We start from the raw sequence: 72,089 nt of genomic DNA, 5'->3' as shown, positions 1-72,089 counted from the left end.
GTACTTTTTAATGATTTAGATCTCTAGAACTACTATGTTCTGGTAAAATGAACGTTAAAATATTTAAAAAAGGGTGAGTTAGTGTGATTTTTAGAAAACTATATCTTTTTAAACCTATATCATGTATGTGCATGAAAACCTTTGGTTCGTCATCTTGTGATATCCGCCATATTGTATTTAGAATGACGTCACTAAGTTAATCATACATTGTCATCGAAACTAAACGAAAGGAAAATTTTAGGTCAATCGGTTGAGATTAAATGGTCTCAGTTTCAGTTGAAAGATTGGTCACATAACAGATGAAGAAGACAAATTAAAAAAACTTTGAATGTTTTATCAAATTTTCCATCCATACAAAGTATGTTTTAAAATGTTGAAGGTGTATTAGAATAATGTATTAAATTAAAATTTTCATAACATTCTTTTGTTGTAATTACCTTATTGTAATAAATTGATAGCTTTCAAGATAAAATGACTTAACCCGAGAAAAATTAGACCGTATTAAAAAGTAGTCCATTTTGGTTAAACATACTTCATGTTACGTTATGTTTCAGATATCATATACATTTTCTTAATGAAATCAGCTAAGTAAAGCTAACTTAACCTTTCCAATGCTATATAGGTTATCCAATACTATATTGTATCGTTCAGTACGAATCGCGTATCTACAAGCTGAGAAGCTTAACGAAGTTGAACTGCACTCTAAGTAACTACTTCAATTACTGATTTGGTTCGGTTTTAGTGTTGTTTTATCTTACGAACTTAAATTTGTTGAGATAGTTTCGTTTGATTAAGGTTCGTTGCAACTTCTACAAGGTTTAAATCAAGTAATGTTTTATTTTGCGTATAAAATAAATATAGATTTCAAAATAATTATATTTATGAACTATTGAACAAAGAAATATAGCAGCGATAGCCTAATAGAACTCGGCCTCTTGGTCGAGGGGTCCGAGGTTCAAATCACAGGTACACACCTCTGATATTTCAAATTTAAGTGCATATTAGAAGTTAATTATCACTTCCTTAAATAGTAAAGGAAAACATCGTGAGGAAACCTGCGTCCTGCACACCTGAGTAATCTTAAAAAAAACAGTTTTCAAAGGTATGTGAAGTCTACCAATTCGCACTTGGCCAGCGCGGTAGACTATGGCCTAATCCTTCTCATTCTAAGAGGAGACCCGTGCCCAGCAGTGGGACAGTAATGAGTTGATGATGATAATGAACTGAGAAATAGAAAGTAATATTTATACTATGAAGTTAAATAGTAAAACTTTAGTCACTCAGACAAGGTTATTACCTAAGTTCGGCCCCACATGACTTGTTACCTCTGAGAGCTAAGTTGCAACTATTTTGTCACTTTTACATACATACGCTCGAAAAACATTATCCTCTGCAGTCAGGTATTAATATCTATATAAAGGTAGAACTTTTTATAATATTATTAGCTAACGGCAAACGTTGTGTTGCGTATAAATAAAAAAATGTTAAGGGTGAACAACCCTTATCAATTAGGGGTATGAACAATAGACAGTTGCCTTCTGAATATGCATATAAAATTTGGTGAAAATCGTTAAAGCCGTTTCGTAGGAGTACGGTAACTAACATTGTGACACAAATTGTATGTATAGATTAGAGTAGCAGACAAGCATGTAGTCTACCTGATAGTAAGTGGCTACTGCCGCCCATTGACATCTGTAATAAATCCCAGATAAGATCAGAGTCCTACCCGAGGTCGACCACAGATGCGCCGCTACCCATGAGGACTAAACTGGAAATCCTAAAAAAATATGTCTCCATTATCAAAATCTTTAAACCACAACACAGCAGCGTTTAACACTGCTGTTTTAGGCAGAAATAGTTGCCGGTAGTGCCGCCGGAGTCGAACCACTAAGAGTTCTACCACCCTTAAAACAAACCTTTAAAACTAACAAGTTGAAATGTTTTCTGGAACGCTAGAGGCTTTCACATGGAATGCCGTTTTTCGCCTCTGTTACACTTATGTTGGATATTAAAATTTTTCACTTTGTAACATACGAGTATAGAATGATTTTTTTATGTGAAATATTATATTTCACATTCTCAAGCGTTCTTGTTTAGTTGAGGAGTTGATATACTCCAAAGTTTCACATTTTTGAGGCTAATTACCTAATATTACTTTTAGATTTTTTAGGATATTTAAGAATTTTACATTTACGTCACGTTACGAAGTTTGCTTGCTGGATCTAAACTATTAAAGTAAGCTTTTAAAGAAATATCAAAATTAAAATCAAAGAATTTTTATACAAAAAAATACAGAACATCTTTGTAAACTAAAAACCCAAAGGATTTTAATTGAACTGCCGCAGCATATTAACAGTCGCTATATTGATATTGACAGACAGCGCCATCTCGATGAGTTGTATTTCTATAATTTCTTTAATATTTTTATTCTCTTATTTGTCCATTTTATTTGTTTATTTCCATAATATTTTTTACTATTGGCTTTTAGTTTATTCCACATTCTTAAGGTTAGGTTCGGTTAGGTTAGAGAAAATATTGATTTTACGCATTAAATCCACCTTTGGTACCACATATTTTGGTAAATAAAAGTTTTATGATAAGTTAATAAAATATGCGTAATATATTTGAAACTATGTAGTATAAGTTTAACTTACATTTATACATACCGTACATTTATACAAACACATTTTTTTGTACTCATAACTATTGTGTATCTATTTTCCCAAGTTAAATAGAACCTAGATATCTTTGTTTAGGTCAGTGATTTGTTTTCCTTGTACATTGGGTCCGGTTCATCTATACCTAAGTAAACGTTTTATTTACAAAAGATAATATATAGACCTACTGCCCGTGTAACAAATATTTTTTCTCAATCTGAAATTTTTACAATGATTTTTATTTGAAGAAATATTTAGTTAAAAATAATAAACAGAAATGGGTAGTCATGTAGTCTATGTCACTCCCACAATTTAGACGAATCCAACGATAGCTCTTATTTAAAAATCTGTCAACTCTTTTGGGTTGTAGGGCATCCCAAAAAATGAGAAGTACAATAATACAATACAATAATAATAAATACGCTCGAAAAACATCACCCTCCCCAATCGGGTAAAAAGTAACTAACAGTATACCTTCATTGAAGGTGGTAGAACCCTTTGTGGTTCAAATCCGGCGGCACCACCGCGACACATATTTCTGCCTATGACAGCAGTTCTCATTTTTTCATTTTATCATTTTTAGGGTTCCGTACCCAAAGGGTAAAAACGGAACCCTATTACTAAGATTTCGCTGTCTGTCCGTCTGTCACAGGGCTATATCTCCGGAACCGTAATAGATAGACACATAAACTTTCTACAGAAGGAAGCATAACGGTGGCAGCTATAACAACAAATACTAAAAATAAAATAATGTTGAATATTAAAGGGGTCTCCATTCAACAAACCCGATTTTTTCGATCTAACTGTTAAACCGTTCTAAGAAGACGGTTGAAATTTTTACTATCCGTTTACTATAAATGGTATTATAATAAATACAAATAAGAACCATAAAACATATTTTACTATACTTATTTTAATTTTATTATACGTTGTTGACGTATCATTCATCATCACCCCAACGCCATCTATTGTTGTTTCATATAACTAAGTATTGTTGAAAATAATAAAATGAATAAAAACAAGCAAAAAATAATGAACATTTGGTGGTATGGAAGCCTCCATGTGCGAGTTCGACTCGTACTTGGCGAATTATTTCACATAATATAAAAACTACCGTTTTGGATTTTATTCTAAATGAAAACCATATTCAACGGTTACTAAGCCTGTTGGAAATACATTTTCATTATGATTACTATCACCAACCCATTAGTATCCCAACGCTGGGCATATATCTAGATTTAACAATAATTATAGCCTAGACTATAATTATTTTTCTTTAAATTTAGTCTCGATAGAAGTCCCAATAAATATTATCTTTTGTTTTACCAATGTCATCTCAATTTGTGCCAAAATAATATTAAATGTCAGATGGCATTGTTAACGTGGTTGTCGTTTTAAATCTGCCTCAAACAGAGCAAAGCTCCAAGGCCCGGGTGTTATAAATGGGTACAAGCCACGAAATTCCACTCAAAACACAAAACACTAATAATAACCTGAATAATTACACGCTTCTACAATAGGTACTTCACTTGAGTTTTTTTTTCCAAGAAATCTACGTTAGTTTCTTTATATAATGTGAAAGATATGAACTGTCTGACTATCTTTTAATCTATATTGTATGCAGATGTATTAAAGTCTGTAAAAAGATAGTGCCGAACAAAGAAATTTTGAAGTGAAAACTTCTTTAGCGGCGCTGTGCAATTTTTGTTAAGGGTAATAAATATTACACTCGTGTCAGGTACACACGTGGCCTGATCGAAAATTCGTAAGACCGCAAAGCAAACTGCAAAAGTCGAGATGTCATCCGGTGTCAGCATAGAAAAAAATATGTCAATGGGTGCCAGTTTCATTTTTTATTTATAATATTTTATTATTAAGTTATTAAGGTTTGGTTTCGAAAGTTTTCACTTCTGCCGGCACTCCTCGAATGCAACCCGATTTCTTACTCATTACTGTCATGAAAGTTTTTATGAAATAAACCAAAATTAAAATAAGTAAAGCAATCAAAACCTATTCTGTTTTACTTCAACTTTATTTTGAAATGTACGTGTAAACCCACGTACTAAAACTAGTTCCAAATATTTGAATTCTTAAGTTCCTGAATTTCTTAGGTCATTGCTCGAAAGGCACTTTAACAAATGTGCCGCTATTTCGTAAACGAGGGTAAAAATAATTGCTATGAAAAAAGAACTCTTTACAAACAGTAGTTTTGGAAAGAAAAGGCGTTTAAGCATGAACCTTAAATATAAGGTTTATGCTTAAACGCCTTAAATATAAGGTTAGGCTTTATAGCATGAACCTTAAATATAAGGTATATTCTACTTTAAAATAGAAAACCGCCACACCACCACACCGCCACATAGATTTCTTATAAGTAGGTGTGGTAAGGGAGACATACTTTTCTGAAGCGCTGGAACGCTTCAGAAAAGTATGTCTCCCTCAAGTGTAGGGGCTCATCTGTGGCCGACCTCAGGTAGGAATATTTAATCCTATCTGGGGTTGATTACATATGTTAATGGATGGCAGTAGCCACTTACCATCATATTGACTGCATGCTCGTCTGCTATTCCTATTTTATAAAAAAAAGTTACGACAAAAAGAGTATTCTATTTAATTTCAATTACAAAGATACTTTCTGTATCTGAAGCGTTTAATCGCATCTGTGTTAGACAGACTCAGGGGAATTAGTTGCTATTAAGCAATTAGGTGAACCGAGTGATCTAGATAAACGATTTCTGAAATGTTGTAATTAGTTTCTTTTTAGCTACAACGCGGATGAAAAAAATCGGTTTGCTTGTTAAAAATCAGTGAAAGCGTAGGTGAGATTCCGCTCTTGGTGGAAGAGTCCAAGGTTTAAATCCTTTTTTTTTCTCGAGGAGGACACCTGTAAAAGGTACCCGACGACGTGGGAGCGACGCCGGGTTATGTGGGATTTTTACCGCACTAAAACCCCCCCGGTGGCCGTCCTCAACGGTTGTTGGAGAACTCCGGTATCTCCAACGGAACACAACCGGAGCCCTCCAAGCGCTATGCCCAACGGGCTCTACCCTGGGGGAGCAGTTTTCGCTCCTCCCACACCATGTAGTGTTTACGACGGTATGCGACCACACATACCGCCGTCCTTCCCGGGGTCGCTTGCTGGACGGTTCGAGCTCCCACTCTTGCTGCCCGCAACCACGGAAGCCCCCTTTTAGTCGCCTCCTACGACAGGCAGGGGATACCGTAGCCCTATTCTAGTCCCGGAACTACAGGGATAAAAGTTTTAATCCTATGCCTGATTTGTCTACGTTTTGTGCGTATTAGAAATAATTTTCACTTGCTTTAAAGGCGACGGGAAACATTTTGGGGAAACCTGAGAGATCTTAAAAAAATCTTAAAAAGGTATGTGAAGTCTACGCAGTTTGCTAGCGCGGCAGACTATAACCTAATCCATTCTAAGAGAAGACCCGTGTCCAGCAGGGACAGTAATGGGCTGACGACGTCCAAGTGTAGCATAGTTCAACAATCTCCCAAAACACTATGGAGAGTTTTTTTTATAATATAGAAGTAGGTATTGAGATACAGCCAAACTGATTTTGTACCATGGAAATCTACTGTCTACAGCTATTGTCGTATATAGACAATATACATTTTTTTATATAATACAGGAGTAGCTGACGAGCATGCTGTCCACATGATAGTAAGTGGCTACTGCCGCCCATGGACATCTGTAATCAACCCCAGATAGGATTAGATATTCATACCTGAGGTCGGCCACAGATGCGCCGCTACCCTTGAGGACTAAGCTGGAACGTCTCGCAACAGTATGTTGCCCTTACCACACCCTTTAAACCAGAACACAGCAGTGCTTAACACTGCTCTAATGAAGCAGATATAGGTGTGGCGATGGTGCCGCCGGAGTCGAACCACACAGGGTTTTACCACCTTCAAATCTGTAGTGAACCCCAAATAAAATTAAGTTCTACCTGAAGTCGGGCACAGGTGAGTTGCTATACCTGAGGACTAAATTGGAACGCTTCGAAGAATATTCTTCCTATTATTATAATAACACTCCGGCTATGGGAAGACAGATCATGCATATTAATTTCCCGACGATGTCTTTCCTTCACCGTTACAGAAATTGATTCTAAATGGTGAAATGCACCAAAGTTATTTTAGCTAGGTTATTTTAGTGAAACATCAATAACGAAACTAATTTAGTTTAAATATTGGGGGAAACTAAGCGAGAAGTCCGAATAAAACCAGCTTCCCACTTTAATCAATTCTGTGAACTTGAAGCAAAGTGCAGAATTGTTTAAGCTTACTCCTTGTTAACAAGGAAAGTTTTAAAATCAACGGGATATTGTTTTAGGATAATATTTTGAAGAGATCTATTTTATTATCATCATTATTGATTATTATCATCATCTACCTAAATGCTAGATAATGAAGTACTTATTAACTAAAAGTAAACAAAATGTAAATAAGATACATTTTTATGTTTATTAAATTGCCGGGTCAAATGATAGATACATAATAAATTTTGTTTTTCCATGTACTTATTTCTAATTTTCTCTATGTTGTCATGATATCTGCATTTCTTGAAGATGGTAGAACTCTTTTGGTTCGACTACGGTAGCAACACCGCCACACCTATTCTGCCTAATAAAAGCATTGTTAAGCGGTGATATTTTCTGGTTTGCAAGGTGTGGTAAGGCAGATATACTTTTCCGAGGCGTTCTAGCTTAGTCCTCAGGGGCGCATCTGTGGCCGACCTCAGGAATCTAATCTTATCTGGGGTTGATTATAACAGACAGATGTCCATGGGTGACAGTAGCCACTTACCATCAGGTGAACTGCATGCTCGTCTGCTTCTTCTATATTATAAAAAAATCCTATGATATATTAGCCTGCCATTATATGACTATTTAGTCTAAAAAGGCAATTAAGAAAAGTTGAATATCCAAAGATTTTTCCAAACTTTCCTTATTTTTCTATCACAAATATGTCTGAACCCATTTCTTAGAAACGATGCAATAAATTGTTTCCACGGTGGAACACGTTTCTCGTTTCATAGTCATAAGTTTAAAACTGGAGTGTTTTGCTGTGTTCCAGTTTGAAGGGTGTGAGGCAGACACTTAGACGACGCGTTCCAACTTTGTCCTCGGGGGCCAAGTTATCTATGACGGATATCATCGGATTGCAATCCTATCGGGGATTATTATCGATGTACATGGGGATAGTACACATTTATTATATTATGGGCTCTTCAGGGTTACGCACCCAAAGGGTAAAAACGGAACTCTATTACTCAGCCTCCACTGTCTATCCTTGTGTCCGTCTGTCATACAAACTTAACCTTTCTACACATGTTACTCGTCTCCACAAAATAAGTAATTCTTTTGTGGGTCAATGTATACGTTTTTATAATAAACTGCCTATCAAAATCAGAAATTTGTCAATTAATAAATTTAAAGTTATTATCAAAAGCAAACTTAGTCGTAAAGCTTATTATAAAATTTCTGTTTATATTAATGATAAAACAGCTTGGGACTGATCAATAACAAAATTATTAGTTAATTAAGAAAATGTCAAAGTGTAGCGTATCTTGCTGAACAAACTTCTTTTTTTTAGATAAATGTAAAGCAAGATACTGGAGCTCATGCTTTATTAATTATATGTAAAAATAATGGCATTTAAAAAAAAAGAAAAAGAGAATAATTATTTTTAAAATTAAAAAAGACAAACCCACTGAGTTTCTTACCGGATCTTCTCAGTAGAGGTCGCGTTCCGATCCGGTAGTAGTTTAAGAAAATATTGTAACTGACAATTTGTAAGTGCCGCCGTTGGCCTATACAAAATAAATATATTTCATTTCATTTCATAGAGCTCATCTCTTGAACCGTAATAGATAGGCAGCTCAAATTTTCACAATGTATTTATGGCTGCTAATAAAAAATAAAATTTGGTGTGACGGAACCCTCCGTGTTCCGTGGGAGTTCCCATTCTTAATAGCATAGAATAAATCAAAATTAAAACGAACTAAAGGAATGCACTGAAATATTCATAATAAAATAAGATTAATGAACCTAACAAAATACTTTGAACTATAAAACAAAATGTTCCTTTTACTTTATCTTACAATGAGTTCTATTCTCCTACAAACTGTAACACCCGTTATAATTAATAACGTTATTTTATAACTAAGCGAATTAAGCTTTTATTACTTGAAAATCGCTTTTCGTACAAAAGATCACGCGTACGATAATATCAGGCTTTCATTATTAAATCGTCGACAAAGGGGCAATGAAGCTTTGTAATGCAAAATATTCCATAATTTTATGGGATCAATTACTAGTAACTATTAAGTAGCTTTTTATATGAAGAAAAAACATATAAGAGGTGTAGGGGTATTCTTAATGAAAAAAAAAACAATGTGAGCCGTCACGGGACGCCTGGCAGATGTGAAACATCGGCATTATTTTGTAAAAGTAATATGCAGAAAAGAACATATTGTGATAGGAACTAAATATGTCATAATGATAAAATAAAATATTACGATTTTTGCGCATGGCGACGCGTCGACACACCGTACACACTACTGCATATAGACTGTATATATATACCATCGTATAGCGTGGCGACGGTATGCGTCGCCACGCCAGAAATCGGTTTTACGTGCGGCTATAGATGTTTCACATCAAAAGTAGCAATAGAGTATATAATGTACCTAATAATAGGTACTCACTGCCGCATACTCATATTAAAAGTCGACCTCAGATAGGTTGGGAGGTCTACGACGCTGATAAGTAAGTAGACACTTGTGGGCTCGAGCTAACAACTAGAATAGCTACTGTGCCCTTATAGTTGCTACGGAGTATATGCTTGTAGTTGTTCAAATTCAGAGCGGACTAGAAGTTTGTCGCGGACAATAATATAATAAGCGTGGCGATGATTTTAGCTAAGAAGGTCTCTACCAACAACCATGCACCTTTAATTTTATTAGAAAAAACTATTTTATGTTTGTGATATATTGAGTGACGTCACTTATACGTCGTCTATAAAAACAAGATGGCGTGGTTTTAGAGAGCGTTTATTGACACTGACATAAAATGGCGCCGCCATTTGCATAACGGCCATCTTGGAAAGTTGAATAGTTTTGGGATGTCTATAGCGCAGAAGTTTTTGTATATCTTATATTATTTTGGATAAACAATGATTCAATAAGTTTCAACGGTAGGGAAGAGTTATCTTCCCTCTATCGATTACTATTTCGTTAGAAATATTAATCTTCTATCTAAAAATAGTATCATATACATAGTACATATTCTATACTTTCGTTAGAAATATTAATCGATTTATATAAAAATAATATTTATGGAAAAATACAAAGCAGCTACGATAGTTTTCAAGTTCCACTCCAAGAGCACTTTTTATCGTATAACTGTTACATTTCAACTTCAAATTAAACATTCAAAATAAGCTTAAATTTCATCTTCATGCCGAAAAAAAATAATATCTTAATCCGTATGGCAGGTAGAAGATATTACTCAAAAATGTGCTAACTCTTTTGTATCTTAGAAATATAAAGCAGTTATGACATCGGAAGCGGCAAATCTGTGGCCGACCTCAGGTAGGAATATCTTATGCTATCTGGAGTGGATTACAACAACTGTACATGAACATCCATGGGCGACAGAAGCCACTTGCCATCAGGTGGACCGCATGCTCGTCGGCTACTCCTATTTTATAAAAAAAAAGGGTGTGTGTGTGTCAGCTACGACGCACGATTGGAGTTTACTCCTTACGAACGATAATTATGATATATATCGAATAGAAAAAAAGGGTAAATGAACGCATCTGCTAAAATGATAAGAGAAACAAACATATATCTGTAATTATTCGGATTATTTATATTACTTCAAAAATAGAAATGGGTCGTAATAATTTAATATAAGTATTACAAAATATTATATAAATGTAAAATATATTTAATCAATTGATTAAAAATAATAATAATAAAAACACTAAATAAAAGATCTAGCTGTTCGTATTTAAAAAGTATATTATTCATAAATGTAAACGATAAGCTTACCAATTAACCGCATCCATGTGTTTTTTGGATTCTTCTTCATTATCATCTAAATCAATTTCTTGCATATTTTCAAATATTTTTTCAACTTTAATCACTTGATGATTTGTTTAATAGTACATAAAAATACACGTATCAATGCATAGAAGTACAAGAAAACTTTAAAATCAAAACATTAAAACTTGATGGTTAGGTTGCTGTTTATGTACGTTGTATATAGATGTATATATGGTCGCATGGGTATAATAGCGCCATCTAGTGGCAAGTTTTATAAATTGTAAGTTTGCAAATTTATCAATCTATGTATTTTGGTTCCAAATATTATAATGGTAACTTAATATAATTGATAATATTAAAGTAAATTTTAATATAATATAATTATTTATATTTAAAACAATGTTAAACGTTTTATAACTTAAAACTTAATAATTATAATTTCTTTGCCATCTATAAAATATCCTTGTTGCAATTTACGGATGCAATTTATATGAGACTCAATAAACATGTTATTATATGTAATTTGGATTGTTTCTGAATGTTTTATAATTCTAGAATTCATTTAAAACGTATTGCTAATTTTATATAACTTATTTTGAATATAATTCATTAGCAATAATTCTGTAATAAATATTAAATAATACTGTTTTGATTTTGCCCGTTTATCGTTGATAGATGGTGCTGATCAATAATGCATCCATTTTTATAAGTTAAATTAATATATCAGTAACTTACAAAAGCCTTTTTATGTTAAAAACTTATTTTGCTAATATTATATCTTATTCAATTGCTTACCGATTTTATATGTTACTCTTCTTTAAAAACGTTCATAAAAGATTGTTAATCATATTATGGCGCCAATGTTCATATTTTTCACAGTGTTTATAAATGATCAAACCTATAACTTAATTTATGCAAAAATGTAAACAAATTAGTTAATGACGTTTTAATGTTTTATATATTGCTAATTATTTTTATTGTAATAATTACTTTCATATGGTATTTAACTTACTGTATTTTAAATTAATAAAAGCACTCTTGATTCATATTTTGGTTAAAAACGCTACTTCCTTTTTGAGAGGATATGATGATTGTAATAATATTCCATCTCATTCTTTTACACGTTCAATCCTACAGATATATATGTTTGTCTCTTTCTACGTTACGCCTCAACTTTTCGTGTTACACTTGATTTTACTCCTCATAAAATTTCCGTACCGGGCCTTATAACTCAAATCGTTTCTTAAGGAGTAAACTCCAAAAAACTACTTTGTCCCCTGCAAATTCTAAGTAATTCGAGGTAAGAAAAACGTTAAAAAACTTAAGTTTGAATGACAAGGTCGTTAGATAGTATACAGATTAAAACTTTTTATGATTCGAGGAACGACGTGCAAGGAACATAATTTTTTTATGTCTTTAGGCATAAAAAAGTTTAATAAATGAAATACGAAATTAAATTTGTAGAACCCAAGAGAATTTTGACCCATGTGGTATGTTAGTCTGGTGGAAACAATAAAATAATAATGAAAAATTATTTTTCGCGTCAATAGAGAAAACGTGGCCCCGACGTGATTTAACAAAAATTGATCTAGATGACGTCACATTAGGTATATTCTCATCCTCAAAATTTAATTGGAATTATAAGCTCATAATTATTGTTTAGTTACATTTATATTATTTAAAATAAAATTAATAGGTGGTTAACATAAATCATAGTACTGATGATGATTTAGCTGTCACTTTTAACTGTCCGTGTGCCATGATAATTGACTGACGAACTACGCTTCGGGATCCCTCATACCCTGGGGAGGGACTTATGCCCAGATTTGAGATAGAAAAGTATTGCAGTCGCTATATAGACACATGAGAACTATTTTCATTTATTTATTAAGAAGTTATGAAACTTACATAAAATTAAAATACCTAATTAAATGAAAATATCTAAGCCAAAATAGAAATACTATTTCTAATTGGCTAAAGGTATTTTGACACGTTTATAGTCCGCAGTTATTTACATTAGATTTGATTTTATATGTATCAGTTTTAAAAATTAAATATCGAATTTAAGACATTTTCCGTGTCTGAAACTTTATACAACTTCCAAGACGCATAATTTAAGATTGAACCAAAGATTAATTTGGATGAAATTGGGTAAAAATTCCCAAAACGCTTTTAATAACTGGTCCATTTGCCTAATTAACCTGACGAAACTTTTCTTGGTCCGTGAAAATTTCGCTGATAGCGTAAAAGTTTAATCCGTTGGAGTTTCTGACTTACGGCATATCAATCACTGATTTCGATAAAGTGGACTCAGACTGGGAATTTTCCTTAATTAACTAGTTTCGTGTATAACTTAAGTAAAACTTTGGATTAAACTTCCAAGTAAAAGATACAAAGATGCTTTTTAAAGATGCTAGAACCCTCTATCGTTCAATTCCGACGACACCACCGCCACACCTATTTCTGCCAAGTAACATCAGTGTTGAGCGCTGCTGTCCTGCTTTGAAGGGCATGGTAAGGAAGACATACTTTTTCGCGGCGTTCCAGCTTAGTCTTCAGGGATATCGGCGGATCTGAAGTCGACCTCGGGTATAACGATTTCAAATGTCTATCTATTACACTTCAAGAGAGCTCCGGCTTAGTAATATGGTATCGTTTTTACCCTTTGGGTACGGAACCCCAAAAATAAATATCACCTTTATATAAATTCTATTTGGGCAATTACTAAACATGAATTTAAAGCCGGCGATGCATTGGCGACTCCTCTGGTGTTGCAAATGTCCATAGGCGACGGTGACTGCTTTCCATCAGGTAGCCCGTCTGTCTTATCGTTGGGTATAAATATATAAAAAATGAAGCTACCAATATTGCATAAATACACCTTAAATCAAATTATACAATAGCAATCACTCCCAGTCAGTATCCAGCATGAAATTTAAAATTGTTTACTCAGTTGTTTCTCTCGAGTTATATTAAATATTCACATTACGAAAATTTGTGTGTACTCTCTAAAGATAAATATCGTTTTAGGAATAAACAAGGCGTGCAATTTTGAAATTAAATTGTAACAGTAAATTACTAAATGAAATTTTGAAGCCATTACATTTTAAAATTGTGATAAGTAATGACTATTTCATTTCTGTTAGCGCACATGAAAGAGGTAATACCTCTAATTAACCTCTAAAATATATTTTAAACTAGCCGGACCCGGCAAACGTTGTGTTGCCATATAAATAAACAAAATATTAAGGGCGAACAACCCTTATCTTTTATCACAACTTTTTTAATTAGGGATGACTGAGTTATAAACGTAGGAGTAGACAAATATAATTAGAAAGCTTGGAACTGCTAAGCTATCGGGAATTACACGTGTTATTGTGAGTCAACCATAAAAGATAGACATATGCTGTCGTGGGATATTTTTTATATAATTTTAAGGAGAACATTTCCGTCATACATCATTTCTGTGTAGCTTTAACCATTAAGGTTTCTCTCTCCCGTTTTCCCAACATTTCCCATCACTGCTCTGCTCCTATTGATTGTAGCGTGATGAAAAGTATACTATAACCAGCTTAGGAGTATGAAAAATAATTGTACCAAGTTTCGTTAAAATCCGTCGAGTAGTTTTTGTTTCTATAACGGTTATACGGATGGACAGACAGACCGACAGACAGACAGACAAAAAAATTACTGATTGCATTTTTGGCATCAGTATCGATCCCCAATCACCCCCTGGTACTTATTTTGGAAATATATTTCATGTACAGAATTGACCTCTCTACAGATTTATTATAAGTATAGATAAGTTACATTTTTGGAAAAGTAAAGAAAACTGTTTTCTAATTTACTTCAATATCACAGCCAAGTATGGTTATTTTTCAAGAGACAATTATGAATTACATTATTTAACTTTAATTTCTTCCTTCTTAAATGTTTCTTTAAAATCTCATTTTTGGTTTTGGATGTCATTGTAATTATGACAGATATATTTTGACTCAATTAATTTTTTCCATTGTAACCATATGGTCGCTGCAGTTCTGCAGTTCTGTGTTACGTTGGAAAGGTGCGAATGCCAGCACATGCATATGAAGCGACTGTTTTAGTTCTCAGGAGTAGCAATGTATCAATTATCAGGTTCAGGTAGAACCACCGTTCGGTACGAAGTCAGTAACAGATTTCAATGGGCAACAGTAACCACTTACCATCAGGTGGCGTGCTTCCTGCAAATCTTATAAAGAAATACAAATAATCTGCTGAAAGCAAAATCACCTCTAAAACTACTGAACAAAAATATTTTCGCCAAAACCTCAAATGGACACAGAATAAAAATCAGCTTTGCCACGGATGTCACGGCGAGCTAACAAAAGCGTTGCTCCATTAACACTATTCGGGATTTAGATTCGGTTCATTCGTATGAAATTCGAAATGAACGAGTAAAATTGTTCACAAATGGAAGTTAAATTGTGTTTCATATGTTCTCTTAGTTTTAAATGTCTTTGTAAATACCCAATTATGGCAGATTTTTTTAGATGCAACTTTTTATTTGAATATGCTGAAAACGGGGCGGCCTACAACTATGGGAGAGAATAATTCTTATGAACAACGTATAGAGTGCCTAAAAGTTAAACTCTTTGTTTTAGGTATTTGAATTTATATTATTCAAACTACGCCCTACTTTGTTGTAGGTGCGTGCCAAGTTCCATTATGTATAAGCAACACCTTTTGTTAAGTAGAACTCCAGATTAAGCTCTCAGGCTTATAGGCTAAGGAAATGACAGTAATTTTTGCGGTTTACACCTGAGCCAAAGTAATATTATGAGAAAATATGTAGGGCCTTACTCGAGTCATATGTAGGTACTCTGAGTAAATTAGAACTTCAAAATAATCCACTTATAGAGGCAAGAAAATTATATACGAGTATGTACTTCTACTTACAGAGGCAAATTACTTAGCGTGAAATAGCATGAATATTCTGTATTAAATTTTATTTGTAATCATTTAAAAGTCCACAGTTAGGTAAGGATTTGAATAAACTCTTCGAAGTTTTAGTGGTTCTACTTTAGAAGCACCACCACTGTACAATCCAGCTCGAAGATCAGACCGAATTTGTGGGTTTGCGGGCACGGCCACGCGTTTCTAAGGCGATATAGTGGACTGTGTGGTGTATGATTGTAAGAGGTATGATCCAATCCTCGTCCCAGCAGATGAGTAGATAAGACCACCAACCTTGCGATCAAGTCGATCTGCGAACTCTAATCGTGCCAGGGTTGATGCGCACGACGCTGTCACGGGGCTCAAGGAAGCAAGCACGACTTAATCTTCCTGAGGAGTAGTCTCTTTGCACTTTACAATACATACGCGGTAGTACGGCTAGTCCACGTGGAAAACAGGGGCGAGAGGGCACGTACAGAACGTCTGTAGTTGCTGCCGAGCCTACGACGACGACTGGTCGCACGAAGCGATATTGACAATACAACTCTGGTGGAGTATTTACATGTACCTGAAGTTGACAAGGATTGAACAATCACTACACCTGTTTCTATATTTATTACGTAATTTAATGTAGTCATTAGGGGGTATCAATGTATGCCTAGCTGAACTCCAGACATTGGCCACAGGATAACAGGATTAAATTAACTTCATTCACGTTCGCTACCTTTTAGGAAAGCTAAAAGATATAGATTTAATATTATCATCCTTCCAAATATATGAAGATAGTCTGCATGTAGAATTATAGGTGAACTTTCATAAGTTGACTTCCGATAAAGCTCCGCTAAAGTTTCCCCGCTGTTTAGATATGATATGAGCAAGCTAGGACAAGTTTGTCACTGGGAGCTTTGCTTTACAACGAGCTTTTAGTTTTAGCCAAGATTTAAGCACTTCCAATAATTGGTGGGTTCTGAACTTTATATTGAATTTGTGTGTCAATGAGTTTCTATGTCCCTCTTTTTAACACGCTTTTATTAGGTTGTATCTATGTATGTATGTAACGGAATCTTTGAGCTGAATTTTCACCTGTTTTTAGAAGCTTGATACATATTAAACATTGCACACGTATCAAGGACCGATGACAATGCAATAATTTGATCCTTAAGTAACACTATCAGATAGAGGAATAATATAGAGAATGTATTTTTTTTTTCAAAATGAACTCGTTCGATTCCCGGCTAGGGAAAAAGTAAAACTGCATCATTAGTTTTTTAAAATATTAAAAAACTAATGATGCAGTTTTAGTTTTTATGAAAATCAGCCTCCTAACTCCTTTCAGCATTTTTCGCTAATCCTCATAGTTTCGGATTTAGCCCTGAAGGCCTATTTGAAAAATTCACCCTGTATATGCACGTATGCGTGAAGACGTGCATGTGTATATGATTTTTGTGTGTCTGCGTGTGTGCCCTAAATGAACATGCATGTACGTCTGTAAGTGCACACGTCTGCATACGTCTGTAATACACACGTGCGTATTTGTGTGTGTGTGTGTGTGTGCAATGTTAAAAAAGTAAAAAGTACAAAAAGTAAGGTGCTATTATTTTCATTCTTAATCATTGCATAGGTCGCTTTAACGATTCAATTGCGCTAACATAACACTATAATTATTCCTTAGTGCCAATCAATGAATATATGATCAAAAATACAAATTTCAATTCATATTCAAGTATATAGTATGTATACGTAAAAGATAGGTATGATGTGAAGAATAGATATCATCAAAGCAAAAAGAAAACATTACAAATGTATTGAAATATTTTCATTGAAGTTGACGGCATTCTTACAACTTGGAGCTTTATACATCAAATTCCCAAGCGATTTGTTGCCGTCTCGCCTATCTTTTAAAAGCACTTAGTGTAATATCAATATTAGGTATATGTCCTCTTTTTGTGCTTACAACCCCTTAGGGGACGCTTTGTTATGTATCGTGTAGTATTAAAGGTTTGAAAGTAAATGATGAAAATGTCTACTGAGGGCAGATATTCTGTGACAAATTATCTAATAGTAGTTCGAAGACCCTACGTTTTCAAGTAATGCCTATTACCATCATACTTATTTCTGTCATATACTAGCAATATTAAATACATAGTGAGGAACCCCGCATACCAGATAGATCTTTAAAAAAATCTCAAAACTGTGTGAAATCTACTACTGAATACACATTTGGCCAACGCGGTGGACTATGGCCGAACCCTTCTCATTGTAAGAGGGAAACTGTGCCCACCTTTGGGTAAAAATTGCTATATTATTACTGTGCTAGTGTTACATAGTAGCTAACTATCCGTATTACATTATCGGCTATCGCAATACAATTATTGTATTATGATAGCCACCAAGTAATTTTCTATAGTGCCTCTACAAGGCTAAAATAGGCGTGTGAAGCTATAGGCAAGTTTTAGAACGTTCTTTAATAGTAACAGATGTATTTAACACTAGTTTTTGCCCGCGGCTTCGCCCGCGTTTAAAAGAAAATAATATGACATACTGACATACATAAAACTGAAAATTAGTACCTTCATTGAAATGACAGTGGCGCCATCTAGCGAAAATTGGTCGTACCAACTCTGAAGCCTTCGTGGGCTCATGGACAACAATTGCTAAAAATCATGACTTGATCAAATGCAGAGTTTACGATTCAATCCCTACTAATATCGATAGAAATAATCGATTTTTTTGGTCCAAAAGATCGATTCTCCGATTAATCGATCTTAGATCGCCATCCCTAGTTCCCGTGGGATTTCCGGGATAAAAACTATCCTATGTCCTTTCTCGGGAGTCAGACTATCTTTGTACAAAATTTCATTAAAATCGATTCAGTGGTTTAGGCGTGAAGAAGAGACAACCAGACAGACAGAGTTACTTTCGGATTTATAATATTAGTAAGGATAAGGATTAGTAAGGATTTGTACAATTTCACCTAATCAACATAGTATGGTGATTAAATTGCAATTTGATATCACTAGAAGGTGACAGTACAATTATGAAGAGAGGGTAGAACGCTTTTGTGTGGAGTCTGATTGTGGCATCCCCTTTGTCGATCATATCATTCTTGCTTTGTTCTCGTTCAGGTGTGCATGATAGAATGCATATAAGGCAATTCAAATAGCATAACAACAGATGAGTGTTCTTTAACCCGACTGCGGGGGGTAATGTTTTAAGAATGTATATGTGCAAAACATAGATTAGTAAAGATTACTTACTCCTAAGAAGAAAATATAACCAATTTTGACAATTGAAATTGTCACTGTCATCTATTTTCGTGTTTGAAAAATTAAAAAAAATGTAGTTTAGCATTTACGAATGAGAAAATATTTGTCCTCACTTTTTCTTCGATTTCGTGTTGTTTTTGCACCACTTAACTGCACATGTCGGCATTGTTCCGCGTAAATTACACCATGAGTGTCGGAGACGTAATGGAAAACAGACATCCATTTTACGTATGTGTCAGCCATATGTGTCTTCTTTCAAATAGTAGGTGGTGAGATATCTATACTTATCGATGGAGTAAAAATATCAATTTTTTTGACACGGCCTTAATTCAGACGGCTTATCGGATTTAAACATATGTATGAGGTGTCGTTGGATATCCTAATTGTGGGACTTCACAAGATTGTGGGACTGATATAAGCTACATAACTTCTATTCTCAGGTAATTTTATTTAAGCCGTTCTTTTTTGTTTTCATAATAATTATATTTTTCACAATAATAGGGTTAACTGGTGGAGAATGCGACTAGGCATTAAGTTCGCCCTTTGTAACCACTAGGTTTACAATAAAGTTTAAATAAATAAATAAATGAATAAATAAAATAATAATTACTTGGTAGGAACCGGGAGGTACAAGATAAGGCCACAACCACCCAAACACGAGACATGCTAATTGTGATATTTACCCAATCGGGAATTAAGTCGGGTCTCTATAAAACCTATATGATGCACTGTATGAAGTAGTATGTTAAATTTAATACACTATAACAATTTCTTTTCCTTCTACTAGTTCTTCTAATCTGTTTCATGTATACACTATCTGACAGAGTTTGCTTAGCTTAGTTTTTCATTCCATACCGTTCCAATCCATTCTGTTTTGTTTCGTTCCTTTTCGTTTCGTTACATTTCGACCCGTTCCGTCCTTTTCCATTCCATTATATTACAAATATGGGCTATGTACTCGTTTGTTATTTCCATTACACGAAAACGTGAAGTGGTCCATTATTTGTACGTACGTATATTCAAGACCCAGGCTTTGTTCTTTAGACGAATTCCTTCACGAGTGTCACTCAATGGGAGAAATCTTACGTTTCACTCGGATGAGGGTCCCGAGGTATTTGAGGCACGTAATGTAAATGTGAAGCCCTTACGTGGTTTTTCGGAATTGCGAATAATTACGTAAGTTATTTGTTTGTACCTACTGTATGATGTATTCTTATTAAGAATACTTCATGTTTGCCATATTTTTTATGTTAAAGATATTGTTGTTGGGACATAGGATAAATAATAAAATCATGCAAAAGACAACAAGCATAAATTTGTAATCCGATCGGTTACAAACTTTGCGTATTCTATCGGCGTTTTAATAGCGAGTATTCCGAGGAACTATTTGGCCTGATGCTTACGTTTTCTCCATAATGCCATGCCACCTTTCCTCCATAGCACTCGCCGAAGTTGAAGTTTTATCCACTAAACTAATGGCGAACTTCCAATTTTTGGTTTGTACGGATGTTTATTCCATGAACTTGCCAAATGTGAATTTTCTAATGCAGTAATGCAAAGACGAGAACTCTCATCCTAAGCGATGGATGCATCGGCGAGTCCTCTAGCGTTCTACTGGTATATTAATCTAAGTAAAATAATAACTTAACTATCGCAAGTGTTTTTCTACACATAAACATCCAATATGGCCAAATATTTTTATTTGTAATGAGACATAATAAAATCAAAAACCAATGATATAGTATTTCAATGGTTCAACAAAAACTAAAGTCCGGAAATTGAGTTGTAAAATGAATAAAAGACAGCTCGGAAAGAGTCGCTCTTAATTAAAAATGCGATACTTAATAGAAAATGAGAAAAGTTCCTTTCGGAATAGATACTCGTTCATTTTTCTCGGTTTCTTGTTAAGGCTCTATGATCTTCGTTACTTCGTTAGTTCTCCTTTACACTAAGAGGTTGAGTTACAATTTTGTTCTTCATTCAATTGTCGTTAAGATTTTTAACAAAACGATTATTGAGTGTGAAGTACCTATCAGTTATTATTTAGTTGGTAAAAATAACTCTTTCACCAGAGTTCTTTATACCCATTTTATTTCGGTTTTACTCGTATTATCGTTTTTACGAGATTTTAGTGTTAATGTACTTGATATCCCAGGCACGCACGCACCTCTGATTTTTTCAAAGTTATGTGCGCATTAGAAATTAATTATCGCTTGAAACCATCGTTAGGAAACCTGCATACCTGAGAGATTTATAAAAAAAACTCAACGGTATGTGAAGTTACCAATACGCACTTGGCCAGCACGGTGGACTATGGCCTTACCCTTCTCATTATGAGAGGAGACCCGTGCCCAGCAGCGGAACAGTAATAAGTTACTGCTGATACTTGATAGGCTTCTTTCATTTACATTTTTGCCTTAACACTTATTAAATATCTTACTTATTAAAAAATATCTGGGTTATGTTCGTTACCTTATACATCACGTATGATGATTTTAGTAAGTCATTTTGGTATTATCTATTTCAATTCTTTATTTTGTAGTTTGCTTATATTTTGTAGTTTATGCATCTACTTCTTTCCTAATTTTATAACTACCAATACTTCCGTACCAATTTCGAAACTAGTTCCTTCGATATTGATCAAGCCTTTTCGCTCTAAGTGCTAAGTTAGAGCGACCTTTAGTTAACATCGACCGCTTTGCTCTTTGATGTTGCTCATCCATTACCCACTTATTGTGGAGCCGGCACTATTGAGCTCCGGGAATCGCTTTGGTCCCTTGTGAACCAACGCTGTGAGGTGTGTTACATGTCTATTAATTTCCGTTATGGAGTTCGTGCTTTGATTGCAAACTAATGGCAGCTTTCTCTAAAGCTGACTAAGTGTTAGAAAATAAATGTTGTGCTCTCACATTATTATTTTCACAGACTTGTATGATAAGAAGTAGGCATTCAAGTGATAAATAAGTACTCGTAAGTTGGTAAGTGAGATATATTTATTTGAGGCATTCCAATCCAGAGGTAGCAAGGCATTTAAGACCTGCTGCAGCAGATCTTAAATGGGATATACCTAGGGCTGATTTTAGATGTCTATACGGTAGGGCGTTGCAAGCTATATTATAAAAACTAGACACCCAAAATCCAAAAGGCAAATCCTAAGACATCCACCCGTATATATCCATGACTGCTTTACAAATGTTTAATTCAAAATCGTTCAAAACCTTATTATTCGCCCTTAAAATTTAGTACAGAATAAGATATTTCATTTAACAATCCATTAGCCCTTTACCTCTTTAATTGAAACGATAATGTTGTCATATCGCTTTTATTGCCACATTTTATGGGCCCTAAAGTGTAACAATCAGAAATGATTGTCCGTTTACCGAACCCTTTAAAACTGACGATTAAATCTGGGAGGTAACGTAACGGTGACGGGACGGGATATTGTGACACGTAAACAAATACGTTCAACTGCATAGTAGTAACAGACTGAACATGGGAAGGAAAAGACATCCACGATTTATTACCATTCATATTAGGGAGGTGGTAGAACCCTGTGTGGTTCGACTCCGGCGGCACCACCGCCACACCTATTTCTGCCTAATAATAGCAGTGTTAGGCGCTGCTGTGTTCCGTTTTGAAGGGTGTGGTAAGGGAGACATACTTTTTCGAGGCGTTCCAGCTTAGTCCTCAGGGGTAGCGGCGCATCTGTGGCCGACCTCAGGTAGGAATATCTATTCCTATCTGGGGTTTATTACAGATGTCCATGGGCGACAGTAGCCACTTACCATCAGCTGGACTGCATGCTCGTCTGCTACTCCTATATTAAAAAACAGTATACAAGTTGTGGCAGAACTTCGTAATACGCAGGCGCGCAACACACACGTACAAACATACGCACACATTCAACTCTCAGACTGGAGGTAGTGAACTATACAGTGAGACTTTGAAGTATCGCGCAAAGAGGAGACCCCGAGAATGAGATACGCTGTGTAATGTATTCCATCTCATTCTTTTACACGTTCAATCCTACAGATATATATGTTTGTCTCTTTCTACGTAACGCCTCAACTTTTAGTGTTACACTTGATTTTACTCCTCATAAAATTTCCGTACCGGGCCTTATAACTCAAATCGTTTCTTAAGGAGTAAACTCCAATAAACTCCAAAGAAATACCAATTGGTAATAAGTTGTCTTGAAATATATGTCAAACGTCAATCAATTCAACATTATGTCAGGGGGAGGTTGGTTAAATGTTTAAAATTAATAATATTAAATTTTATATTAACAGAAGATTGCGTTGAAGGTGGTAGAACTGTCTGTGGTATCACTGCCACACCTATTTCTGCCTAGTAACCGTGTTCACCGCTATTTGCACTGTAAGGCATTCCAATTTAGTCCTCAGGGGTAACAACGCATCTATTGCCAACCTCAGGTAGGGATCTAATTAGAATAAGACTACGGTATCTCCTGCCTGCCGTAAGAGGCGACTAAAAGGGGGCCTCCGGGGTTGCGGGCGGAACCAGGGGGAGCTCGAACCGCCCGGCCAGCAACCCCGGGAAGGACGGCTGTATATGTGGTCGCATACCGCCGTACACACCAGACGGTGTGGCGAGCGTCAAGCTCACCTGGGCGGAGCCCGACGGGGCAACGCGCTAAGAGGACTCCGGTTGCGTTCCTTTGGAGATCCCGGAGTCCTCTACGCAGCGCCGAGGACGGCCACCGGGGGGGTTTCAGTGCGGTAAGAATCCCACATAACCTCGTGTCGCTCCCACGGCATAGGGTACCTTTTGAAGGTTTCCCCCCTCGTAAAAAAAAGGTAGGAATCTAATTATCCATGTCTTATTGCGTATTGATGTCCATAGGCGGCACTAGTCACTTACCGTCAGGTGGACTGCATGCTCATCTGCTGCTGCTATTTTATATAAAAAATACAAAATTGGACATCTGGAAGAACACTTATTACCAATTAGTAATAAGTTGTTCCGAAATGTATCAATCCATGATGGTGTTAGTGTGAGGGGCTTAAATCTTTTTATATAAGTAGAAGATCAAAATTAGGGAGACCTTCGCCCTTCCTTTTAAGAACCCCATCATAAAAACCGTCATACCATTGAGCACAGATCAATGTTTTGTAATACCCTCCCATCATAAGCATTACTATCATACCGCAAAGTATTTAACCCAACTAGAGTACTTCACACATTTTTTCTATTCCTTTTAACTGAAGCTAGATAAAACAGCCACTAGTAAATAAGCTTTATAGCCCATCAATATAGAACGGCAATAAAACTGGATGTAGCGACGTTATCGTTTCAATTAAAAGTAAGGGTGCTTACCTGGTGGCCAGGTAAAGCTCTCAAGAGAATGATAATGTTTTGTTAAGTACTTTTTATGTGATGCCTAGGCTAGGTTTATCGATAGCGGAACCGCGGTCCCCGACAAAGGGCATCCAGAGGAACACCGCTGGGTTTTAGCCGGTACTGTTCCACGGCTGGGCACGGGTCTCCTCTCACAATGAGAAGGATTAGGCCACAGTCCACCGCGCTGGCCAAGTGCGTATTGGTAGACTTCACATACCTTTGAGTTTTTTTTTTATAAATCTCTGTTATGAAGGTTTCCTCACGATGTTTTCTTCACCGTTTTAGCAAGTGATAATTAATTTCTAATACGTACATAATTTCGAAAAATCAGAGGTGTGCCTGGGATTTGAACTTCGGACCCCTCGATCGAGAGGCCGAGTTTCTTAATCAATAGGCTGCCTTCAATTTTTTTAATTGTGGGAGTGACAAAAGTAATGTTTTTAATGAGTCGGATTTTAGTTTTTATAATAATTCTCTAATTTACTTAGTAACTAATCTATAAAATTAAGCAAAGTTGGATATGGCTAAAACTTGGATGGGTAACCACTAGTGGGTAAAGTAAGGTAAGCATGTATACCTCAAAAGGCATATTTCCTTTTTGGTCCCAGTTGTTATCACTATAGGCCTTAACCTCAACGCAATAAGAGTCGTAAGTAATGGAGACGCCGTACGGTGTGTCACTTCGCCATAAACGACTATGGATTCCGACAGAATGTTTTTCATGATAAAATATTACTTTGTGCGGGTGAGTGAAAGTGAGTTATGGGGACCTGTGCCCAGCAATAAAATATGAAATAGAGTTGCAGTTACAACCATATTTTACATTTCCGGTAATAGTAAAGTGGTAGAACCGTCTGTTGTTCGAATCTGAATGAATCATACCTTCGTCGGCCTTATTACGGTAATATTCAGCCTCGGAAAAGTCTGTCTCCCTTACCAAACCCTTCAAACCGGAACACAGCAGCGGCTTACACTGTTGTTATTAGGCAGTAATAGGTGTGGCGGTGGTGCCGCCGGAGTCGAACCACAAAGGGTTCTACCACCTTCGAAACCATCAGGTCAACAGCATGCTCGTTTGTAACTTCTATATTGGTGTGGAAATTTATCATAATCAACTTACGCAATCCAGCCTCGCAATAAATCACTTTTCACAGTATCGACGGAGTTATATTTTGCGACGCTAACAATGCGCTCTTAAAGTGCAATCAATCAATTGAAACGACTAGATTAGGTACTTGTTATACCGAGACCGTGTAGCGCTCTATTGGTTTCAATTCTCACTTCTATTTGTGTAGAATTACTTATTGCGCACCAGAGTACAGTGCCGTATAGTTTAACATCTTTTTATAATGTAGGAGTAGCAGAGGAGCATGCAGCACCGGATGGTAAGTGGCTATGCCGCTCTTGGACACCTTTAATCAACCCAACATAAGATTAAATTCTTATCTGACATCGGCCACAGATGCGCCACTATCTAGCCCTGAGAACTAAACTAGAATGACTTGTAAAGCCTTACCACATCCTCCAAACCCTACGCATAGCACGCTACTGTTATTGGGCAGAAATAGGGATAAAGGTTCCACTGGAGTACCACAGAGGATTCTTCAAACGAAACTAAAACTTAATTTACTTCACCTCTAAAATCAGAACGGAACCCAATGTCGCTGAACCATAGTAAAACAATACTTTCGTTCTTTTTTCTAAAAAATGTGGAAAAATAATAAACATCTATATTAACACTAGCTGACCTGGCAAACGTTGTGTTGCCATATAAATAAAAAAAATTTAAGGGTGAACAACCCTTATCACTTAGGGGTATGAAAAATAAATAGTAGCCGATTCTCAGATCTACTGAATATGCATATCAAATTTGGTGAAAATCGTTAAAGCCGTTTCGGAGGAGTACGGCAACTAACATTGTGACACAAGAATTTGATATATAATTAGATAATGATGATGATGTGTGATTTACCATCAAGTTTGCAAGTTCACATGCTACTTCTATCTTTTCAAAAATATGAACAATTTATTAAATTGTATAAATACCAGCTTTGTAGATTGTAAATACCAGCTTTAGTAGATTTTCTCTGACAGCTCACAGAGTTCTTTATTAATTGGTTTCTTTCAGTCATAACCATTATTTAATATAAACTACATCTTCATTGATTCCCCTAGTGTACGCTTCCTGTTAGTTACTGACAAGAAGTCTTTGTGACCAGTCAATTGGGAGTTATGGTCGGTTTAAATCTAGTCTATCATAGTGCCGTGGATTGTATGAAAAACTGTATAGGATTCTGTATTTGTCGTGTTTAGCTGGATTGTTAGTGGCAGTATATTCGTGATACTAAGAAAGAAGGTGTTTAATAATATTTTTCTAGAATTGATTTTATTCGTAGTGTTTCTGTTGAAGGTAAGTAAATGGACACACTATCAATTACATCAAAGTAAAATAATTTTGAGAAGTAAATAATAAAAGTAAAGTAGTCTTGAAAAGTAATGGGTGAAAGTAATGTACACTTGAAAAAGTAATGGATGGAGGTAAAGTGATCTTAAAAGAGTAATGGATGTAAGTAGAATAATTTTGAAGTTAAAAGTTAAGATAAGCATGATATGAGCAGGCAAGAAATTTAATGCTTACGTAAAAGTTACAAAACAGTCTTTTTGGTTTTGAATTCATTTACAGAAGTCCATAAAGTTGTAGTAAACATTCATTACGATAGTAAGGTACTTAAATATAAATATAAAAATGTTCTTTACCGACTTTGTTCTGTTAACTTTAGTATTAGTTTAGTAGTTTCTGCTAACTATAGAATTTACTATTGTAAAAATTATAGTTATACATTTCCTATTTATATCCTTTCCCATAATAAATTATAACCGTGCCATTAACATGAAATTCGTTACTTTTAGTAAGTTAATATTAAGGGATAATCAAAAACTTTCGTACAAAACCTCCGTTTAAATTCACCGACCCGAAGCCCTTGATCCTGAAACCTAAACCAACACAGATAAGTATTTCTGAAGTGTTATGAAATGTACTCGTCGCTAGATCTTTTTTAAACCACTTCTGAAAGTTTCGTAATTCTGCGGTATTTTAGGATTTTGGTGTTTGCTTTTTATTTCGACCCGTTTCGATAATTTAAAATTATCTCGTTTTTTGTAAAATTGAAGTAGCGATCGCGTCTTATATTTAATTTGAACAAATTCATTAACTTTAGAACTTAACTTAACTTTTTAGAACAACTTTTTACCAAATGGTAAAAGGTTGTTCTAAAAAATGCCAAACGTCAAAACATTCATTGTGAAGCGGGATGAAAATTTTTGTAAGATTTTTAATTTCCTCTCTATTGTTTTACGTGTTTAACCTCTTTGAACAAGAATAACTTAGTTAAATATTTTTCAGAGGCTAAACGTAAGTCTCTTAAGAAAATACAAAAATATTACAGGCACTATTCTCAAGATTATGTAAATTCTAGCCATGTACAAATAATTCAATCATGATTTCTTCACCTTCCAAGAAACCACTTCATTTCAATTTCTGTACGCACGTGACTTGGAAAATAGATATTCTAAAGATCTAGAATTTTGGATTCCAATTCAGTCTTCTAATATCAGAGTTCAATATTCATACCAATGACTTATCTTTTCTCGAACTGAAATAACTTTCTTCTGTTCCAATAGTAAGTGTAATATCTAACAACTCTACGTCAGTAACAAATAAATTAAAATTCCTCTTTCATAAAATATTTATTTTATTTAAAACGGAAAGAAATATAACAAACAAAGAAAGGATTTCACAATCTCACCTTAAAACACTCTACACAAATCTGCAAACACTGCAATATCTTACAAACATTCTTCGTAAATCTCGTGCAAATATTCACCACGGAACGAATGAGGCAGAACCACGGAGCGTTATTTGTACACCCTCCTAGCAAATTGCTTGGGTCCTTGAGCACGTCGCGGAGAACCTATGTAAATCAGTTTGTAAGCCACTGTACGTAATGGGGACTTGCTTCGTGTGAATAAAATGTGTATTGCAGGCTATATGTAGCCGTAAATGCAGCTTGTAGGTTTGAGTAAATTGTATTTAATACATAATCTTAATCTAAAACAATTAACTGCTTTACAGTCATATCTTTAAGAAGTTATCGTTTTATATCACTAATATATAAGTTAAAACTCCTCTGAACAAATATACATGTATCAAACAAAGAAAGGATTTCCCAATCTCATATTAAAACACTCGACACAAATCTGAAAACACTGCAGTATCTTACAAACATTCTCCGTAATTCCCGTGCAAATATTCACCACGGAACGAATGAGGCAGAACCACGGAGCGTTACACACTCCGAGTTTGTACACAATCCGAGCAAATTGCTTGGGCCCTTGAACACGTCACTGTACGTAATGGGGACTTGCTTCGTGTGAATAAAATGTATTTTTGAGGCTATGTATAGCTGGGACTCTTACTTGGTGAATGAAAAATATAATAACAAATAGGTAACCACTTTACTTGGGAAAGTCGGTTAAAAGTATAAATTATCAATTTGTGATGGATGATTAGAAAGTGGCTTGTCTTTACTCTTTTTTAAATATAATGTAGCAGTAGCAGACGAGCACGCCATTCACCTGTTGGTAAGTGAATACTGCTGCCCATGGATATCCCTACCTGAGGTCGGCTACAAATGTGTCACTTGACCTGAGGACCAGGAACAGGAGCTGGAACGTCTCGGAAAAGTATGTCTCCCTTACCACACCCTTCAAACTAGAACACATCAGCGTTTAACATTGCTGTTATTCGGCAGAAATAGGTGTGGTGCCGGAGTCGAACCACAATACGTTCTATCACCTACAGATGTCAGTAATCTTTTCACATCAGTCTAACCTTTTTATTATGCTTCATAAAAGAGCTATCATAGTTCATCTCCCACGCACCTAATAGTAAAGGTATTTCCAAATAATGTTTTTCATCTCGAAGGGAAAGCAATTTGCTCGGAGTGTGTATAGGGTGCGTATTTTCGCGGTCGTTCATTCACTCTATGGAGAATATTTGCGAATATTTGCATAAGAATTATGTGGGTGATATTAAAAGTGCGCGTAAATATTTTTGCAAAGGAGTTCTTGAATAGACAGCTTTAGTGTATATTTGAACAGGATACCAATTTCCTAAAGTACTCTACCGTGTACTATTGTATAGTTCAGTAATGTGTTCTTCAATATTTATTTATTCTTATACTTTTGACTTTTTTCCATTTTTTTAAGATGCAAATGAATGCAATTTACCTATAGTAAGTAGGTTCTGCGTCGAATTTACTTCTATCCGTGGTCAGTCACAAAAGCGTTGTTACTCTATAAGACTAACTTGGAATGCCTCACGTAAGTGTTAGTTTACCGTACCTTTAAGTTTAAACCTAGATTACAACGCAATTATAAGGGTAAAGTAAATGTGGTGGGAGTAACACCACAGTGCAATTAAGAGAGGACAAGTTAAAGTAACACAGATTACACGAAGCGTTCTAACTTAGCCCTCAGGGGGACATCATAAAATCTTTAAATCTATTCAGGGTTGAATATCCAATTATTAACTTTAATTGAAAAGATATATTTATTTTGTTTAGGCCTAAAAACACTTACGATTATTTCTTTTATTAGTACCGGTTCGGTACGCGACCTCAACTGAAAAGTCTGGTAAGAAACCCAATAGGTTTGTCTTTTTTAACCCACTTCAAACAAGGAGGTCCTGTATTCGCACGCTATGTATGTGTGTATGTCTGTCCGCGATTTTCTCAGAAACTACTGATCTAATTTGGATGGAGTTTTGATTATTTGCAAGCATTCCTTACAAGGAAGGTTTTGGTGTATAATATATTAAGAATTCATAATATTTATTTTCTTATTATTTTGTCTATTATGGACGGCAATACCCTTACTATCAAATAAACTACATTTCTGTTCGCTACTTCAATTTCTTAAGAAAATGAAGACATACCTCCGATTTTACTCACCTCTGTAAGATTGTAAAATGTTGAGTTTATATTATGCAGTATAAACGTTATAGAGCATAAAATGTAGCGTTGGCTTTCACGTGCTTTAAAGGTGTCGGGTTTTCCTTTTAGGTGATATTAGAGGATATTCTCGTGTTTTAAGATAACTTAGTAAAGATTGTGTGTTTTTGAAATTATTTTGTTCTCTTTGCGACTTAATTTTGTGTTTTTTTTTTGTTCTGATTGTTAAAGGTTTTACCTTTAAGAAAATTTTACATATTCAGGGTAAATAATGTTGTACTATATATTATATATTTTCTCACTCGTTTTAGTTTAACTGCGACGGCACTATCGTCACATCTATTTCTGCTTTCCATTAATGACTTCAAAACTGCTGTTATTTTTTACACGTTTTTTATTAATATTTTATAAAACCATATTTTAATACCTATATTAAGCACTTTTCTATGTTTACCTATATACAAGAAAAGACGAGGCATTAAATTTTCTTAAAGTGCTCCTAACGAACTGTATCAAAACTGATTAGAAGTGTATGGTATATACGTAAATAAATACAAAAACAGTCATTTTTGTAAAATCGTAAAAACTCATACTAAGGGTACTGAAACATAAGTCTAAGTCCGATGCCATCTAACTGATATCTCCGGATTAATGTTCTAATACTGCACGGGAGATAATTAAAGGTCGTAGCTTTATTCCGGATTCGAATCTCGTTTGTGTGGAGATTTAAGAGGAACATTAAAGACTATGAGGTAATGTATGACATCGTGTAAGGTTTAAGCGTCACAAAAATCAGCCGGGATATTTTACGACGCGTCCTAGATTTTCACGATGCGGCATCGCAACTTTACACGACGTCGCATTTTTTTTAAATATAATATAGGAGTAGCAGACGAGCGTGCGGTCCGCGCGATGGTTAGTGGCTACTGCCGCCCATGGTCATGTGTAATCAACCCCAAATAAGGCTACCTACCTACTAGATTCCTACCTGAAATTGAATACAGATGCACCGCTACCCTTGAGGACTAAACTGGAATGCCTCGGAAAAGTATTTCTCCCTAACTAGATCCTTCAAACCAGAGCACAGCAGTGCTGCTGTTATTAATTAGAAATAGGTGTAGCGGTGGTGACGTCAGAGTTGAAAACAGAGTGTTCTACCACCAAAATGATACATGTTCAAAATGTGCTATGATTCAACGTTCTTACGTCTTTTGAACCTATGATAACCTGTCTCTAATGTTAATAGGATTCCTATCTTTTTGGTATTGTTGTAGTTACTTTCCCAAATGTCGAATAGCTCAGATGAACGTGATTTTTCCATTTCACTAACAATATTAAAGTAGTTCGTACTCCACATTCGCGCCCCTCGAAATCCAATCTAAAACAATTTTCGCGACTGCGTCGTACCAAATTTTTGCGAAACTTTCCCCCACCTGATAAATTATTCATACATTTAATAAAGCGATACTCAAAAACGTGACAGGCATGGCATTTGAACGTGATAATCCGAAATTTCAATCCCCAATCAATGGGTGCTTCTTCATTAGAACGACACGAGCACGATACGGTGCGGTGCCGACGCTAGAACTTCTGTCGGTCATTACCGGTTATAGAAACCTAATTAAATTGACAGCGCCAAAACCACCGTCTGTGTGAAACATGCCAGTTTTTTCTCCCTATGTGACATTACAAGAACGTGTTAGTAATTCTTTATACGAGCGAAATCGCTTCAAAGTAGACATATCGAGGTCAGATAAATTAGAGGAATAATCAATTTGAAAAAAATGAAATAATAAACTGTATAATTTGTTGTTTACGTTTGCCAACCCTCGAGAAGTCGTTACAAATTCAAACGCGTGGAGAAAGATTTGGTATTGGCTTTGTAGATTTGCAACCACTTGTAGCCGGAGCCATGGAGTGTCAGCTTCAACGGAATTTGCCGCAAGGGCTTGCGATGCGTCCACACGTTTGTGGATTTGTAGAGGCAGAGGAGGATTGTACGACTAATAAGAGTATGGTTGTAGCATAACAGTTTTATTTGCCCTTTTGATACGCGAAGTTTGACTTCTATTTTAGGTATAGCGAAGAATAGCTCTTTTGGGCAAAAAAATCGATTATTTTAATCAATCTCCAGAATTCGGGTCTCGGATCGATCGGATACGTATTTCAGTTTATTTTTATATTTACTTTTGGCTATTTATTTTAGATATTATGTGCGTGATGTCGGTGCCATGTCGTGTCGTCTCAATGAAGAAGCTCCCAATGGGGTATTGAAAGGCTTTCTGATGGATATTAATAATCTTGAGAACTAAAGAATGGTGTCGGCTATTCGAGTTGTTCGTATTTAAAATCGCTTTACCTTTTAGAATTTGTTGGCTGTTCATATTTTTTGCATGATAAAAGCTTTTTTTATTACTTTTTATGAATTGTAAATATTTTTGGTAGGACAATTATCCTTAAGATATTTTGATTAATTATAAAGCTGAAGATATCTGTCGTTTTGTCTAAGACATTTTATATTATAAGCTAAAAACTATATTTTATTGTATTGTTTTAATGTTGCTAGACAAGTATCTCATCGTCTACCATATAAAAAGTATCGGAATCGGTTTTCGATGAAAACTTATAAGTCATAATTTAGTGCTGATCAATGACTGACAAAATTTAATAATAATAAGATTTTTTTATTTTTTAAATCACACTTATCGTCATATATCTTTTTTTTTTAATATAAGGGTATCAGACGAGCATGCAGTCCACCTGATGGTAAGTGGCTAATGCCGCCCATGGACATCTGTTATTACTTTCAATATTTACCCATTAATTAATTAATAAATAATCCATCTAATATTTTAATAAATACATTAAACAAGAGAAAAAAATAAGAAAACTATTTTCCCACTGCATATTTGTTATACATAAACATGTTTTTTAAATTATTATGTTCTAATTCTGTTTTTGTTATTCCGGGATTAAACTGTGATCATGTTTTTGTTCCAGATATGTAACCCCTTCACGCGATGGGTTTCCACATAGCCTGGAGGTCTCGCCAGCTGGGCTTCCTGCTGAAGGTGGACACCAAGATCTGATCTCCATCATGCTGCTGACGACAGAAGACTAAGATGGACTTCAACTTCGTTGTGCCTACTAATGTAAGTAACCACACATAACTTTTTTTGTTTTAGATAGAAATCTTCTAAAGATACTCTACCTTTTTAGTATAGGTCGTATTATGTGGGGTTTTTACTCCCTAAAAACCCCATCAGTGGCTCCACTCAGCATATAGGGAAGTCCGGAGATCCCTAATAGAACGCACCAGTGCAATCATTGCGTGGTGCCTCTATGAACACATTATTCTAGATTTTCCAGTGTCATGTTCATACATCCATGTCATCCTGGATCCAGGCAAAGATGAATATACAAACACCTAGACCCATGACAGAAATCGAATTCATCAATTAAATGTCTGTCTCACCGGGGATCGAACCTGCAACCCATTCAGACCGGTACGGTGACCACGGGTCGTCCAACAAATTTATTAAACCCAAATATTGTATTAGGTACCTATGTATGTATCAATGCAAATGGAACCTACTTACTATTCTAGAATGTTCAAATAATACGAATAATTAAATAGAGGCCGAATTAATTCACACAAAGCGTTATATAGGTTGACGGTGACATTCCTTGGCGAAATTATACTTGGTATGGGACTAATTAATAATAACTTAACCTGTATATTGTAGGTTCATGGGTCATGAACCCATGAACCTACAATATACAGGTTTCGCATATGTATGTCATTTGAGGATGGATACATTCCCGAACAATGCATTAGATAGATACATAGATAGGTTTGAAAGTGGTAGAATTCTCAGTGGTTCGACTCCGGCGGCACGACGGCCACACCTATTTCTGTCTAATAATAGCAGTGTTAAACGGTGTGGTTTGAAGGGTCTAGAAAGGAAGACATACTTATCCGAGGTGTCCTAGTTTAATCCTCAGGGTTAGCGGTGTATCTATGACTCGTCTACGAGCTGTAATGGCTTCTTACCATCAGATGGAATAAATACTCTTTTGCTACTATTATATATAAAAAAATCTATGTACATAAACCGCGGGCAACCACGTCTCATATAGTTGCTACAACATGACTAAATTGAAACGCTGCATATAAATGTGTCTCCTCTACCCCTAACGGTCACCCATCCAGCTCTTGATGTCGCCCGACATTGCATCGGTCGACATAGACAAACCGAGCTTCAATGTTACTAGCTTTATTACAGCCATGAGGTCACGACCTCACAGGGCTCAAACAAAGCATGTTTGCGGTAACAGCGGTTGTCTGTACTAACCTCACGCGGTATTAAACCTCTGTTCTACGCTTGAATATAACTTGAGGTGCTGTACTGTTTGTTACCAAATGTATTTTAGAGTTGTGTGGTACATATACATATGAAATTTCAGATTACATATCCTTTTAACAATCTAATTACTTTTTGCCCTGTGATCGAAATTAAACCCTTATCAAAATTTTAAAATATTTTATTTGTAGAACATTCGGTCCATTAGAAAAGTTTTCTGTTTTTAGAAAAACAAGCTTTTTATTATTGTAATTTTATATTTCTCCCGTAAGCTCTTTCATATTTTGATAACTTTACCAAGGATAAAAATATCTCGGGCGTTCGCCATATTTGAATTAAGTAACGTCACTGAACTAATTGTACTTCACTGCATAGTCTCTTCAATGATAATGTTGACATGTAGTACACCGCCAGTCGCCAGCCTTGTGTCACGTATATTCAGAGCTAAAAACCTCGAATTCAAATAATTTAAAACAATATCCAACCTACTTATAGCGCCCCCTACCGGTAAATGTCATTATCGTTTTTCGTGCAGCCTGTGTACATTTATGATTTTTCAAAATAAGAAATAAAATAAGTAATTTATAGTAAAAATTGTTAATTTATAATAAATATTTCAATTAATAATTTATAAAAGACGTAGGTGTGATATATTGTGCAGAAAAGTTACAATGGAAAGTAAAGAATTTTGACGAAATTATTCTGAAGACTTGTACTAGGCGGCCATTACGAATGCCGTCGCAAATTGAAAATGTATTATTTTCATTTATTAAAGATAAGATGACAATCTTATATATTAATGAGGAATGACAAGGTAAATTTTTACATATATATTTTTCCAAGCAAAGGTTTTTTAGATTACCATATTGTTCTGTAGCAAGGAATTTGACGTCTTATGTTCATTAACTAAGCTTGTCACCTATTTAGGTGATCTCGCTTATTTAAATCCTTATATAAATCTCGCTTATATAAAGCTATGAACATAGAAATAGGGTGCTATTTAGCCCCGTGCATGGGTACTAACCCGTTTATACTGAGTATTTACTCACATAAAAGAATCTACTATTGAGTAGAATATACCTAATGGGTATTCACCCGTTCAAATAAGGTTATGACCCTTACATATTGGATATTTACCTACATTACAAGAAATAGGGTGCTATTTAGCCCCGTTCGTGGGTACTAACCTGTTTATATTGAGTATTTACTCACATAAAATAATCTACTATTGAGTAGAATATACCTAATGGATATTCATCCGTTCAAATAAGGGACCCTTACATATTGGATATTTACCTATATAACAACTATAACAAGATACTACTATTAAGTAGACGGATACAACGGATATTCACCCATTCTAATAGGGTATTATGTCCTTTACATTGGGTAAATAACCCATATAACAAAATACTAATAATCAGTAGATAGACACAACTATTACCATCGAGTGGATGTAATGATTTTAATGAATGAACATTTTATTGAAGAATCATTCAGATTAATAATGTACATGATACAGGATATAGAGATGACAATTTATATCCTTTTGTAATACTCTAGAAGAACCTAAATTTGGTTTAACCATTCATAAGAATTTGGTATCTAGGTAGATCAGCATATTAAAGAGTAACTTACTAAAGGAACTATCTATCTATCTAGATGGTGATAGATAGACTAAAAGAAAAAATAGTTTAAAGGAAGAACACTAGCCTCTAAGAAACTGTGGGACGGATAACACATGATTAGACTTTAAAAGTTGCACAAGTCGCAGTTACTATTGTAGCTGTAAAGAGTCAAAAGCCATGCCACATCAGGCGAATGCTTACTGCTCTCGAGCATTTGACATGATTGTTTCTTAATAATTTTAAATTATTTGCCTTTATAAAGATAATTTGCTATCAATTATCTTATTACTGGTGCTGGTCATTTATTATATATAATAAATAATAAGAAGAAATTTCATAGTACAAGTACTGGAAGAAATGATCGGAAAAATGGTTTAAGAAACAATGATTGTTCAATTCATATATATATATATAGTACAATATTTTATAATAACAAATATAACGAAGATATTTACACTTCATCCTATGATAAACTTCATCCAAAAGTTTGAGATACTCATACCAAATAGGGTCATTATCTGACTTACAACAAGCCTCATGCACAAATACCTGTGTCACAGAAAGGCTTGATCGAAGTTTCCTTTGGAATAAATCTTCAATCACAACAGATTTTTAGGTGAGTGGTTAACAATGTGGTCGATTATAATTATAATTTTAAAGACCAGTTGTAACAAATAACTATTGACCCAAGCTTTGCAAGTGGTTAGCTTTAAGAGTCTATTTGTATAAACACTTAAACTCATTATTCTCAAGGAATGAAGATTTTTTTCAAAATATACTCGGTATGTGTGTAGAAAGACTTCTCACATCAGTGGTAACATATTGTTTACTCTTAACCAATTTTTTACAATATTTTTACTTTACCAACACCTGATGATGGTGATGTTGGTTTATATTGAATATCTTGGTCTTAATCTTGAGCTTTAAATAAAGCCTGGCATTCCACTCACTACTTACTATTGTTTTCAAGAAAGCATATTTGGATACTAATTCATGATTACCTTAAACAGTGTTTACATGTCTATGGTTTAATGGAAATTCTATGCATTTCAAGTTCTTTCCTTTGGTTTGAGCAGAACACTATATTTATGTTTTTACTAACCTTTTAAAAGATACAAGACCATACATAACTGATTAAGATCTAGGGACATTGTGTCAGTTATATATTTATATAACATAGTTCCTATTTGAAATGTCATAATAATGGACAAGGAACAATAACGACACTTAGTAATTTAGGATCATAGACATAATAAGCTATATCATTCTTTAGGATTTATTGGTTACTTAAAAGATAGTTTGATAATTGGAAATAATACAACTGTTAAGGTTGTTCATTGTATTATACAAGCAATGAATAAATAAAAAATCAAATTGCTTTACCATTAGATAAAAGATTAAAAATCAACACAAGGGTGAAATAAAAAAAAAAATAAAAAAAAATATATATAATAATAATATTAAAAAATAAAAATTATAATAAATGCAAAGATATGTATATATATATATAACAATTTTAATAATGTTTATCAAAATACTATCCCTCTTACAGATAGATATAATTACAGGTGGTAGTTGTCATATTATTTTTATTATCGGGACACAATCAGTTATGTAACATATGGTCATTATTCTCGGTATTTTTGTTATTTGATTTAAATAACAAATCCGATCAACTATTTAAAGTTAAATGCAGCGTTACTTGTGCTTAAAGATATTTTTTCAATAATCATCTTCAACATGGTGAAACCTAATACGTGTAGGCAACTCCACAGTTATTTCATATAGATACAGCATGGTGTTTAATACCCACATTTAACCGTAATATCAAGGCACATATTGGATTTATTGAATACCCAAAAAATGTTTTTATTTCCCTAATACATTCAATAATTTCAGAATGAATTTGCTATCACTAAATCAAGATTATACATTGCGAATTAACACTTTGAAGGTTTTTAAATAGATTTATTTACTAGGAAACCTACAAGAAGTATGACTTACATGTCATGACTAAGGTTATACTATTTAAAAATAAATAAATGGAAATATTCATTTTATTTCTAATAAAATAATTGTTGTTAAAGATTATCTCTGAACGGTTGGGGAGTTTGTGGTAGTACCAGACTGGTCCAGACAGTCCTAAAAAATAGTATTAAAAAAATAATAATAATAATAATAATAAACCTTTCATTTTGGAAGGGTTGCATTTTGGGTCTCATATGAATTTAAAAAAAAAAAAAAAAAAGATCTAAATCCAATTGTTTTTCGTCAACGCTTTACCCTGTATGTTACTCGCTTCCTCGAGGAGCGTTTCGTTTCTATACACGAATCCCAAGATTTTGTTGCCCTACAAGCAATGTTAGACGCAATAATGAAAACGTGATGCTGGTGCTTATAATATTTTGGCCTAAACAGTGTAAATAACTAGATCTATCTGTAGACTGGTTACAATATTCTTTTCATTTTGATATACATATATATATATATCTAGAATTATTTTTGTTCTTAAAATGCATATTTAGGTTTTCTATCCTCCATATCCCAAGTATGCTATTACTTGGGATAGTTACATCTGATGTATAAATATTTTTAGCGAGTTAAGTGTAAAATATTATATATTATTTAGTGGAGATGATGAAAAAATACTATTTACTTTTTTTGGTTATTGTAATTTCTCATAAAGTAAAAAAAAAAAAAAAAAAAAACAATAATAATATATAACTAATATATAAAAACAATAGATATCGTATATATTATGACGTTCACTTGGTGTAAGCCCGTGAATGCCATTATTACTACCGATTCGCCTACATCTGAGTCGAGACTTCTAAAAAGTATACATAAACATAATAATAACATTATTGTATATTAACCAAATTGCTTGTCGGATGATATTGTATATTGAATTGCCACATGAATTTAAACCTTACTATAACCAGTGTTCAAACAATCTAGTATTACCATTATTTCATAGTAATCATAGTATTTGTCCAGCACATCCTTAATAAAATTACCTAGATAGGCCTAGTAACACTTGAGAGTTGCAAGAATAAGTTTATTTCTTTTATGTAATCTTATAATACAGTGACCTTCCAGACGACAGTTTCTAGATTTTATCAACCACGGAAGATGATGGCATTGATATATCATTTTTTACAATACATACCATTAGAGAGCACGCATTACCACGCTGCTACGCTGACGTCTAAACATATGAGTGTCAGTTAAGACCCCTCTTAGAAGGATAGCTGAATGGATCAGATCTAAGTTCAATTTTGTAGTAGAGACGTTACATCAAACGTATACTTGATAACTGTAATTAATATTTAAATAGATAATATATTAAATTAGGAATTTTAAAAATAGTAGGATTTAAATGTTTTTGTATTTTGTTTAATAGGCTCGTTATTTTACAAATCTCTAAACATCTACATGTCAACATTATCATTGAAGAGACTATGCAGTGAAGTACAATTAGAAATTAAACGAACTTACCTAAGTGAAGTTCCATTTCAATTGTACGAACTGCATAGTCTCGAAATGATATTATAACCCACCCACCCATACTTATATACGATAAGTATTACCCATAATATCATCTATGTTGTAAAATAATCGAGCTAAGGAACTTACATCTTGACCCCAGGATCTCTAAACTTAATGACATTTACCGGTAGGGGGCGCTATAAGTAGGTTGGATATTGTTTTAAATTATTTGAATTCGAGGTTTTTAGCTCTGAATATACGTGACACAAGGCTGGCGACTGGCGGTGTACTACATGTCAACATTATCATTTCGAGACTATGCAGTTCGTACAATTGAAATGGAACTTCACTTAGGTAAGTTCGTTTAATTTCTAATTATGCATTGCCATTCAATCCAAATATGTATAGAAAATTTCGAGAACTTACAAAACAACTTTAAAAAAGCTGACAAAACACGTCGACTTGAAGGGATGTGGTACACAAACCACAATATTAAAGACGTTCTGAAAGCCTTACATTTCTGTAGAATCTATTTTGTGGTATCCGCTTTCAAGTATTTAAATATTAGAAAACGTTTTGTTCGTATACAACACGAGAACCGAAATATCTTTGTACATCCTGCTTGTTATTAAAAGATGATATTTATTGTTGTTATGCAATAACGATGACCGATAATGATGTGATGACAATGATGATTGATGATGAGATTGATGATTGAGTACACTGTAAGAGGTAACACATGAGCGACAATATGTATTATACGAACTAACTAGCTCCCTAAAAAAATGAGCTAAGAACATGTAGTGAAAAAATAGCAAGTAGGCAAATTGAATTCCGAGGATCGATTTTCAAGAACTGAAAATGCATATTAAAATATTAGTCTGTTGAAATGGTGAAGATAAACATCGTAAAAAGCCTATACGTCTGAGAGATGTATTTTACGAAGTTTTTTTTTTATAATATAGGAGTAGCAGACGAACATGCAGTCCACCTGATGGCAAGTGGCTCCTGCCGCCCATGGACATCTGTAATCAACCCCAGATAGGATAGATATTCCTACCTGAGGTCGGCCACAGGTGCGCCGCTACCCCTGAGGACTAAGCTGGAACGCCTCGGAAAAATATGTCTCCCTTACCACACACTTCAAAACGGAACACAGCAGCGCGTAACACTGCTGTTATTAGGCAGTAAAAGGTGTGGCGTTGGTGCCACCGGAGTCGAACCACAAAGGGGTCTACAGTTCGCACAAAGCTAGCATATTGGACTAACCTAAGCCATTCTCGGTCTGAGTGGATAGATACGCCCAACAGTAGGACAGAAATGGGATAATGATGAAATAATAATTATTATAAATTATGCTGCTGCTGCAAAAACTGCTGATTCGAATACGAGCTCGAATCTGTATACTATATATGATCTGACATTTGATATTATATTGTTGGTTTGTCCATCTTTCACGTAGCAACGGATAAAAAGATCGACGTGATATATAGATATAGTTTATGGAGCGGAGAATAACATAAGATACCCGAAGCTTTTATCCGGAAAAAATGCATGGCGCCTATGGGATTTAGCTAAGTCGAAATTTATAACGGTTGAACCAATTTCACTTTATTTAACACTAGTAGGAAGGTCCTCGAATGAAGATCACGTAAAACGAGTACAGATGTCCGTGGGCGGCAGTAACCACTTATCATCAGGTGGACTGCATGCTCGTCTGCTACCTCTATCTTGTAAAAAAAACTTTTTTGGTAATGCTGACCGAAACAAAAATTTCTACTACCATCTCGTTATGTCAACATCAGCGTGTTCTTTTGACCTTAAATCCATCCATTTATGATCCTACCAAAAAGAACGATGCTAATATAAAACTTCTCTCTACAAATATATCTAAACTCGTCACGTTTCCGCTAATGAGAAAGCCGAAGTTGCTTAAACTTGGAATGTGTTCGTCATTTCCGAGAACAAAAGTATCGTTGTTAGAAAGGGTAGCTAATGTCATTAAGGCAAACTCTTCACGGTAAGACTGCGATATCAAAAACTTTTAAATTCAAATAGTAAAGAGGTATAGAGGCTAGAGTTTAAGATATGGGCTTTAGATAGTCCATATAGAATATTGTGAGGCGGCAGACATACGGGTATAAGGCATTCCATAGTATTTAAGAACAGCGTTTAGTAGTTAAGAACGCGTCTGTGATAACATCAGTTTTTACTCTAATTACGTGCATGAGAATAAGAAGGTTCCCTGAAAAAGTTATCTGGCGTGGAATAATATTTTCTAAAGATTATTGTGTTAGAAATATATTCAAATTAATCTATAACTTTTATTATTCAAAACAAGACCGTTCTTTTTCTTTTTTAAGCTAACTTATACAATCGTACCTGCCAGTAACTATATAAATGGGCAATTATTATTATGATTCTTATAATCACATCATCAAAATAACACAAAATAATTAATTAAAATAATACTATAATTAAATAATTTGAATATATTGCTAACAGTATAAGAAGCCTTTATTAAAATCCACAAAACCATTGGATCCAAAACACGCTAGGAAGCTCATTAAACTAAAGAAAATACCCAAATAAAGTTCACTGACCTTTAATTAACAAACCTATCACTTGTGTTAGTGTTAATATAACTTTGCCTTACCAATTGGTAACAAGTAAATAGTAGGTATGAAATAAGCTCTATATATTCAGAACTTGTACCAACTTCGGTTAGTTATCGGAATTTATCGATATCCACAAACTTCTGAACAATTTTGGTGTACATACAATACTTGTTAATATGTAAAATAAGGGCCAAGTTCCTATCCAAAAATCTCGGCTGATCGAGAATCTAAATTGGATAGTCGTCAAACCTTGTCGAAGGTTTATGTTTTAAAAAACAGCTGATTGTTCGATCAGCAAGATTGAGTTGACTGTAAGCCCGAACCTCCTTTGTCCAATCATTTTTTTTAAAGGAGTAACAGGCCAGCGACTTGATCTTAAGTGGCTACTGCCTCTAAAAACTATGGCGTGGTTGATGTAAATTGTTTCTTTAGAATTGGCTTATTGTTTATAGAAAAGAGTGTGGGGTATGTCAGTGTTGTAATATTACCGTCCCATTAAATATTGTTCTGGTTCATGGTCTTTTCCTCTATAATTTATTATAAGCTTTTGTGTTTATTTGTTTCGTTTTTTTCTTTTATTTTGTTTCTTTTTTCTTTCTTTCCTTAATCCTAGACAAAGGTGAGATCGCATCACATATAAAATTAAAGAAAGTATCTGTTCTCCGTCTAAAATTTATGTTTGTACCAATATAGCATGCACGGAAATGGGTATAGAAATAATTTATTTACTTATATTATTCAGAAAAGGCTGATACAACCGAGCCGAGCACAATACCACGCTATTCTAAACAAGCGTTTATTTTGCATACAAATAAGGTATTCTAGAAAATCTAGTCTAGACTAGACCTCTGAGCTTGTAGGAAAAATCTCGTTAAACATGACGTTCTTTTGACGTACAAGACAGCACAGACTAAATAATTAAGTACTTGTTTATAAAATGTAACAATATAGTTTATTTTTGCTTCAAAATGCTATTTTGTTTGTTAAAGTTGAAGTAACAGTAAATTTAAAAATAAATTACTGCAGTAAATTCACTAAAGTGGTTGAAATCTTTATTTATTTATTTAGAAGTTTATTATACCATAAAAATTGTTATAAAAGGATACGGATATAATACGGATTATACGGATATAATGCTAGAAGCATTATGTACCAGTCAACCTTTGGGTAAAGCAGAAAATATGCATCGTATAAATACCGATACGCTAAATAAAAATAAACATACTAGTAATATAAATAAACACAAATGGAATATTTTTGTATTACAAGACAAATATAAAGAACTATATATATAGTAATCTTTGTGGTTCGACTCTGGAAATACCGGCGCCACACCTATTTCTGCTTTATATGTCCGAGAGTAGGTATTAGTAGGTAAGCACTGCTGTTCCGGTTTCAAAGGTGTGAAAGAGAGACGTTTCAATATTCAGGGGTCGTTCGTTCGCGTTCTTTTTTCAAGGATCGGTGGCAATTTTGTAGTTGAAACAAAAATTACAAATTTTCTTGTAACTTGTAATTTTCTTGTAAATTCTAGTAATTTTACATAACAATGACACCAGGACGTTTTGGTACACGGATTTTTAAGAAATAATGTTGATAATTAAGAATTCAAGAAATCTTAATATCTACGAGTAATTTGCGGAAAGGCTCCCTTACCTCCTTAATAATACTCTGACCTATCCACCTTCACGCATATGTAAAACCACGTAATAAACTCTGAGTATGCGTGTGTAATCAATGTCAATGAATGCCTAGTTGAATATGCATGAACTTGTACGGTTCCCGTCATAGGACAAACAACGAATAGAAATACCACTTGTGTATCGTGTCGTATATTTGAGGCTGCTAGAACCAGAGTGGCCTAACTGTATTTTAATAATTTTTGACCTATCTGTATTTTCGTAATTTAAAAATGTTGTATAGCCCGCGTAAAACTGCTAGTCAGCTCTGAATATAGAAATGAATCACGTGGCCATAGCAAATTGTATGACTACACCTGCTCGCAACGACTTCAGAGCGGACTATACACTTTTACTTTTCCCCATATTGTAAATCATGTTTTTGTAGTTAGGCTACTCTAGTTCTAACAGCCTCATTTGTGGTCGATGTATTTATTTTAACACTCATTACACATATTAACAGACATTGAACCTGTAAAAGACAAAATGACAGATGCAAATGCTATTTGATTTACGAATGGTTTAAATTAGGAAAGATGGGAATCTAAAGGCGAATTTAGGTTTTATTCAGCTTCTGATTTACGACATCAGTGTCGGGCTACAAGGAGATGCAAAATTAAGTAATTATTACAAAAAGGCTTATAAAATTATAGCTCTACTATACATAACCAACAACACATCATTATATGTTAAAACCCGTTAAGCCGTTTGGGCTGTGCACGCCAAAGAATGAGACATACATGATTCGCTTAAAATTACATTACATTACCCGCTGCAGCCAGGTAAAAATATGTATGGCTTGTCTATATGTATTATACTCTATGGTTCCAGTTTTACGACGCGCTGTTACATGGTCGTTTATTAAATTACCATTCTTATCGTTAGCGAATAAAGATCTCTTTTATGTGCATCTTATTACAGAGGACATATAAATGGGGTGCAATTACCTGAAACGACTATTTAAATTCAGAAGGAAAAATGTTTTTGAATGCAGAATTATATTTTACACATAATGAAGCGGTGATGACAATAAGGGTTTATTCCAAACAAAATATCTGAGACAGAAGTGAAATAAAAATATTTTACCATTTTATTCATAATAGTTATGGGAGGCAACGGCTGGCTTCGACTTTTTTTGTTTTATAATATAGGAGTAGCAGACGAGCAGGCAGTCCACCTGATGGTAAGTGGCTACTGCCGCCCCCCATCATCAACCCCAGATAGGATTAGATATTCCTACCTGAGGTCGGGCACAGATGCGCCGCTACCCCTGAGGACTAAGCTGGAACGCCTCGGAAAAGTCTGTCTCCCTTACCACACCCTCCAAAACGGAACACAGCAGCGCCTAACACTGCTGTTATTAGGTAGAAATAGGTGTGGCGGTGGTGCCGCCGGAGTCGAACCACAAAGGGTTTTACCACCTTCAACTATTTATGACTTAACGACTACCTCTACTCTTGGCTATGACTAGGTTGTAGTGGATTATTTATCAATAAATGGCTTGGCTCTGATTAACGGGCATGTTGAAAGATGACGTTCCATCTGTTTGTCCCAGTTTAAATAATAAACGAGATTATATTTATTTTCCAATAGTACAATATATTATTATGTATATCATCGACCCATTACCGTTACATTGCTGGGTACTGGTCTTCTCTCAAATATAGTCCACCGTGCTGTGCGAATGTGAAAAGTTTTTTTTACGATTTTTCAAGTATGCAGGTTTCCTTAGGATGTTTTCCTTCACCGTTTAAGCAAGTAATAATAATTAGTTTGTGCTACGTACTACATAACTTTGAAAAATAAGAGGTACGTGCCTAGGATTTGAACCTCGGACCTCTGAATCAAGAGTGTCTTAACCACTAATCACTGCCTGATAATACAATATACAAATCAACTATAATTCCGTATTACCACCGCATACTCTATGCTATCCGCAAACTTATTCCTACCGCAGAACTTGTACAAAACGAGCTATTACCGCGCTTCCGGCGCATAAAATGGCCGTAAACGGAAGTAGAGTGGAGGTTATTGACCTGTGGGGAATATTCTATTCTAAGGCACATTCACCTAATGGATAAGATTTATACTTTGTTAGTTTATGAAAGAATATACACTTTTTACCTAAAAGAAAATATGCAAAATGAAAAAAAATGTCGAAGGTGATAGAACCCTCTGTGGTTCGACACTAGCGGCACAAAAAACGGTAGCTTCTTAAAACATTTTTTTAATATAGAAGTAGCAACCAAGCATATAGTCCACCTGATAGTATATGGCCACAGCCGTCCAAGTATAGCGTAATCAACCCCAGATAAGACAATGTCGAAGGTGGTACAACCCTTTGTGGTTCGACTCTGGTGGCACAAATATAGTTCTGCAGGTCAACCAAAGATGCATTGCTACCCCCAAGAATAAGTTGGAACGCCTCAGCTAAATATGTTTTACGACAACGTTTATAAAAGAACAGAGCAAAATTTAACAACACTGTTATTAGGCAGAAATGAATTCTTTAATCGCTAAGATTCGTGAAAACTTTACATGCTCGTCCTACTCACTTTATTAACAATGTGTGAAATTTATAAAGCGTGCTTTTTTATAGTGCTCCCTCGACACAATTATAAATGTTTTATAATACTATAGGAAAACATCTTAACAAGCCTAACATTAGAGCAAAAAGTGGGTTTATAATAAAATTTCTACAATCTATTTAACCTATTGATTAATTTTTATTGACGTCCCACGTGGTAGATCACCGTAATGATTTAACACGCCGACTCCGGGTTAGATGCTTGGTCAGATAAATTATAAATTTAGATTTATGTTGTATCCTCTGAACATTTGTAGTGTTACTGACTCAACGTCGGGATAGTAGTATCACTTTGGCTCGCTGACGCACCAACACGTCCGTCCTCACCGACGGTCTAGCATGACTGCCCCCACAAAGTCCGCTTTCATTCCGTGTCGTATGCGCTCGAGACAAACTACCCACAAGGTGATAGACTACACTATTATAGTCTGATTCATAATTAGGTGTCCAAAATGTAAACAAACAAATGTCACTGTCAAAATTAACAAGAAACAAAAACTTTAACAAACTCAACAAAATACGAAAACTTTACAATTATTCACAATTTAACAAACGGGCTATGATAACAATAATTCATTTGAGTTCGATTACAATCACGAAAATGAATAATATCAGCTACGAAACTTAAAAATGACGGCACAAGAAATGTTTTGGGTTCCGATTGTGTTACCATTATCACATTTTAATTTTCTACCATAAACCTTGTTCTTTATTATTATTACTATATGGAACGAAATTGAGGTAATATAAATATTAGAAAACGTGAATTGATCTTAATTATTTAGATTATTATTTTATTATTGTTGTATAAATTTAATGTTGTCAAAAAGTAAGAAACTATTATTTGAAACGTATTTTCTTGATAGGTCAACACCTTTGTTTACATTTTGGACACCTAATTATGAATCAGACTATAGAGTAGTTTTTTGTTTCTTACTTTTAGTATCGCGGAGGGTACCTAAATTGTCGAAATAACATACGCCTTATTACTTAAACAGTAAGGTTTTTTTTGTTTTTATAGTAAGTGCATGTCTCTTTTGAATGCTTTAGCCACTATATTGTTTGTTACAGGTCGGGCTTGGGAATGACACGACGGTGGAGTATGACCCCGATGACCCCGACGCGGTCACATTGTTGTCCATACTGCTTGTTGGTAAGTATATCTGTATATGTATATAAAATACATACATGAAATTGTAGTGTGTGAATTACCAAATGCATTTTTCATAACACGAGAACAATTTGACACTAGATTTATATATTATTATATAATATAAGAGTAGTAGACGAGTACGCAGTCCCCCCGATGGTAAGTGGCTAATGCCGCCCATGGACATCTGCAATCAATGGCAAGATTGGATTCCGCCCTGTACCCTACCTTACCATGAGTTTTTACGTTTTGACAAAAATGACTGATTTGGTATTTGTTTACGTATTTGCCCATACAAATTCCAATCAGCGCCCCTAGCGGATTGTATCAGAACTATAGTGTCAGTAACGTAACATTAAACGTCTAAATTGAGAAAATGGCGCTTTATGTTTTTCTCTCTTTTTTGCGATCATGTGAGGCACACAAAAAGACTTGAGCACTTACTTATTATTACGTTTACTTAGTGTACTGAAGCAAACGGAACACAATAATGGATAAACGTAATGTAAAGTTGTGGGATGTTTTGAAAACTCATGGTAAGGGTACTGAAGTCTCCTTACAACACTCTCCAAACCAAAACTCGTTTTAAAAAACGCCTAATTATCTTTAATAGCGAATTTCGCTACAAGTTATGTGCAGACTAAATACTTTATCCATCAATATTCTTTAATCTGTGCTTTGACAAACAACTAATAATTTATACACCAATTAAACCATTTATACAACTTAAACATCAACTTCAACTTTTAAGAATGAAAAAGATCTCCGAATAAATATAATTTAGATTACAAACCTTTAAGGTTGTAAATTTTTAATTTCCCGGAATAAAGCATAATTGTCTTGAAGATCCTAAAACATAAGCCCAGTATCATTTAGACTGAAATTTTCTGAAAAAAATAACCCAGATTGTAATAAAGGCGTAATATCGTCGTTTTTACTCGACCAAACGTTATGACGTAGGCTTAGCACACACTACGATTAAACGCAATAGGGAATCGAAATAGCTGAAAACGCAAAAACGCATATGAACACTTTTGACTTAAATTTATTTCAGTACCATCATGAATTTCTGGTGAACAGCGTGTGTTGTGGCGTTAGTTTTATCGCTCGTCCATCAAGACTGGCTAAAAAACCGAATGCGTACGCCACCATACTTTTATTATGGGACACATAAAAATCGCGCTCAAACAAGTCGCGGTCGAAATATAACAATTTACGTGTTTAGGGTTCCCTACCCAAAGGGTAAAAACTGAACTCTATTACCAAGACTCCTGTGTTTGTCCGTCTGTCCGTCTGATCGTCTGTCCGTCTGTTCTTCTGTCACAGGGCTTTACCTCCTGAATCTTTATAGATAGACACTTGAAATGACAAAGCATGTATAAAGACTATAAGAACAATTACTAAAAATAAATAAGTTTAAAATAAATGAGGGTCGCCCTACAAGAAACCGCTATGTCTCGATGTATTTCGCTTTATCTTTTGAACCGTAATGGGTCGATAGTTGAAATTTTCACAATGTATTTAATTCAGTGGTTGCTATATAAAGAAAACGTAAAAATAAAAAAAATGATAATGTTGGTGGTACGGAACCCACATGTGCGAGTTCGATTTGCAATTGGCCAATTATTTTAATCAGTCACTGAAAAAAGTCACTAATGCTTGCATTAGTTTAAAAAACAATGTGGTGAGTGCGTTTAATCGTTATGTGAGCTAAGCCTTAGGTCGAGTGTTCCGAGGGCCACATTATGATGTCTGGACCTTACGACTGGGCCATTTATATTGCTTATAAGCACATTCCGTGTGAGAAGTACGGAAGAGCATAGAATCATTTAGCTAATTTGAGAAGTTAGGGCTTCATTTAGCTAAATTAGAAAGTTGGTGGTCCTTATCTCTGAGTATAAGAATGTTTTACGTGTAATTTTGATGAAGATAAAATTCAGATGGTAAATTCATACATTATGCCATCTACCTGACACCACCCAGGCTTTAAGTAATAAGTAAGTAAGTCTTACTCATAGATATCAATCAAATCAAACAAGATTGATTTCAACCTGAGGTCGATCACAAATGTGTTCCTACAGTAAACTTTTATGGTGGAAAGTCTCTCAGAATGCAATATCGTATAAGTTTTATAGTAATTTAATATTGCTTTAAGATAATTGTGCCAATAATTTCAAAACTAGTGGTAGAACCCGTACGTACCGTTCAACCGAGAATCACACTTTTTTTTTAATATAGGAGTAGCCGACGAACATGCAGTCCACATGATGGTAAGTGGCTACTGCCGCTCATGGACAGCTGTAATCAACCCCAGATAGGATTAGATATTCTTACCTGAGGTCGGCCACAGATGCGCCGCTACCCCTAAGGACTAAGCTGGAACACCTCGGAAAAGTATGCCTTACTTACCACACCGTGCAAGCGGAACAAACAGGACACCACTTATTTTTTTATTTTTGGGCAGTAATAGGTATTGCATCCTTTGTAGTTGGACCACAAAGGCTTCTATTACCTTAAACCTACCACTGTTTGTATGATGTAGGTAGACTAATATCAGATTATTCCCACAGGAATATTCCTCTCGCTGCTGATATTCGTGAGCGCCGCCGGAAATATCCTGGTGTGCATCGCGATCTACACGGACCGGGGATTACGGCGGATTGGCAACCTCTTCTTGGCGTCACTGGCTATCGCTGACATGCTGGTGGCGGCTGCGGTCATGACTTTCGCTGGGGTTAACGACCTGCTTGGGTAAGTAGTTTTTAACTTAAATTAACATCAGAAGATCTTAGACTAAAGTCTGATTAACTGATCCAGCTCTTAAGCGGTTATCAGAAAGGTGGCAGAACCTGTGTTAAGTCTAATGTTAACCTGTGTCCTTTACTATGAGTTTTCAAAACATCCCACAAGTTTACGTTATGTTTACTCAATCCATTATTCTGTTCCGTTTGCTTCAACAGACTAAGTAAACGTAACAATAAGTAAGTGCGCAAATGACGATGAACTTTTTGTCTACCTCACATGTTCGCAAAAAAGGGAGACAAAACATAAAGTGCCATTTTGTCAATTTATACATGGAATGTTACGTTACTGACACTATGGTTCTGAGACAATCCGCTAGGGGGCTGATTGGAAATTTTATGGGCAGATACGTAAACAAACACCATAACAGTATTTGTCAAAACGTAAAAACTCATGGTAAGGGTACAGAACTGACAACTTAATGTGCCTTCTGAAGTACGCAAACGAGCAAGAAATTAAGCCACTAATTGACACATTAGACTAACGACCCCTCTTAAAATTACTATCTTCATTAATCGAAACCTCCAATAACCATCAATTATCAAACAATTTTCAAACCATCCTTACCGTAAAATGAGTAGAAATTGGTGTAAAAAATAGCTATGGTTGGTAATATTATGTAACACGAAGAAAACACAAAAGCTACTTAATATTCAAGGTCGTTGGGAACCAAAGTTTTGGTATGGCGGTTGTTAATACTCTCAAACCCATACTTGAATAACCCAAAAGTGCACTTCAAGTTTCTTTTAATCCTGGGTTGTCTTCAATTAAGTTAAAAGGGGCAGTATTTCCAAGTATACATTGATTACTTTTCATAATTTTCCGGTTATTTTCATTAGGAAGAAATCGTTATACTTTCTTGTACCTTATAATCAGTTTTAAAATATTCGAAAAAGGTTGAAGAATAATTGCAATTTTTTCAACCATTTAGATTTCGAAAAGCGCAGTAGCTTAGAATAATGCTAGCCTAGGAATAAGAATAAATAAATTCCTCTATCTATATATCCATTAGCATTTAAAGACCTACTACTTGAAATAGGCCTCTAATAAATGGCGCCACTCAAATCAGCCTTATACCATCTGCAACCAGGTTATCTGCTGTCTTCTATAGGTCAACCACCTAGATGCACAAGGAGTATAAATCCTTATAAGCACTTACCCAGACAAACATCTAATGAAGCATTTAAATACCTATATTAAAGACAATCAAAAACAGACCTTAAGTAAAATAAGTTAAGAAAAACCCAAAGGTATCTTGTATAGGGTTATATATAAGGGTTATAAATATTATTTGTTCCAGGTACTGGGTGTTCGGTGAACAATTCTGCGACACGTGGGTGGCCTGTGACGTCATGTGTTCCACGGCGTCCATACTCAACCTATGTGCTATATCTCTGGATCGATACATACATATTAAGGACCCTTTAAGGTAAGGTAGTAGAATGGATTTACATCAGTTTTTTGTCACATAGTATTTCTATCTCAGATGTTTAACTTACCTTTTTGATGCAACGGTTACCGTACTAGTCTGAAGCAAATGGTTCCAGGTTCTATTCCCGTCAGACACAATTTAAATTTTATTTTTATTTCTGTTTGTCTGTATTTATGAACTCCACGACTCAGGAATTTCTTTCTTCTACGAGTAGATACTTACTTAGTCACTCAAAATTAATTTAAAATGATTCATCCATTATTATTCATTCTTCATACTGGTCATATCACCATTTTAATGATATACCCAACTACTGTAAGATAAAATGGACATTGGTAGTTCAAGACTCGTAACATTAAGTAGTTTAAAGGAGGGTAAGGAAGAGATACTTATCCAAGGCGGTCCAACTTAGACTTCAGCAACACATCAGTGACCGATCTCAGGTAAGATTGTAATCTTATCCGGGGTCAAATACAGATGTTTATGGATTTACCTCTTACCATCAAGTAGAGCCCATGCTCGTTACCTACGCCTATCATATAAAAGTTTTTCATTTAAATTAAATTACATTCGACAATTACATAAATAAGTAAAACTCGTATTTACAAATGAAACAAACTTGGGTAATTATAACTCGAACCATGTCTCATAACTTCAAGCTTAGAAATAAACAATCATTAAAATTTGATATTTATTTTACACAGTTTACATTTTAAAATGAATTTGTTTTTGTATAAATATATTAAAACTCGTACTAACATTCAACTTCACAACTTTATAACGGCATTGTAATTAATTATTTATTAAAATTTCTCTGTGAATAATATATTAGTGTTATGTAATACTAGATTACGCTTGCGACTTCGTTTGCGTGGGCTTTACGTCGTCAACATCCTATAGTTGTCCCATTGTTGGGCACTGGTCTATGTGTGTTTCCTCGTTATTTGTTGACCATTATAGCGAGCGATAATCAATTTCTACATCACAAATTGCAAAAAAATGTGCATGCGCTGAGAACCGAATCCCGGAACTTCAGCGTGAGACGCTGAATTTATAACCACTAGGATTACTGCTTCTATCTATATGAGTTTAGTAAGTAAGATACAGAGCACATGCCGACTCTGCGACAACAAGCAGCGACAGTCGGCGATTCTTGTCGCAGAAAATAATTGTTGTTCGTTTATTAGCGTAGTGTTGTTCTTGTGCTCTGTCCTAAATGGTCGCCATGTGGCCATTTACAGTAAAATAAACTGCTTATAAATCTTCATGAAATACTTAAACTTATACAGGGTGTCTCGTAAGTACCTTGACAAATTTGGGGAGAACTTAGGTTAGGTTAGGTTAGGTTAGCTGACCTGTTAGAGAAAAAAAAATACCTTAGTGTCACCGTTATTGAACTATCGATTGTTTTATTTTATAAGTTTGTCGTGTTACTTACGGAACACCCTGTATGTTTGCAATTTAATTTAATTTGTCTATATAATATACATATAGGTAAGTCTCTTGAATAATTTACATGAAGGCTGCAAGCTTATGAAGTCTTAGAATTTAACTATAGAACGTGACTAGCTTTAGTCTTGTACGTTAAGTCCACTGACGTCTATACAGTACTAAGTACTCAAATCCTTTTAAGTTTCGTGCCTAATATTGCTATTTTGAAGGTAGAAAGCTTTGTAGTTCCACTTTGTTGGCACCATTTCTACACTTATTTCTGCCTAATAACAGCAGTGTTAAGATGTTTTTAGCATTAACAATTACCTAACTGAAAATACTACACTCACAACCCCACACTAGGCTCCCTATAACGTATGTGCCATAAACTCACAAAAAGTCAACTCATCATTTACATATCTGGCCGGGAATTGAACCTGGAACTCTTTGCGCGTCAGACCTTTGATGACGACTTTGCCACCGGTCGGTAATTAGCACTCAATTACACTTTGTTTCAGATACGGCCGATGGGTGACCAGACGAGTGGCGATCGTCACAATAGCTCTAATATGGCTCCTGGCTGTCCTAGTGAGCTTCCTACCCATCTCCCTCGGTCTCCACCGCCCACTAGAAGAGGCGACAGCGACACAGAAGCCACCAAGATACCCAACTTGTGCGTTAGTGCTGACGCCGACGTACGCGGTGGTATCGAGTTGTATATCCTTCATACTGCCGTGTATCGTCATGATTAGTATATATTGCAGGTATGTATCGTAATCGTCAATTCAGTACCTTCCCACTACTGGGAACGGGTTTCTTAAAATAAAGTTATACGCCATAGTCTACCGCGTTGGCGAAGTGCGAATTGTTAGACTTTACACACCCAAACCAACTTTTTTTTAATTCTCAGGCATTTCTTTCACCATTTTAGCAAATGATAATTAATTCTTTAGTAAGCAAATAACTTCATAATAGAGACGTATGTCTAGGAATCAAACCTCGGATCCCCAACTGTGAGGCTGAGTTTCTTACTACACTAGGTTATCACTACTTTTGAAATTGATGATACCTCATTGATATACCTTATTGATATAATCAACAGGTTGAGTAGCGGTTAATGCAACTGTGAAAAATTGATTGTCGATTATTTGGTAGCTAATTCCTCTGTACGTAGACAATCGACTGTTAACATTTTTTTCTAATATAACCAAATATGTACCGCTCGTGTGTCGGTCGCTCAAACAACAAAACTGTACTAGCGGCAGCGGCATAAGCAACTAGAACAGGCTACGTTCTAGTTGCTTATGCCGCTGCCGATAACCAAATAACACAATAAACAAATAACAATAAACAAAGAACACAATAAACAAATAAAATATGTCTTACTTAAATAACCAAATAACCTTTTTGTATCAGTTATGAAACATGTAGAATAATAAATGCTTACAGCTTCCCCGAATATTTATTGAAACAAAATATTGCTTTAATATTTACTGAGTAAATGTCACGAATCCCACTTCCTACTCAGAGTAAACATTAAAACAACCACTGATACAAATTTATGAGCCGAAATGAGTTCCCGATATACTTATATTTGCATACTAAAAAAGGAAGGGTTTATTTTATTTATGAATACATTTTTTGCTTAATATTACGGTAAAAGGCAAACACGTTAATCATCGTTAAATAATAATCATTTATAATCGCTATTTTTCTGCTAGCAAGCACCTAGGTATCTGGTATTGTCTATGTATTACTGTCCCACTGCTGGGCAAGGTTTTCCTCTCGGAATAAGAATAACGGAGAAGCATGGTCTACCGTCATTGGTCATTAATAATTGGTAGACTTCACACACCCTAGAGTTTTTTTTCCATAATTTTCAGGCGGGCATATACCTATACCTATGCATTCTGTTATTTAATTTTCTGTGTTGTGATTATGCGAATAAAGATTTTCTTTCCTTCTTTCATATTTCCTCATAATTTTTTCCTTCGCCTTTTAAGCAAGTAATAATTATTTTTTAATACGTACATAATTTTGAAGATCAAAGGTCAAATCAGATTCACACCCACTGACAGGGAAGTCGATTTTCTAAAAAAACTATCAAGGACAATATTTGGTCCAAGAAAAGGTAATATATATTCCTACTTATCGTTTAAAAAAAAATATTATCTTAATAGTGTAATCTCAAGAGCCGATATATTTAAGGTTAGGAAAAATGCGAGTAATTAATTTTCTCTTAACATGATAATGATTTTTTGTGGAAGTAAGGTTACTTTAATATTGACCTAAAGACCCCACGCAAGTGGTACAGTAACATGAAATATTTCCCAGTAGTTTAAAATCAAAATTATTTAGTTATTATTATATTTTATTCGAAGTACATTCCTTACAGAATTATTTTTGTATGATAATATATCATACCACCGTTTCCTTGAACAACCGGAAGGTGTTTCGTTATGGAGAAGAAGCGGCGAAAGAAACTCCATAAAACACATAATATTTTCACAAAAAAATCATACACAATGACAACTTGCGGTAAAGGAAAATATGAAGCTAGAAAAGTTCTTTATATAACTGAAATAAGCACTAAATATATTCTTTAATATTATGCCCTTAAGAGTGGTAATTAGACGAAGAAAGCATTTAGATTAAATTAAATATAATTAAATTAAATATCTTATTAAAATCGAACTAAAGTACCTATTATCCTTACTTCCATATTTCATTGTATTAACTTCAGCTTAAACGCTTCATATCCAAAACAGTAAATTAATAATCAAACACTAACTGGATTTTGGGACCGAGCCCCATGGGTATAAGTTGGGATATCTATCATAAGTGTAAACAATAATACAGACTTTGATCAGTATCACATACAAGGCCCTGTGTATTCACATTTACATAAGCTGTCTTGTGTCGGCTTAGGTTGTATAGTACTATTCTCTTGCCAATGTTGTAGGCAGCGAGCTAGGTATATAGGGTTATCTAAGGTATGGACAGTAGCGTTTTCATATGAAGTTAATCTGCTGTGGATACCAACACTTATTGTCGCAATAAGCGGGAGTTATACCGTAGTAAAAGAAAGGTTTTTCGTAAAACAAAACGGCAAAACTCTCTTTTTTGAAGGAATAAAATAGGAATAGATAATACTCGTAATGTTAGTCGTTGGGCTGCCGAATCTAAGGCAATATTTTTATTTTGTGTGTAACTTATTGTGGTATATTAATTTTCAAAAATAATAGACGAGTAAATATAATGTAAACAGATTTAAATTGTGTACGAAATGTTGTATTAAGTTGGAAAAAATAAATCATGCGCCGGTCATCATGTGCAATAGCGTAATCGCTTCTTGAGTTTCAAAAAACAAAATGTCATTATACTCCGATTTGATATGCAAAGTTTTCAGGTTCGAATCCCAACCATCCAGAGCAATAAATTTAAATTGTTGTGCTGACTTTGGAGTTTTGTATCCAAATATCCATAAAAATACATCTATACATACCTTAGACGCATTGAAATATTCTAGTGTGCGACTATGATAGTAGCAAACGTCATAATATTATCAATGACTAATATCATCAAGGATGAATCATTAAACCTTAAATCTTATTTTTTCCTACTAACCAATACTTAAATCCCCAGGCTCTACTGCTACGCGCAAAAACACGTGAAGTCAATCCGTGCGGTCACCCGGACGGTGCAACTCCCGGACAACCGGACAAAATCCGTCCGGACCCGGGTACATACCCACGTGCACTCGTCACCCTACCACGTGTCTGATCATAAGGCGGCCATCACGGTCGGCATCATCATGGGTGTGTTCCTACTGTGCTGGGTGCCGTTCTTCTGTGTGAATATCGTCGCTGCGTTTTGCAAGACTTGTATTCCTGGTAAGTCTCTTTAACACTGTTTCGTTTCATATAATAATTGGAATAAAAATTTTGTGGGCTTTCTGAATTTTGTACTTCACACTTCCATATTTTCTTCCTAATTTTTATTGACTATCTTTTATAATTAGGCAATTTATTCTACTTAAATATGATAATGAATGTGTATTGTGTACCCTTCTTTTATTATGGAATCTTCAAAATTCTTTACCTATACCGACTACCAATACCCGACGTAGGTACTTCTAGCTATGGAAACCGTAAAATTTAGGCCATAAATTAGACTAGGTAAGTCCAAATTGGGAGATACCGCATACCTTTGAGAAATTTATGAACAACCCATAAAAAGTAGGTATATTCACGCTGGTTTCCTTTACCTATGTCAGAAGTAATGATTAATCTCTAATATAAAATATACCTTTTAAACCTTAAATTAACTTAATTAACTTAAATTTAAGACTTAAATTATGTAGGATTTGAACCCGGGTTTCTTCAGAGATTCAGCCTCTTAACGCCACTAAGCAATCACCGCTCAATATTCAATTTTTGTCGCCACAAAAGCCCTTCAATTTCAAAGTACAATACGACCCTAAGGACTAAATTCAATCATAAAAAAACAAAACTCACCTGTTCCTCTTGTTATGCGGCCCTTATTCAATCAGAATAAAACCAAGCGAAGGTATAAACGGAGGGTATAGTACTCAAGACAATTTCCTCAAAGGAAATATTAAGGGAAAAAATATTTCCCGGAAAAGATTTTTGTAAGACCCACTTATTTTTTGACCAGCTTATTTGTAAATTTATTTTTAGTAAACAAAGACTTCGTAACATACAGGAACCAAAATGGTATAGGATTTTGTTTAATGAAAGCAAATGGAAATATTTTATTTATGTTGTTAAACAGAATGTTAGACAATAAAGAGATAATAGAGAGAAGATTTCTACGCTCATAGCCCCATACTAGGAGTCACCGTGTTGTGTATGCCAAGAACATACGTACAGGACCTAGAATATAAAATGGTACACGGTAGAATACTTCACGATTAAACTAGCGTTTAATTCCATAGAAAAAATCTTAAAGGCGCGTTTAGGCTACCAATCCCCACTCTGCTAGCGTAATTGAGTATGACCAACTCTTAATAAGAAATAATGAGAGGTGACCCATGCCCAGCATGCCACAGTAATTAGTTAACGATGATGATGATTAGGAAGATTAACTGTGTATTTTTTTTATAATGTTGAAATATCAAACAAGAATGAGGTCCACCTCATAGCATGGATATTTGTAATCAACCCCAGATAAAATTATATTCGGAAGTTGGCTAAAGATGCGTTGTCCCCTGAAAACTTTGTTGCAACGTCTTGGATAAGTATGTGTTCCTTACTACACTTTTCAACGGGTAACGCAGCGCTTAACACTGCTGTTACTGTTGTTAGGAAGCAGAAGTAGGTGTGGTGGTGGTGGTGCCGGAATCGAGCCACAGAGGGTTCTACCAACTTCATAATAGACGATTATGATGATTTAAGAAAATAGTAATTATTTAGAAGATATTAATTATATCTTAGAAGATACGTACCTATATGATTCACATTGTCTAGAATCTAATACTATTATTGTTATCAGAAGACTTAGAAATGACAATTAAGCTCTAGAAATGGCATTTAAACTAGAAACGTGCAGTTCTAATCGTGGCGGAGGTTTTAGTGCCGTTTAATTAGTGAGGAACGCAAATTGGTATGTCGTTTAACTCGGTGAAGTTTAAGTGCCGAGAAATTGAGACAAATTGCAGTTTAATCGTACTTAGAACTACGCCTAACTGTGCAATTTGTTCTTGTATGTTGCAGTAAATCTATTAGAAGAATCAAGAGTGACTTTATATTGTACTATAGGACTAATCCTACCTCTAAAGGTATAGCAGAGTGTGATAGTGACGTTATATTGTACTAGTGGACTCGCTACTAATTTGTGAATAAAAATATGTTGGATTATAAAATAGAAAGAGTTGCTAGAATGATGACTGCGTTGCAGAGCAGTTACCATACCAGGTTCGATGTCTGACAAGACGAACACCTAAATATGTAGAATTCTGTTAGGATGCTTAGGTATTTTTTAATTGTATGTGTCCACAGCACTAGACGTCAAGAGTCACAAATAATATTTAAAAACTGTTTTCTGCTTTTATGATAAGTAAAAATACTTCACCGCCTTGAAATTGAATGAAGCCACTAAAAGGCTGATTTGTCAGTTATTTTTTAATTCTTGACAAATAAAAAACATTTTTAGAGAAAATTTACGAATAAATTCTGCCTAATTTACATAATACATAAATAAGTATTTCAAATATTTTAGGGACCTTTTAGCACGGAGACGTGGCAAAATTTTTTTACGCAACTGTTTCGATTCTCAAAACTAGTTACATTTTCTTGTTAGGAGTGAGTAATCTTTACTAATCTATGTCTGCTTTGCACGTGTAACTTCAAGACGTTTATCAAGCAACTGCTTTCAAATAAATTGTCTTTTAAAATCCTAGCCATAACAAAATGGCTGCATAATTCATAACATGTAGAGAAAACCGCATTCTCCTGTAGTAATTACTCATACGCAGACCCCATTCATCAACCATGATATGGGCGTAATTATGGTATTTGGGTCAAGCACCTATACTATGGAATAATAGGGTCTGACCGAGAACTTTGTGGGTCCCATAATTAACTGGGTTTAGTTCATGGAAAAACTAATGGTACGTCCCAAGTTTTCCTATTACTGTTATGGGGTTGTTACTCCTACTCCTAATTGATATTAAGGTGGTTTACCAGATGAGCACGTAGACCCACATTTGCAATGTAATTTTATGTAGGAACTTATTTTTGGAACCTTTGTTTACCCTAAAATATCTCCGGTACAATGTTATATCTGACAGTAAAAGTGCCGTATTGTATAGCTGAACAATTTACTTAAAAAAACAGAAATACAAAGAGAAAAAACAAATATGTATATAATTTAGTTTATAGATAATGAAAATATATAAATTTATAGATAATTATTTAAAAAAAAGTACGAGGTAAATAATATAAAGTTGCTTTTTTACAATAAGTAACTGTCTTTAAAATTTTATTATTATTTACGGTTCAATCAATTTATCATTTGTTTGTTATGTCTATATAAAAATGTGTGCCAATTTTTTTCCACCGAAATACATCTTCCATAAATTTAATAAACCTCATCCATATTACCCATGATCAGTTATTCTAGTGTGAGGCCTTAAGTTTAAAATTATCTTTGTTCCAGACCTCGCCTTCAAGATCCTGACCTGGCTCGGCTACTCCAACTCAGCGTTCAACCCCATCATCTACTCCATATTCAACACCGAATTCCGCGAGGCCTTCAAGAAGATCCTCACATCGCGGTACCCTCCTTGCTGCGGGTACCAAACCGTCAGAGCCAACACCCCAACACGCAACGATAACTTCGTTACCGATTACGGCACTAAGACATTAGTTGTACGACGGAGTGGGTCTCTTGGGCTCTCTGGAGTAGACCCAACTCCGAGGTCGTCAGCGGAGTCAGTCAAGCCGCTCAGGGACTACCACATCTGACAGCAAGGCGGGGGTAGCGATGACGGGCTACTCGATAAGAGTGATGTTGTATAAGACTGGGTAATTGATACGCCCTGGATGGAGTAAGTATGTTTAAATTTAGTTCATATCTGATATGTTCTGAGCCTATTTATACCTTGATTTACGTAATGACTAATGGTTTGGTTTAGAAACACCCTGTTATCAGGATAAAAAAACCGGTAATATAAATCAGTTACAATTTCTATTGTATTTTCATTGATATAAAATTTCTGAATTTTACAGGACGCGAATTAATTTATTTATACTTACTGGCTTATTTAAAATTTATAAAAAGTAAAATTAGAAATGAAATATTATTATTATTATTCATCATCAAATTAACTTAAAATACGGATAAATTAAAATTTTTTAATCATAATTAAATTAGCCGAATTACATTACACAATCAGCTAAAATATAACAAACAATTTGTAATAGGGTAATTTTTACTACATTATCTCATTCACTTTTCATCTATGGATATATTAAAATTTATTTAGCATTTAAGACGTAGAATTTAAATAAAATGTAAATTACAATTTCATTGAATTAAAAAATGTAAATTCATTTAATGAAATTATTTAATAAGTTCTTCCACCAAAGTATATTTAGCAAATACAAAAAATATTATTAAAAGTTAAGTTTTAGCAATAACATTTTAATGTACATAAATATGAGAACGACATTTTATTTAAATAAAAGAAATATTAAAGTAAGATACTTTAGTTTTATATTTTAGTATATAAATCTGAAGCTCGCGATATGATATAGATTGAATTTCCAGAAAGTAATATTTCCCCTCCGACTTGTTATTTAAAAATTCCTGTGATACTTTTGTAAATATTTTAGTCTAAAACTGAAGAGCTTGTATATAATGGAAGGTCTTAAAAATAGGCATTTAGTATTCATAGGAATTTAATTCATTGTATCATCTATATTTCCATCATACCTTTGAATTATTTTCTGTTTTTTTTTTACCAAAAGCACTTGTCTTACTGCTGAAAAGCAAATGGTTATATAGATAACATGGTTTAAAATTATTACGGTTTGATATTAATTAATAATAAATTACAGTTATTTACAATTAATATTAATTCTAAATAAATATATGATTGAAAAGTAATAATTTAAAAAACTTATTAATCAATAATATCAAGAGAGTATATAAAATCCTCTGTTTGACTTCGCTGTAAACCAAAGAGGATAAATATTTAGTAAATTATGCCAAAGATTACTTATATTGATTTTGATTTTGGATGATATTCTCGTTGTTAAAGTAGTAAATAAATTTATAACTCTGTTATAAAATCGAACAAAGTTTATGAAAGTTAATTAGTATGTTTAATTTGTAGTAAATACCTGCGATTTCTGTTAGAAAAAAATATTAGTATTGCTATTATTACTAAATAGCGAAATTATAGATTTCCATTAGTATCAAATGTTATATGGTTCGAAATTCCGTAGTATTTACTAGTACCTAGATGTCAAATAAATGTTAAAAAAGATTAGATACCTATGGATATATTATGGTACGAGTACATTTAAAAATAGGTACGTAGATGGCATTCATACAAATACGTAGAAATAATCCCTTCACTTCATTTAATACTCATGAAATATGCCATTAGTTAAATCATAGACTTGGGGTGAATGTTGTAAAGAATCACGAAAGAAGAATAACAAAATTTATTATTAAAATAAATGTGCCTAATATTTAAGAGAAATATAATAATCTCGTCTAGAACTTATTAATAAAAAATATTAATTTGTATTTTGATATTTATTTTTTTACTTACGACTCTATTAAAAAAAATCCATTTCATCCACTGATTTTGTTTTATTTTTATACAAAATGTAATATTAATATCTTTTCCGTGACGTTCTTTTAAGCTTTATTATATTACTATACAAATATTATTTAAATACACAAATAAACAAATAACAAATAAACTTTCATAAAATATTATAATGTAGCAATATCTTCCAGGCAATATACAAATAAAAACAGTATGATAATAAAGAAAGGGTAGCGCTGTACTGAAATTCAGCGTTCTACAATCCAAGTCTATGATTTTAACTTTAAACTTTGTTTATAATTCTAAAAATATCCAATACCTATTTAGCCTGAAGCTAAATAAAAAGAAAAGCGACCTTGAATTCTTACTAGAGTAATTTTCAAGGAAATATATTTTCCTAATTCCAACTTCCAGATTCGACCATAACTTTCTGGAACTTAATTTATGAAGTCCAGATTTTATTATTTCAATAATAAATTTTCTTGTGTAGCTTTTAGGCTAACTAAGCTTGTTCAAGAATTCCCTGTAAGGGACTTGTTTGACCGGGCCGAGTAGCGAGTAGCATTTTCTTTTAAATAACTACAGACGTTCCGGTACCGTGAGAGCGACAACGGATTATGTGGAATTATTACTCTCTAACACCCCCGGTGGCCGTCAGCGCTTTGTACTTTTGGATGACTAAAAAATAAAACCAGAGTCCTCTAAGCGCGTTGCACTGGGCTCTGCCTTGGTGAACATTTACGCACACCAAACATTAAGACATTTGCGACTATACAGGGCTATTGCTGGTTGACCGGTTTGAGCTCCGATTCTTGCCCTGGAAGCTCCCTTCAATCGCCTCTTACGACAGACAAAGATATCGTAGCTCTTTCCTAGTACCTTATTACATGGACACTGTAGACTATATCTAAAGTATAATTATTTAACGCTGTCGTCGATTATTATTAAGTAATTGGATATTATTTACTTGGCCTCGGTAAGACAAGTCAAATCAGGACGATTTACATCTGACTGAAGATTTCGGTGGAAATAAACAATAAACTACAACAAATGAATTGATTTTATTATTTCAGTGCTAAATGCACATCAGAGTTATTTAGTTTTGTAGTAGACTGCTAATCCAATTACTGGACTGCTCATTAAATGGAAATACTGGAATCAAAACATTATTTGGTTTAAGCCAGTTTTACCTAAATAATAACTGGATTTGAATGTTACTGGATTTATACGAATCGATAATCAAAAAACGGTCGTATATTTAATGGGATAGTCGGCTGATGAAGATATTTTAACCCAGTAATTATTAGTTCAGTGAACCTTTATCCAAAAAATCAAACTGATATATATATAAGTAGCATAATAAGTTCGATGTACCTATACATATACAAAATAATACTTTAGACACAAGTACCCACACTAGGATTTTAAGTGTGTCTTGGATGCCTTGAACATACACAAAGTCGAATACACAAAAACCCAGACCCATAAATAGAAATCGAATGTAATTTAGATATCTGTCTGCCTGGGGATCGAACCCACTGCATATCGAACCGGCGTTACGTTATAAGCACAAGTTTCTCGTAACCTTTTTAGCGAGACTTATAAATTTTCTAAGAAGAAGATTATATAATAAGATTTGAAAATATATTTTAAATACACCGATATATTCCGTCAGGTGTAAATACCCTTACAAAATCCATTAGGAGCTAAATATTTCAAAAAACGATAAATACATTAGGTATTTTAATTAATGGGGAAAAGCGCTAATGAAATTTATTAATAATATGTAAAGTAGTGTTGTAATTATTAAATAAATAATATTATGTTGACAGTATTATTAATAGCACATATCAATTATTGTTTCATTGTTTAGTAAGTAACTGTGTGATATTTATTTTGTATATAGTGTTTTATGATAAGAATATGTAACTGTATGAAATAGCTATTTTATTCTAAGATAATCTCGTTAAATATATTTAAAAAAATAAAATTATGACATTTCTATTCAGTGACTTCACTGGTGTTGCGCGTAAAGTGTGGATATATATGTTTGTCTCTTTCTACGTAACGCCTCAACTTTTCGTGTTACACTTGATTTTACTCCTCATAAAATTTCCGTACCGGGCCTTATAACTCAAATCGTTTCTTAAGGAGTAAACTCCAAAAATACAAATATAAATCGTAACTGCAATTTATGTTATGATTGTTTATATTGTATACGAATGACAAAACATTTTAATACAGGCATAGTATGTACATTTTATGACATAATATGTGTGCTATCTAAAGTGAAAGATACATAAATACATAAGCTCAAAAACTCTACCCTACTGGATAAAAACAATACTCAATTTTATTTACGCTACATTCTACATTAATAATTTTAATGAAAATTATTAATACATGACTTATAATTAGATGTAAATACTCGAATACCTACTGAAAACATTAAAAACTTTATTATAATGATTTTAAAACACATTTTATTATTTAATTTTTCAAGACCTTTCTTATAATAATAATACAATATTTTCAAACCCAGCTCATGTAGTCAATCTTAGAATATAATTTATATTTCTAAGCAGTGCCTATTTTGTGTTTATTCAATTTCTCATTTCTATACCTTACACTATCAATCATTTACCGGACGCTGAAGTCTGCTCAGCGATAAACGATGATTTACTGGTCCGATAGGGGCTGTAAATCTATGAGTCTTGTAGTTTGAGTAGATGATTGATTTAGTATCGCATCTAGCTATTATAGATCCGTTAGTTACGACGAGGGTGTGTATACACTTGAATGTTGTTTTAAAACAAATGTCAAATGTCGTGATGACGTATGGCATAATTAGGCGTGAACCACATGGATGTTATTTTTCAAAAGGTAAAAAGTGATTAATTTTATAATCGGCTTGGATATTTGTTTTTAAGGATAAAAATAAATAATTAGATACATCACCCGTGTATGATACAACAAGATCACAGAAAATGTCATAAATAAAAAAATATAATATAAAATAACATAAAATACGCTTTTACTTGTTAAATAACGAATCCGTAACTTAGTCCATCGGAAACCACAAAAGAAATAAGTAAAATATAGCATATACCTCCGTAACTGCTTACCTAAACCTCCCTAAAACCATTTGGCCAAAAGAATAAACACATTACCCTCTGCAGTTGCATAAAAAATAAGTTTCGTTTCAGTAAAACTGTGACGGTGTCGTATTATACCGTAAAATAGCAGTTATTTTCGAATATGGAACATTCTACTGTTTTGTGGATTTGTCATAATTATTTCGTCTGTTTTCGACTGAGCGATCAAAGTGCTATCCCGGGCGCGTTTGGGTGGAATTGTGTTAACACTCAATTAAGAACTAATTCATGTTATGATTTCAAATAATTGTCTACATTTTTTATGTTTTTGTTTAAAAAAACGGTTATGAAACATAGTTAATAGAAACAAATATATTTATCTAATTTGTTTATTAAAACTACATACCGTTCAATTTTATAGATTTTTTACACTTTTTTATAAACCAAAATACAATTTTCGAAAAAGCAATGTGCTAAATAAGCCAATACAGAAATATCAAAAATAAATTTCTTCATCGTTACGTAAAAGTGAATACAACATAAAAATAATGTGTCATCTACAAGCCTTGCTCTAAAGATTTACTTTAATGCATAGTAAAATTAAATTATTTTAATTTAGTAAAATAATAGTTAATTATTATTGATTATTCTACATATATATACCGAACAATTCATTTTATATCAATAAATAATCGCATATGAAATCGTGCGCCTGTTCCAGGCCTTACACTAATGACACTTCGTCAATGCATACCTCTTTGCATAATCCCCTACATCATTACCTCTATTGTTGGCTAAATGCAAAATGTCCGTATCTGTGGCGGATTTTCATTCATTTCCACTAAACCATTGGATGGGGCCTTTAACCCTTAATAAGCCACAGGACTATTATTTCCCACCTCAAATTTGCCAATAAACTTATTTTTCTTTTTTTTATTTCTACAGATATAATAAAATAAATCGAACGTTTATTAAGATGGGTGGTTAATTTAAGTTTTTTTCTAACAACACTTCTTTCTAAACGTCAGCTGTCAATGTCAATGGTCATTCAAAGTGAAAAGTTCATTTTAACGGTCATTTTCTCCCAAAATTTGAAATAGTTTTTGAAACTACGCCCAGAAAATTCTTGTAAATATGCAATTGGTTTTATTTCGTATAGTAGAACATATATTTTATCTATTACTATAAAGATAACGTACGAAATAAGTTACGTTGATATATTTTTTCTCATTCTAAAATAGTGGGAAATTATTAACCTATAGCCGTGTATGAAGTCTTCAAGTGGGAAATTATTTCCCTATAACCCTTAAGGATTACGAAATGTTTTGAATATTTTTAGAATCATAAGTAAATAATAGAAAAAAGTTGATTGATTATATTTGTTTAATCTTATAATAAATAATTCATTTAATGTGGCATTGTCTATTTTTTTCCCTACATAAAAATCAACGAGTAAAGACGCTGACAAAAGTTAGTCAAGTGGTAAATTATTATGTTCATGGACATAGGGAAATAATTTCCCACTGCAAAAAAAAACTACTTGCTACCTACTAATTTTTTTTTAGTATTCAAGTCTTTAATCTCAATATAACCTCGTACTGGTATATTAAAATCAACTTGTTTGAAGCCATGGCTGAATAAGGGTTAAATCTGTACGATTTAATCCTCTACAGTAATGAGTTTTGGGAATAGGTTTCATTGCAATGCAAATACCTCTGCCAACTGGCTAAATATATGATGCTCCATACTGTATTTATTTTTACCTACACTCCATTGTTTACCTAACTGCGGAAGATAGTATTTTGAGCGTATGTAATAGTATGTATGTATGTATGTTTATCTCGTTCTTTGGCACGCCCTACAGCCCAAACAGCACACTGGATATCTCTATCTAATTCCTACTTGAGATCAACTATGGGTCGTTGCTATCTCTAGAAGATGGTCAAAGTCTTTGTGGTCCGACTTTAGAGGTACAATCACCAACGCCTATTTCTACCAAGTTCTGATTTGACGTGTGGAAGAGGAATTCCAATTAAATCTTCAGGGGAAGCAATGACTCTAATCTTATCTGGGGTTGATCCCATAGTCCGCAGTAGTCACTTATCATCAGGTGGACTGCATGCTCGTTTACTATTTTTATATTATAATAATAATTATACATAGTTTAAAAACTAAAAACCACGCTATAATCGCACAAGGAAAATCGTTAATCCTGATTCCTGACGATCGTGATGAGGAGAATGGGATAAAATTATCAAAAGCGTGGATTGTCATCGGTTCTTGATACTTGTTCAAAATTTTAAATTAATCGGAACGTTCAAACTGGGTAAAAATTGAGTTCAAAGATTCCGTTACCTACATACATACATAGATACAACCCGAACTAATAAAAGCGTGGTAATGACTGAGCACTAAGTTGTAACGCCTCATATACGTTTCTACCTTGCACTATTATTATAGGGCAGAAATATGTATAGTATTTTGTCTCCTAGAAACTACCAAGAATACCTTTATCTACTTTCCAAGAATCTCACGTAATTTTAGTGTAAATTATAAGATACGGTTCTGTAACTAACCTGTCGAATGATTTTGAAGGGCTCTTACAAAGGTTAGCATCTGTAACGACACGGTATAACCGAGTCTGGCTTAACGAAGCATAGAAGTCACATCTGAGAGAGTTCAACGAACTTACAAAGTTACTTATAATGAACCTTAAAAGCTAAATAAATTGTTTGTTTGAAAGCTTCTGGAAGTACCAGTTGAATTTTAAAACCTTTTTGTATATGAGCCGACTATTGCGGATGGCTTTATGCGATATAACCTCTTAATGAAACATTCGATAATGATTCCGATTTATATAAAAAAATCTTAAGGGATTAATTTATATCTTCAGTATATTGATCATGTCAGATGCATACTGGGGCAGACAAAAAGTATTCTCATATAAACTTTGTATACATATTTTTATCTACCATAAAATTGCCACGACTATTTTGAAAATGGTAGAACCCTTTGTGGTTCAACTCCGGCGGCACCACCGCCACACCTATTTCTGCTTAATAATAGCAGTGTTAGGCGCTACTGTGATCCGATTTGAAGGGTGTGGAGACAGACAGACTTTTTCGAAGCGTTCCAGCTTAGTCCTCAGGGGTAGCGGCGCATCTGTAGCCGACCTCAGGTATGAATATCTAATCCTATCTGGGGCTGATTAGAAATGGCCTTGGGCGGCAGTAGCCACTTACCATCAGGTGGACTGCTCGTCTGCTACTTCTATATTATAAAAAAAAAAACTATTGGGTAGTGTTGGCGAAATATTGTATAGAAAAATATAATCTAGTCTGACACAATCATCGTCTGGTGATATAAAAGGGAGCCTGGTCACTACATCGTAGCATATCATAACCGTACTATGAACATTTCAGGCAAATAATTTTATGTACTGAAAGCATTTGAGAGTTTGCCGTTAAACTGTTCCGTCAATGACAACAGGCTATTTTCCGAAAACGTTCCTAGCACGGTCATGGTATGATCCGGTGTAGTGGGCAGACTATTTTATACTTCTCTTATAGATTAAATATTATTGATGATTTTTTGGCCATCTTTATGTCCTACTTCTAAAATTTTAAACTACAACTAACGCTAGATAAACAATAATTTAAAAGTCGGAACTACGGCATGAAACCTCTCATCTAAACGACGTTGCGAACTACTTCTACTTAATTTACATCTCAAAGCGCTTTCAGCTTAAACGAAACACACATTTAAACACTAACATAAAATTCAAAGGATTTAATAATAGCATACAAGTCGTGAAAGCTGTTTTTAAGCAAATGGAGCGAAGCGCTGCAGATATTTAATTCGCACAACCGCACTTTTCGTTTGACTAATACTGGTTTAGAAATTTTACTGACCTACTGTATTCAAAGTCGTTTTTATCCGACTTTTACAGATGGTGGGTAATGTTTTTGGAGCGGGTGTATGTAAAGGACTAGATATACTCGTAAATATATTATGTATGTTTGTACACATATTCACGTCGTTGACATGCTCTACAGCTCATAAGTTGTAATATACGAGGTGTCATTCGATTCGTCTTGCTATCACGAATGACTAAATATACCTATATTATGATTTAAAAAAAAATGTAATAGCATCTTTAGTTTTCTAATATTACTGCGCGGCATATGCATATTTACTTCTTATAATAAAAACAGTATTAAGGTTAAAATTGCTAAAGGTAAAACTGACAATTTTCTAAGACTTTAGTCAAAGTAGAAGCACAATTTTTTGGGCTACATTTGCGGATATTTTAGTACTTGTTCTTTATTAAACACAGCTTGCTGACAAACTTCAGTCGATTTAAATCTCTCAACAAATCTTTGTATTATCAAAGCAAACAAACTCAAAACCCGATTCTATTTTAGTCTATTTTAAATCTCCGAATGCCTCCGAATTATTATCTGAATTCGCGAATCCTTCCACTTCACGCTCAGTGGTCGCTGAAAGGAGCGAGCGGTGAATGCTATGCTTCAGTAAATACCTGACCCTATACCCGTTTTATGTATAACTCTTTCAATATATTCATTATACTAACATATTCATTTTATAAATGTGCAAATTTGAATATAAATAATGTCGAAATAAATTATTAAGAATATTATGTACTAATGTCTCATTCTGTGGTATACTCTGCAGCCTAAACGGCTTGACGGATTTCATATAAGGCATCGTTGGAATCGAATTTGGCAATTGCCCGTTAAATATCTTTTTAAGCAGTGTTTTATTATAACTTTACAGTATTTATAAGACTTGCTCTTACTCTCCTAATGAATTTAACGACTCCTTATAAAAATGAGAAAAATGGGGATACATATATTCGCTCGAAAATCATTATCTACCCTTCTACAGTGCAGTCTGATAGAAACCACGGTCATAATATAAGAGTACCATAACATAACAAACATATCTTCCAAAATTCTTAAAAGTATGTGAATTTTACCATTGACTGCCGTGGTAAAAGGTCTGTAATGAGAGTTCAGTAATGGCTTCAAAAATTATTATTATTATTATTATTATTTTATAATATAGGAATAGAAGACGAGCATGCAGTCCACCTGATGGTAAGTGGCTACTGCCGCCCATGGACATCTGTAATCAACCTCAGATAGGATTAGATATTCCTACCTGAGGTCGGCCATAGATGCGCCGCTACCCATGAGGACTAAGCTGGAATGCCTCGGAAAAGTCTGTCTCCCTTACCACACCCTTCAAACCGGAACACAGCAGCGCCTAACACTGCTGTTATTAGGTAGAAATAATTATGATGACTTCCTTAAATACAAGTCGTATAATACTTCGAAAATGAAATAATAATTTATAGCAGTAATGGCGCTATAATTTCTTGTAATGTTGATTTTATAAATCAAATAGAATTGAAATTTCATTTTAACTTTTTACTTTACTACCCCGGAAAAGGGTATCGAGCGCAGAGACACTGGACTTTAAAGTAGCTATAGATCAGACATGGGGTGGAAATGTTATTTTAGTTATTACCAATTGGTAATAAGTTGTTCTGAAATAGGAATACATCAAAAGAGATGGTGTTAGTGTGAAGCGGGAAAATACTATAATTTAGTGTAGCGAGCGTATGTATGTATGTAGTCATAAGTACAATTCTCTTGTACCTACCATAGATTAGTAAAGATTACTCACTCCTAACAAGAAAATGTACCCAGTTTTGAGAATTGAAATAGTTGCGTAAAAAAGTTTTGCCACGTCTCCGTGCTAAAATGTCCCCAAAAAATATTTGAAATAATTATTTATTTATTATGTAAATTGTACATTGTAATTGTAAATTACGCAGTATTTATTCGTAAATTTTCTCTAAAAATGTTTTTATTTGTCAAGAATTCAAAAAAAGAACTTACTATAATAAGCCATTTGTGGCTTCATTCAATTTCAAGGCGGCGAAGTATCTTTACTAATCTATGGTACCTACATTGAACTGACTAAACAGCATAAACAATTGTAATGTATATATAGTCCGTGTAAAACTGCTAGGCTGCTCTAAATATAGAAATGAATCGCGTCTCCATAGCAAATTGTATGACTACACCTGCTCGCAACAACAGAGCGGACTAGCAGTTTGGCGCGAACTATACTAGCAAGTATATCTTAAGATTGGCATTCAATCCACAATACATTTACAAAAAAAA

General features: G+C 34.2%; 1 protein-coding gene across 1 annotated transcript; it reads left to right on the top strand.

Moving 5' to 3' along the window:
• Positions 1 to 26,757: 26,757 nt before the first annotated feature.
• On the top strand, positions 26,758 to 61,341 carry Dopr1 (dopamine receptor-1). The gene is made up of 8 exons (XM_073076762.1): positions 26,758 to 26,850; positions 33,296 to 33,447; positions 47,732 to 47,813; positions 50,381 to 50,561; positions 51,913 to 52,041; positions 53,994 to 54,239; positions 57,121 to 57,368; positions 60,655 to 61,341. Exons 2-8 carry the CDS (start codon positions 33,418 to 33,420, stop codon positions 60,960 to 60,962), a joined length of 1,224 nt encoding a protein of 407 aa, XP_072932863.1. The 5' UTR covers positions 26,758 to 26,850; positions 33,296 to 33,417; the 3' UTR covers positions 60,963 to 61,341.
• The last annotated feature ends 10,748 nt before the right edge of the window (positions 61,342 to 72,089 follow it).

Source organism: Epargyreus clarus, unplaced genomic scaffold (assembly GCF_041222505.1).
Source record: "Epargyreus clarus isolate Ecla_fem2 unplaced genomic scaffold, WU_Ecla_fem_2.2 ptg000002l, whole genome shotgun sequence".
NCBI lineage: Eukaryota > Metazoa > Arthropoda > Insecta > Lepidoptera > Hesperiidae > Epargyreus > Epargyreus clarus.
The sequence above is the reverse complement of the archived record's forward strand: the minus strand, read 5'-3'. Positions and strand labels throughout refer to the sequence as shown.

Bases quoted from the DNA above. Each gene is read 5' to 3' on its own strand.
- Dopr1 (XM_073076762.1), top strand. From the start codon at position 33,418: ATGGACTTCAACTTCGTTGTGCCTACTAAT. The intron at 33,448-47,731 runs GTAAGTAACCAC...TGTTTGTTACAG, and splicing joins ACTTCGTTGTGCCTACTAAT to GTCGGGCTTGGGAATGACAC. The intron at 52,042-53,993 runs GTAAGGTAGTAG...ACTTTGTTTCAG, and splicing joins CATATTAAGGACCCTTTAAG to ATACGGCCGATGGGTGACCA.